Below are 62,928 nucleotides of genomic sequence, written 5' to 3' on the forward strand. Positions count from 1 at the left end.
GCGGTATATTGTTATGGTTACGTTACAGTGCATTTAAAGCAGAAAACAATTGAATACGACTATTGCAGAACCAGAACCCAGCAGTTCTGCATCGAAACATATGAGAAAAAAGATGCGCTGTTGCAAGATTTAAAGTTCTACTGAAAATAAGTGATTGTGGATTAAAATGTGTACTGAAAACAAGTGGCTGTAATCTGTAACTTCTTTAGGAAAAGAAGAAATTATTTTCTATATTTTGAACATTTCTACCTTGTTGCGGATTCCTTCTTTAGGATGCTGAGAAAGGTGTTGTTATATGGTCAGGTGAGAGGACACAGGGAGGTGGAAATTTCAAAATAAAACTGCAGGAAAGGTTAGAAAAAGGTTGTGTTTAATGATTCTGTCAAGTCAGTAAATAAAAGCATAGTCACAGGGGTTTATCCATTTGGTCCGCACAGGATTTCCGCATTTCTCACTGCCCAGCCTTCAACATCAAATATGTGAGTCTATCCCCTTCTTTATTCATCGCTGCACCCCTGGATTATAGCTAAACTGGAATATTCTCCCAGTTCTGAGGGAACTGGTCGTGGTTTATCTCAGTATGTCCCCCTATAAATAATGAGATAGCCGTAACCAGAAGGTCGCTTGCTGCCCTGCCGTCGTTCTGTCTGAAGGTTTTCCTGCTTCACCGAGACACAGGAGCAAGAGGGAGCAGGGCTCATCTGCAAAGCAACCTTGGTGGTGTGATGCTCCGAGCATCCCACCTGCGCCACCGTCCTGGGGGAGGCAAAGGAAGAGTCAGGCTCGTAACTGGGCCTCTGTGGGAGATGAGCGGCAACCTGCTGAGCCCATGCAGCTCGGTGCATGAATGTAGGCAGCCAGGGAACTGGGCTAAGGAAAGCTGCTGGGGTGTGAGGAGTTAGGTAAAGGCTCAGGACTGCTTCTGTTCATCTTGGAGCCTGAACTCTTCCACAGAGCCATTGTGGGAACGATGACTTCCGCCTTGCTGACTTGCTGTAGCCCTGGATGTCACCGCTTTTTCTACCATCTTTTCCTTAGTGTGCCTTCTCTTCTCTCAGCCTTTCAGAATTTCTGAAGGAAAAGAAAAGGAAGGCTGTTAAAAATCACATCCCAAAATGCAGCTTCCATTTTGAGCTTTCTTTGGTATCAGTGGTAGAGTGGTTCTCTTCTACAACACAATGTGCCTCACCAAGAAACCCAATTCTGCATTGTCACATGATTCATATGTATTTTGTATCTTTTTTAGAAATACTTTCTAATTCATTAAAATTAACTCATGCAATCATTAAAATCACTTAAAAGGCAATGAAATCAGATGGAACCTACAAAATGCAGCAGCCTGGCCCTCTCTTCCCTGCAACCTTTCAAACAGAGGTGTGCAAGAGACAGATTATTGCTTTGTCTTCTCTTTTTAATCTTTCCCTCAACACACTCCTAATCATTTCTGTTTCTGTGAAGCTGAGTCTCTTCTTGCATTTGGTAACCAAATTCATTGTTTTTTTCCTAGGTGATTCCTATCACATCAAAACTGATAGTAAAACTGGACTTTAGCAGGAGTTTTGCCTGAGCAGGAACTTAAAGGATTTTGGCCACCCTGTGTTGAAAGAGAGCCTGTAGATTTGTGTGCGGCTGCGTGTACGTTGTACACATATATATATATAAAAATCTGTGAAAGTGCATAATTTCTTGGCTCTCATCCTAACCTTTGTGCAACTGGGTGCTGGGATCTGGATATTCAGTGTGCTTAGCAGCACTTTTTAATGAAGAGGTGTTTTCTCCCTTGGAGCTGTCATTCTCTGCCACATCACAGACTCTTTCAGACAGAAAAATAATTGGCCACTTTCTCCGAGCGTGGAATCGGAGAGCCCCAGGGACCGGCGAGTGCTCAGCGAACCGGGGCAGCGGCTCGCGGTGGCGCCCACTAGTGTCCCCCTACCCCGTGCTGGTGCTGCTTCCCACGCGGGTTCTGCCCTCTGGGGCACCACCCACCGCCTAAGCACTTGAATGAGGTCTGGTAGATGGTGCCATGAGATGTGACAGGCAAGACCCAAAACCCCAGAAGGAGAAAGGTGAAACAAATGGACAATTATTTCCGGAGCTGTTCTGCTACCAGATGGAAATGCAGGCTTGCTTTGCTTTCTTTTTTCTGAAACCTGTGTAATTGCTGCCTGGTGGGATGGTTTTCCACGTTTGCAGTAGGCTTTTTTATTATTTTGCTTCAAAGCATTTTTTCTACTCAGGGGCTCCTAACATCCACCTTTCATCAAATATTCCCCAGAGTTGTTTGTTAGCATTCAGAAATAGGCAATGCAGTAAAAACTCATCCCTTAAGACCTCCCACCTACTACACCACATGTAGAGAAGTGATGAAATAAATGGTCAAGGCAGTCCTCGAGCCCCGGGTGGACATTAAGAGCCCTTGCCTGGCAGGAGCGTGCCACTATCCCATGCCAACCAAATGCTCAAATGCAAATACAACATACCTTACCCTGTCTTGCAAAGTAAGTTACTCTGGGTCCAGCTCTGCCACTTGCAAATCGCTGCTCACTGCCCTGACCGCTCTTGTTACGACAGCACAGACCGTGACCCTGTGACATCCCACGGGGCTGGTGACTGAAGGAAGGATGGCCCGTGCCCGGCTCGGCTGCTGGTTGCCATCTGCTCCATGCGTGGAAGGCCCCTGCTCTTGTAGCCACCGTGACCAAAGGAAAAGCGCGTCCTTCACCTTGCTGTGATACCTCACAGGCTGACCGCTTCGCTCTGACTCAGTCTTACGTGTTGTTTAGGAGAAAAGGCTGGACATGAGCTGGAGCAGCAGAAGCAGGAATTCCTCCCAGGAACCAAGGACAGCTGTCCTGCAGGTCCCGGGGTGTCCCCTGCAGCCAGGCTGGCACCAGGAGCACGGGCTTAGGAAGACATCAAGCCACCACTCCACGAGATGGAGGGGCACAGCCCCCTGACCTCTATCATCATGCTGGGGCTCTGTATTTTACCTGCCCCGTTGTTCCACAGCTGTCAAACCCTACGCCTTAGACTATATATAAGGGAAATTGGAAGGTGGGATTTTAGCCCGAGTAGGGCTGAATAAGGTGTAAACTAGGCAGAAATGTTGCCACGGTAGTATTATGTTTACCAAGGCCTCACCACCCTGTGGACATCAGGGTCTGACTGCTCACACCAAGCCCCTTGCTACTTTTTAATGGGTCATACTAAAGGGGCTTGTATTTTAATTTAGATCAACACCTAAAACAAAAGATCAGAAGACTTTTTTCCCCGCATCCTTTCATATTCATTACATCCATTCCTTTTCTGCCCTTCAATCCATAGCTGTGGGCAACAGGAGAACCAGTAACTGCCTGAAACGTGAATAGTGGAGAAGGGAAAGAATATAGTCAAAACCCGAAAAGAATATGCATTTGTGAGATGGTCTGAAGTTCTTCTGTGATGTTGCTCATTTGTCTGTTCTCATCTGTATAACTCAAGCTCTTCAAGCTAAAATTTTCCCTCACTAATGTGCTAGGAATCAACACAATCATCTGTGCTAGAAAAAACAGTGCTCATACTTCACTCACTGAAGTTAATTGGAGAGAAGTGGTGCAGGGATCCTTTCACATTGTCCTTGTGTCACCGAGAAGCAAATTATGGTGGCAAAGCAGCGATCGGTTCTGTTGTGAGGGGTGGCTGGGTTTTTGGTTTGGTGTTTTTTCTTTTTTTTGGGGGGGGGGGGGGGCATAGGTGATATTTTTTATTTCTTCATAATGTAACTTCGTTCTGCTGTCCTGTATATGTCCTAAATGTCTGCTTCCAAAAAAAAAAAAAAAAAAAAAGAAAAAAAAAGGAAAAGAAAAAAAAAAAAGACGGACAATTCCGCAGGGCTGGTAGCAATGGCAAAACCTCTTCCTGCCCGGAGCGAGGGGGCATCTCACCAGGGTGTCCACAGCCGTTTCCTCCTCAGCTAATGTTTTTCTGATGGAAGTTTTTTTTGATTGCTTTTTCTTTCTTTCTGGCCATTTAAGCAGAGCAGGGCGCCAGTCCCGGCCTCCTGCCCCCCCGCAGCCCCCCGGGGCGGGGGCGGCGGCGGCGGCGGCGGCGGCGGCGGCAGCGCAGCCCGGGCTCCGCGCCCCGGAGGGCGCAGGCTCCGCAGGTGCGGGCACCTTTGAAACTGCCGCTCCTGCAAAGGGGTTTCCGAGCCGAAATTCACGTTGGCAAAGAAAGTGCCCGTTCGCTTCGATTATTTTCTAACGACTCTGCTCGCCTCTGCCTTTGGTCTTGCTGGTACCCAGATGGGTAATTTTGGAGCTATTTGCGTGCATAAACTTGTTTTGAAGGCGCATGGGTCTGCGAGCTCAGGTACTTAAAAACGCTTAGTGGGAATTAACAACTGAATGGGGAGCCCTAAGCACCCCGACGTGGGATCACAGGGGACACAGGGACTTCAAAGCGCCCGGCGTTAATCCGGCCGGATCGCCCGCCACCGCCCCGCGCTGGGGATGGGCAGGGGGCTGGGGCTGGGGCTGCAGCGCCCGCCCCGGCGACCTGACCCCCGGTCCCCGGCCGGGCACACGGCTGGTCCCCGCAAGGGCTTACTCGGGGGGGGGGGGGGGGGGGGGGGGGGGGGCGGCGGTTTCTGCCGGCCCTCCCCGCGGTTGGTGCGGGGGGCGAGGGCTGCCCGGTCTTTCCGCAGGTCGGAAGATTCGGCAGCGATGCTTCGAAAATGGGTAAAAAAGCGGGGGCCGGCATTTCCCCCCACCCCCAGCCTGAAACCGCCTGAGGGGCAGCGGGTGAGGACCTGCCGTGGGGCAGCGCTCCCGGCCGGCACCGCTCCCCGCCACCCACGGCCCCGCCGCCCGCCCCGTCCGGGCGGCTGCTGCCGGCCCTCGCAGCCGGGGAGACCCGGGGTGGGGGGGACACGGACGGGTGCGGCGCTGGAGCTGCTCCCCCCGGCCTGAGGCTGCCCCCTCCACAGACCCCCCCGGCCCGCTTGCGGAGGCACCTTCGGGGCGCAGTCCCCCCTCCGCTGGGCTCCCTCCTGCCCTGGTCACCCCGCTTGGTCCCTGCCCTCCCTCCGGGCAGGCCTGGGCCGGCTGGAAGGAAAGACGCCGGCTCTATCCCGGCCCCGGTAGCAACGAGCTGCTGGTGGAAACCGGGGCGAGCAGCTAGCAAACCCGAGCCCTCCCCAGGAGGGGAACCCTGCAGCTATCTTCTCGCCTTCCCAGAGAGTGCATATGTCGTCCCCGTTCTGCTTTCTGCTTATTTTTATAGCGGACTCGCCCGTCACGGCAGTTATTTAATATGTGGTTCCCTGCTAGGCCTTGCTGTTTGATTGCTGTCACAAATGATACCAGGTGAAATTCCTCATTGTTTCTGCAATTACACGGTAGCCCACTGCTACTCGCTTTTCCAGCCCCTCGAGTTAATTGTTTTCCCACTGTAAGCCTTGTACTGCATGCACGTAGAGCAAACAAAACCCCAAACCCTCCAAAACTCATATTTCTCAGCTATTATGTTATCAGCAGGAAATATTTCATGGCTCTGACATCATAAGCCCCGAGCAGCATGAAGTTTATCAGGGCCTTCGCATGATGAAATTGTACTTTTTAAAGTGTTAGAACAAAAAGCAGAACATCTTTTCACGGGATTTGAGCTGCTCATTTTAATTGCTGCGATTTAAACAGTGCAGTCGAATCCAGGCTCTTTCAATAGTCATTTCTGATACAAAGCAGGGCAAGTAAGCCAAAATTAGCTGTTTAAAACTTTCTGTAATAGATCTGTAAATACAAATAGGATCAAACTGACCAGATCTGTGGCCATCACACGCATGTCATGGATCCTGTTATCTTCTCACATCTCTATCGCATGACTGTCAGGCTGACAATTGGCACAGATCTATAAGCGAGTAAGTGATCTTGCTTTAAAACCAGGGAAAAGGTGCGAGGCATCCCTCATTAAACTTGTTGGAGGGTGAAAAGGCAAGCATGTAGGAAGGGCTGTTTGGAGATCCCTATGCATGAATAATACAAAATATGAAATGTTGCTCGTGGTTATGGTTGGGTTTGTGATCCTAATTTCAGTCTCTTCCTTTCCTTAAGTTTCTACAGTTCCATTTGGAGCAAGGAAAGTCACCTGGAAACTAAAGCCAATTTAATACTCTTCCCATCTCCCTTCTTGTAGGTTTCCCAAATATTTGTCAAATGACACTTTACAAAGACTTACACTTTCTCGAACACACTTCCCCCCCCCCCTTCTCTTTAGCCAATAGGGTACCATAGGCCCAACGACAAAAAGCTGTTGTGTGGTCTTAGCAAAATTATCCATTGCCAAGAAATCACTCCAAGCAATGAATATGTTTATCCTTCTCTGTGCCTATACTGCCATATTTTACCGATTAGGATCAGACCTTGACTGGTTTTTACTAACCATTGCATTTCCCCTTAATTTAAAATCACAGATAAGGATTTTTTAGATGTTATTTTTCTTTTAAGGAGGAGAAAGGAAGTGACCAATAAGGCTGCTTTGAATACCACTTTCTTTTCAAATACTGAGTTGTTTCTTCCAGCTCCTGATTCATTGACTCAAGCCTATTCTTTCTGTTTCATATACCTCTGCTAGAAAAGACTATTCTTTACTTTCTCATTTTTATAAATTAGCCCCATACTTATTATGGGGCTTATGCATACTTATGTCCATTTTTTTAATGTGTATGTCTGTATGCTGCCTTTTTAAATTGGTTTTGATAGCTAAGAAAGGGGCAGCTAAATTGAATTCATTACCAAAGGGTAAAATTGCTGTTAATGTGACACCATTCCCAGTTAATATTACAGTTACTAGTTCTTTGGTTTTGTAGGGCTATTGATTTCTTCTATTTAAAGTCCATATATATCTGCTTCAACAACAGTTGACTCTACTTTTTAACCCTTTTGGGTTCGAATTTTCACAACCTCAAAGTAGATTTTAAGCTACACTTGTATCTTCAGGACTGTGTACGTCTGCACACTGAAAATCCCACTTGGCATAAACTAAAATGGATTGATGGTCTTTGCAGCTGTAGCAGAACTTCCTTTCATCAGAAAATAAAGAGCATTTTCAATTAATTCAGTCTCCTAACATTCCCACGAAAGAGACGGCTGTTGTCTGCTTTTGACAGATGAAACAACCTGAGCACTGAAAGGGTGTAGCTGGCTTCTTCATAAAAATCGCCCCTGAAGTTAAGCGACAAGCTGAAATGCCAAGCCTTGCACAGGCATATTAATACCTCCTTGATTTTTCTGAGTTCTGTAAGCACTCAACAGCCTTGAAAAGAAAGGTATCAAGATTTAAAAAAGGAAGCACTCACATATGACTGGCCACATCTGAAAAATCTCTGATTCGGTGGTTTAAAAAAAATGACATTGAAAGATGGTGGTAGAGTGGGAGTCCCACGAATGCATTTAAAAGTATCCTCCTTAATTTGCCTAGCCAGATACTCTGGCTGTATGTAGTTGAAGGGGGAAAAAAAGCCAGACTGGACAACTGGAAAAATAGAAAATCTGCAAAATCCCAGCACAAACTTGACATAAAGGTAAAAGTATTGAAGCCCTTCAGCAATCCGATGCTAGCAAATTGAAGAGGACATCCAGAAACCGACAGCTAGTTTTTAACCAAAATCAGACAAGGAAAAAAATACCTCACAGAAACTATTCAAACGCAGCATTCAGAAAATACCTGTCAATCCTGCCATGGTGACAGCAGGACTTCGGGAAAAGAATACAGTGATGGAACAGCATGGCAGGTGATTCTGATAACCAAAATTTTTAAGGTGTCCATATAGACCCAGTGGTGTGTGTGTGTATCCGTATCCATATTTGTAAGGATTAAGGACATATATGGCTATAAATGGTGATATATGGATTTCCATATATGTATATATACACATATACAGGTGTACAACAGCCTGATAGCATAGATTTTATGGTTCCAAATTTCTTTTCCCCTCTTAGGCCCTACTGAGCAGGGTACTTCAGTTGAACAGTTTCAGTCCCACGAGTCCAAGCAATTTGTTGAAGCGGGGGGCTGTTTTCCGATACACTGACCTCCGATGAAAGAGGAAAGGGCTCAATCCCAGCCCGAAAACAAAGGACGAAATACTTCAGTACAGTGTGACTCCACTGTAACTTAGGCTGTAGAAAATGAGCTCTTCTGGAACAGCTTTTTTGGAGTCAGAGTCGCTCCTTATTTGAATAAACCCCGGGAGTATATTTGAATAAAGCCCAACAAAACAAGATAATCTGTTACCCTTCAAAGACCTACATTTTCTTTCAACATTCTTTTTGTGGTTTGGAGGTTATTTTAGTAGATTTACGAACCTAACAAGCTCCTTTCTGTTTCACCAGAGTCTGCTGTTTCTGCAGTCTCATCTCTACGATAACATCTAAAGGGTTGCGGGACCCATTCAGAAATCTCCGGTCCCACACATGACTGAAACGTCCCGCAGCTTCCTACGGCGATGTTCCCCGGCCAGACCCCGGAGAGGTCCGGGGCAGGGAGCAAGGATGGAGCCGGCTTGCAGGGGGGCCGGGGGGGGTGTCTGTGGGGCAATCCCCCGGCTGCCTCCCCGACCCCCAGGGAGGGGAGATATGCAAGCTAAGGGAATGACAAATACCGGGTCCCAAGAATTTGGCTGGTGACTGCGGTGGTAACTTTAATTTGCGGGGTGCGGGGCGGGGGGATTACAGCTCTTCCCGTACCGCACGGAGTGAATGAACAAGCCCCCGAGTTACAGGCGGTTCCCTCAAACCCTCGCACGGCCGCAGCGCTGCTGAAGGTCTCCGGGAAGCCTTGCCCGACGGGGCTCCCGGGAGGGCAGCCCCGGCCCCGGCCTCCCCTGCCACCGCCGCCGGGTCCCTGGCCCGGCGGCAGCTGCGGGGTGCGAGGCAGGGATCGAGGCCAGGGTGCTGCTCTCCCGAGCTGAGCTGAAAATAACGCCGAGTCTGGAAAGAGCTGGATGAATCCTTCGTTCGTTAGGGAGAGCCTCACCCCAGGCGTATTTCGAACCAAACTGAAAAGCTCTCCCTTTCCCAGGGCGGCCCCGGTTTTCCTGCCCCCGCTCCGAGACAGCGCAATCCGCAGGAAACCTAAGCAACATCGAAAGCTTTTCTACCTTTCTCTGTTAAACGCGAGGTTAGCCGAGTTTTGAAGGAAAAAACCCGCAGCAGCCTTGAACTAAGCGGCACCTGTCCTGCGGGGATGTTTCAAATCATGGGACCCTTTCAGTCTATAATATTACGAAATTAACTCCCTTAAATCCTACGTAGTAGGATTGTAAAATCTCCTTTGTAAAATCTCCTTCCGTCTCTGCCCTAGCCCGGGAAAGGCAAAGCCCGAGGGAGCGGGCTGCTGGAGCGGAGCCCCGGGCGGGGGCCGGCCCCGCCGGGAGCCGCACCGGGGCTCGCCGGCCGCGGGAAGGGATGCAGAGGCTCAGCCCGGCAGGATGCTCCTCGTTTTGTTTTGCTTTCAAAGCAGGGCAGCCCGGCCGGGCTTTGCTCCCCTCCTCACCCCGCGGTGAATGCAAACACCTTGCCGAGAAGCAGCCCGGGGGAAAGGGCAGCAACGCGCAGCGGCCGGTCCGCTTCGTGCCGGAGCGTCGGGCTCCTCCGGCACGTTTTTGTTGTCTTCCTCGGTCGGACGAGATCAACGCAAAAAATGGGCCAAATGTCCCCCCGGAGAGAACGGGTGGTTAGGGCTGGGGAGGGTGGTGGCGTTTCAGTGCCGGCTGTGATCAGCCTGTCCTGGGCTCCCGCCTGCGTGGCCGCAGCCGGAGGTGGGCACAGCAGGAGCCGGTTCCCCCGTCTCTCGGCTCGGATCGGGGGTAGGGATTGAGCCCCGCCTGACCTCTGAGTCGCCGGTGCCTGTCCCCTGCCTCGGCGGGCACCGCCGGGCACCCACCGCCACCCGCGACCGTGCGAGCGCCCCACTTGCGCAAGAGCCGCATCCCAGCAGGGCTCCGCCTGAGCCTCTGCCCCGGGCTTTGGCGGCCGCGGTCAATTGTTCGCGATTTATTTCGGTTGCCCCGATGCGGCGCGGCCCGGCGGGAGCGGGGGGGGGGGGGGGGGGTGTGTGAGTGGGGGGCGAGCGGGGCGAGGCGGGGGGCGAGCGGGGCGAGGCGGCGGGGCGGGCGGCAGAGCTCGGCTGCTCCAGCCCGACCGCTTCCCCGCGCCCGGCGGGTCCTTCCGTCAGGCAACGAAATCCCCGCCGCTCGGCGGGTCTGGTTTAAAATTCAGCCGTGAGGAGGAGGCAGGTTTTTGCAGCGCTCCCTGTGAGCTGGCTGGCGGCGAGCAGAGGGCGAGGGGCTGCGGATTTGTAGCTGCAAGTCGTTCACGCAGGCTCTGCCCGCTCCGCAAAATCACACGCGCGTCTACACCTTCCCAAGCGCTGCTCCCTTACCCTCTGGGGCAAAAGGCTCCGGGTTTTTTTGCGCCGAGAGAAAGCGCCAAAGAGACCTGGCACCCGCCTGAATTAGAAATCTGCCTTCCCGGTGGGAGATGCTGAAGGGGAACGCGGGTTGCGAGAAACCGACTGCCGAGTTCCTGAAAACTGACACCGCGAACCAAGCCCGCCGCTTCCCACAGAGACGTCCCTGATAAGGTGAAACGTGTCACCCCCATGATAACGATGCTGCCCGGGGAGCGGAGAGGGGGGGAAGGCGGCTGTTGGGCTCAGCTGAGGCACAAACCGAATCGCTTGAACGGCGAGACGGCCAGCGCGGGGGTGGCGGGGGCTAGTGTCACCCGCCCCGTCTCAGCAGCCCGGCGGATCACCGCCCGCCCTCCCTCCCTGCTGGGTGCCGGTGCCGGGACCGGCTCCCCCCCTCGTTTTCCCTTTCGTCCCCATCCCTCGCTCCCCGCCGCGGATCCTCCCCTCCGTGCCCGAGCGGCCGTGCGCCCGGGAGGACGGTGCCACCTCGGCAAAAGGTCTTTTTTTTGGGGAGGGAAAGTCGGGCCCTCCACTGCGGCCACCGCGGGGTGATGCGGACGCTCCCCTCACTCCGAGCGGCGCGGGGGCACGGGGCGGGCCGGAGCCCCTCCGGTAGCCGGCTGCGGGAAGGGGGGGCCGGGGAGGGGGGGGGGGCACACACCAGAGTCACAGGTGACTTGTTCCAATTAGTAGCTGTCTAATTAAATTAGTGTCACGCGGCCCAGCCAATGGGCCGGCGGAGGTGGGGGGCGGCGATGAGACAGCCCGGCGCAAGCCCCTCCCCGGCGGCCCGAGGAGCCCGGCGCGCCGGTATAAATCGCCTCGGCGGAGCCCCGCCGCAGCGCTGCGCGGCCGCGGGTCGGGGTCGCTACCGGACCGCGTGGGCGCTCCGCCGCACCGCCCGCCGAGGATGCAGCTGGGCGAGCCGCCGCTGCTGGCGGCGGCGGGGGCCCTGCCGGGCGCTCCCTTCTACCCGCTGGAGGGGGGGGGCGGCGGCGGGGCCGGAGCGGGAGCCGGGGCCGGGGCGGGCGCTGGCGGCGGTTCCCGCGGGCCGCCCCGGCCGGGCTCGCCGCCGCGCCTCGACCTGGACAAGACGCCCAAGAAGTTCGGGGCGGCCCCCGCCATGCTGGGCGAGGCGGAGGCGGGCGAGCCGCCCTTCGGCGCCCCCAAGCCGGACGGCCGCAAGGCTACCCCCTGCGGGGAGGAGGAGCTGCCGCCGGCCGCCGCCGCCCGCTACTCCATGGACAGCCTCAGCCCCGAGCGCTACTACCTGCAGTCCCCCGGGCCGCCGGGAGCCGAGCTGGGGGGGCCCTGCGCCCTCTTCCCCTACCCGCCGGCGGCGCAGCATGGCACCGTCTACCAGCCGCCCGGCGGGCCGCGCTACCCCTACGGCTCGGTGCTGTCGCCGGGCGGCTTCGCGGGCGCCGTCTGCCCGCCCGGCGGCCGGGCGCAGTTCGGCGGCGGCGGCGGGTACCAGTACGGGCAGGCGGCGGCCGGCGGAACCCTCTACGGCCCTTACCCGGCGGCGTCGGGCTCCTGCGGCGGGCTAGGGGCGCTGGGGGTGCCGGCCGCCGGCCCGGGGCTGCGGGCGCAGGTTTTCCTCTGCAACCGGCCCCTCTGGCTCAAGTTCCACCGGCACCAGACGGAGATGATCATCACCAAGCAGGGCCGGTAAGCGGGCAGAGAGTGGGCCGAAACGGAGGGAAGGGGTGGTGGTGGGGCGCCCGGGGCCGCTCCCCCGGGAAGGAGATGCGCGCCCTCCCCGTCGGTGGTGCCTCCGGCCTGGGCATGCTTTCCTCGAAAAGCGGCTCTCCCAATTTCCCCACGCTAGGCGGCCGGGAGATGAGGCGGGGGTCGGTTGGGGCTTTCCGCTGGTCTCCTCGGTCTCCTCGGTCTCCTCGGTCTCCTCGGTCTCCTCGGTCTCCTCGGTCTCCTCGGTCTCCTCGGTCTCCTCGGTCTCCTCGGTCTCCTCGGTCTCCTCGGTCTCCTCGGTCTCCTCGGTCTCCTCGGTCTCCTCGGTCTCCTCGGTGCCGGCACGGACAGGGCACCCCGCGGCCGCCTCCAGCTGCTGCCGGAGCCCGCGCCCCCTTCCTCGGCCTGCCTCGCATGCCCTGTGCTTTTCCTCCCCTCCCCAGGAGGATGTTTCCTTTCCTGAGCTTTAACATCACCGGCCTCAACCCCACGGCCCACTACAACGTCTTCGTGGAGGTCGTGCTGGCGGACCCCAACCACTGGCGTTTCCAGGGGGGCAAGTGGGTGACCTGCGGCAAAGCCGACAACAACATGCAAGGTAGGTGCGGGGTCTCCGAGGTCTCCCCGCCGCCTTCCCCCGCGGGTCGGCTTCCCAGAAAGGGTTCCCGCTTCGCCGCCCCCCCCCTCTGCAGTGTCTTCCCCACCCCCGGCATCCCGCTGCGGGCAGAGCTACGCTTTTAAGGGCGTCTTGCAACTTTTTGGGTTTTTTTTCCGCGCCGCGGTGTGTGAGGCTGTGTGGGAGAGGGGACATCGGGGGACCCGAGGTGATGCCCGGGCGCTGCCGCCCACCCTGCGCCGCTGCTCCGAGCTGCCGGCGGTGGAACAAAGCGCCTGTGCCCGGCGGCCGCTTTACTGGCTTATTTTCCCCAGGCAACAAGGTGTACGTTCACCCCGAGTCGCCCAACACCGGGGCTCACTGGATGAGGCAGGAGATTTCTTTCGGGAAGCTGAAGCTAACGAACAATAAAGGTGCTAACAACAACAACGCGCAGGTAAATGGGGGCGGGAGGGAAGGCAGGCTTGAGGGGCTCTTGGTGGCTCAGCTAGGGGAGCCCTGGGTTTTCGGGGCTTTACAGCATTTAATCGAGCTGCTAGATCACTGTTCTTGGGACTTGTTCCCTTGAACTGGATTGTAGATCTTGTTTTCTTTGCTTCTCCCTACGAAGATGATTAGAAATGTCAGAAATAGATGTGTGGATTTCTTTGTTTTTAGCCAATATATCTATCTCCAGAGTTGTGCAAAAAGTAGGTGTAGCCGATAGCTCTTGATTTCCTGCATTTACAGTTTTTAGCATATTAGTAACCTAGTGAAACAGGGCTACAAGCTGTGAATCATCTCCTGTTAACAGTTAAAATTGCTCCATTCTGAAGTCAAAAGATTATAATTGACAAGAAGAAAATGTCAGGCTACAAAATAGATCTTTTAATGTTAGACACAGTTTGTCTAAAGATTTTTCTCTTCCATGGTTCTTTTTAGATGATAGTACTGCAATCTCTACACAAGTACCAGCCACGGCTTCACATTGTGGAAGTGACTGAAGATGGTGTTGAAGATCTGAATGATTCCTCAAAGACTCAAACATTTATTTTCCCTGAAACACAGTTCATAGCAGTTACAGCATATCAAAACACTGATGTAAGCATGGATGTATAAAACAACAATTAAGAATAAAATTGTCTTGTGGGTTCAACACCTCATCTTACTATATTCTGCTTTCACTTTTAGATTACCCAGCTCAAAATTGACCATAATCCTTTTGCAAAAGGCTTCAGAGACAACTATGACTCGTAAGTACACTTCTGTCTTCTCTTGCAGCTGTCTCTGTCTAGGAGGCATGATTCTGGCCTGAAATGTGTGTGGAAGAGTTTCTTTAGATACTACTTCAGTTATTCAGAAGTAGTAATATGTCTACTGGCAGCTTTGCTAGCTGATGTGCTCCTTTCAAAGACATTAAATGTCTGTCTAGAAACAGTAAATGTCTGTTTGAGTAGTTACTGTAGTGTCTTGATGACCTGTCTTCCAGCAGGCTTCTGAATTTTGGTAGAAAACTTGTACTGGCAGAACCTAGCTGGCCTGCAGATTGGCAGTAGTGTATCGGGTATCTCCACAGAGCAGGCAGCTTCTTCAAACTGTCAGCAGAAGACTTGCCTAATGCTCGCTCTCTAGCATCAAATAGCCTTTGAAAAGCTGGAGCTGTATGTATACAAGTATGGCTTCTGGGAGGAAGGTACTGCACCTTGTTCAAAATGGGTTGCCTGGCAGAGAACAGTGTATACTTGTAGCAGCAATACTATAAATCTTATACTGCTCTAGGAAAAACAACCTGAACTCCTAAATTGGACAAAAATGAACATCCAGTTAAACCTAGTTGTGATTCTAAGAAATAACTGTTTCTTCCCAGTTGTGGTTTTGTTTTACTATCATGCTGGAATTGTAAAGAGCAACACTCAGTATTTCTCCTTTATGTTGTAGCATGTACACAGCTTCAGAAAATGACAGATTAACTCCATCTCCCACGGATTCTCCTAGATCCCACCAGATCGTCCCTGGCGCCCGATACAGCGTGCAACCGTTCTTCCAAGAACAGTTTGTGAACAACCTGCCCCCAGCCAGGTTTTACAATGGTGAGAGAACCGTCCCTCAGACAAACGGCTTGCTCTCCCCGCAGCAGAACGAAGAGGTGGCCAGCCCTCCGCAGCGGTGGTTTGTTACGCCTGTACAGCAGCCCAGTGCCAACAAACTGGACATGAACTCCTACGAGACGGAGTATTCTCCTAGCACCTTGCTCCCTTATGGCATTAAATCCCTCCCCCTTCAGACATCCCATGCTCTGGGGTACTACCCTGACCCGACATTTCCATCCATGGCAGGCTGGGGGAGCAGGGGCTCTTACCAGCGAAAAATGACAACAGGATTACCTTGGACCTCCAGAACAAGTCCTCCAGGTTTCTCTGAAGACCAGCTTTCCAAGGAGAAGGTGAAAGAAGAAATTGGCTCATCCTGGATAGAGACTCCACCCTCCATAAAGTCTCTAGATTCAAATGATTCTGGGGTCTACACGGGTGCTTGTAAGAGAAGACGGCTCTCCCCTAGCACTTCCAGCAATGAAAATTCCCCGACTATGAAATGTGAGGACATTAATGCTGAGGACTATAGCAAAGACACTTCAAAAGGCATGGGCTACTACGCGTTCTATACTAGTTCTTAAAGCATCCTTTTATTCCAATTGGCTAGTTTTTTTCAGGGTGGCCTTGGTTTTTTTGCATTACAATTGCCAAAAAGACTCTTGCCTTCCACCTTGAATTGTGTGTGCAATTCTAAAGAAGGTGCCAAAGCTTTTTGACTGTTGCAGGTAACGAAGTAGAGAAAGAGCAAACTATGGTAGAATTCTTCCCCTCTTTTGGAAGGAACCACATGCGGAAGCTGTAAGCAGGAGCCTAGACTTTTACAGTGTGGCTTATTTATTGGAGACACTAAAGTGTACAGTTTGGCTTGGCTCAGAGGCCTGATCAAATCTATGCACTCCTGAGCAAGGAAGTAGAGGGGTAGGATCCCAAGTTTAATTTTCTTCCCTGCCTGCCCCTCTGATAAAAGGGGGCTGGGTTGCAGGGAGCTGCACAAATGCTATGTTCTGCTTTAGACTGAGGTGGCTTCTTCAGCCCTTGTCTGCAGCAGAGTTGGCTGAGTCGGATATTGCTCAGCTAAGGCTTTCTTTGGCAGAAGATGGCCAAAATAAGGCCTGCTTGCCAGGCAGGATTTTGACTTGAAGGTCTTGTTGCTAATTGATGGGGTCACAATGACCAAATCTGACTCTTCTTAGTTTAGAACTTGCATTTTAAAAAAAACACTCCTCCATCCCAAAAGCCTAACCTTTATTGAGGTGGCCAAAAAAACAAAGTGTACAGTTGTGTTTTGTCTAGGTACACTGTAGAATATTGTGGAATAATGTATAAATAGTTGACCTATAGCTGTTCAGTCAGAAGGACCTCTGGTGGTGCTTTGAAGTTCAAAAGGCATTTTTTTGGTTAATCAAACTTAGCATATGGAGCATTGCAAAAAAACATGAACAGATTTCTGTTTACATTTATGTAAAGTGACTTTTTCAGCTGCCCTGTACAAAACTGGAAGTGATGTAACTTACCCACTCTTCTTGCCTATAGTTTCAGCCATTTTAAACTGATCAACCCTAGAGCACTGGCACACAAACATCTCCCAACAAAACATGGTTCTGTTTTCTTTTTTTATGTACATAGTAGTAATTTTTAATAAATGTGGTGGTGCCAGGGATAAAAGTGGGGGTGGCTCTCTGCCTCTTCTTTGCCTCTACTGGGTGTCCCAGCTGGGGGGAGGAGGAGGGAGCACGATCCTTAGGGGCTGAGTGGTCTCTAAATCTAGCCATCCCTTGCAAAGTTTCTCCTTGCTGTGTTATCCCTTGCACTGTGCTCAGTTGGATGCTGCTAGCTACTGTTTGTGGGGTTGTGTTGTTTGTTTGTTGTTTTTTTTTTTATCGTGGTTTGCCATAGTTCTCCTGTGCATCCCCCCAAGCTCTGAGCCCCTGGCTTGGTCTGAAAATCCGACGGTGCCTCTTTTCCCCTATTACCCCTGGGGCTGCGGGAGGTGAGGTGTGAGCTCCGCCCTTGTCCCGGGGAGCGACTTCTGAACTCGGCTCGCCTCCCTCAGCAGCAGCGGGGCCGGCCCCTGCTCGCCCCCTCCGTTTCCCGGAAAGCGGTAAGAAATTCCCCTGGCCGCTTATCTGGGGAGAAAGCCCCTCCTTGGCAGAGCAATTGAATCCCGGCTCCCGCGGCAGCGGGACCTTTCCTGAGGATATGCAGGCAGTAATGGGATTAAACTGTTAGCGATGCCCGGCTGCAAACAAAATAAACCAGGGGCTCAGGCCGGGGCCCTCCCCGGAGGAGGTAACACTATCGGGGGGCGCTGGCAGCGGCCCCCGGGCGGCTCCCCCCGCTCCGGGGCGGAGAGCAGCGGATTTCCGAGGAGATTTCGATCAGCTCTTCGCTCCTCGGTGCGAGGCTCCGGCTCTGCGCGTTGGCGAGCGAAACAAATTGGTGTCCCAGCAGCTCTCCCCCTGCACGGGGAGTCACATCCGATTTGGGACAGGAGGGGACTCGCGGTAATTGTTAAGCGACTAGGGACGGAATGTTTTTGGGTTTGGTTGGTTTTTTTTTTTCCCTTTTTCCGTATTTTTTTCTTCTAAGTGGGGGATACCCCCTCCCGGAAAAGCCCCCTGGAAAGGCGGGCTGTCCCCCCGTTTCCAGCCGGCGGGTGCGGTGGCATGCCGGCCGCTCCTCCCCGCCCTTGCCGGGCTGCAAACACCGATGATACAGCGCTCAGAAGCGCGATTCCGCCGCGGTGTGTTATTAAAAGCTGTATATTTTTGCACCGCACGGTAAAAAAAGAACTTAAGACTTGTGAAAAGTCCTCACACTGTTTAATAGAAACGTAAGTGCCTGGCTGGCCCCAATTAACACCTTGTGATTATAATGCATTCCTAAAATGGGGTGTCAGACGCCAAATTGTGAATAAAGGTATCTAATTAATCTTCATAGGATGACACCGATAAACAACTCTATATTTAAATAAAGATCAAGGAACTGAATGCTTATTTGTTTACATTAACAGAAGATAAAGTTAACTACCCTTGCGCTTTGCTTCGTAATGTGATTTACTGAGACAAACAGCAGGCTCCGGGTGGAGAGCCCCGCCTCGCCTCAGCGGGCTTTTTATCGCGGGTTTGGAGGGAGGGGACGACCCCGGGGATGACTACCCCTTCCTCCACAGCCCCCGACACCCGCGGGCAAGGCGGGCGTGTGCCGGGAAACGCGGCACCTTCGCCTCGCAGTTTGCGGGCAGAAAACGCTGCAAGAGAAACGCGCCCGTCGGCCCCGTCCCTGCGATTTCGGTAGCTCTCGCCTGAAAACTGCGTGCGGCTTCGAAACGACAGCTGGACGGGGATGGGGGGCAAGCAGGGTCTAGAGGGGAAAAAAAAAAAGTTATTTACACCATTGCGGTGGTATGTGCGCGGCGAGGGGTGAACTGTAAGGCTGCCCGGTGAAGCTGAAAAACCTAGTTCTCGGTTAAGGGAAAATCCGGAGCTCCTCGGCTGCTGGCTGGAGCCCGCCCGCTTCTGCTTCGCTCCGTGCAGGCAAAGGCGCCGACGGCTCTGCCCCCCCCCCCCCGAGCGCTCCGCTCCTTCCCCCCCGCCCCGCGGGCCCCGTGAAACGGGGATACACCGGTGCAAGCATTTGAGGCCGTTCCCCGCGAATTAGCAATTCTCCGGGATATTTCCCCACTGAGCCGAGGGAGCGGTTCGGCGCTCTGCCTGCGTAGCCCTTACTTGTTTTTTAATAGCATGGACGCCCGGCGGGGCAATAGAGGCAGCAGAGACGGGCTCGTCCGAGGGATTGAGACTATTTCCTCACCAAAGACTCTGTTTTTGGGGTTTTTTTTCGTTAAAAGCAGACCCGACAGCTCATCGCCTCTCCCGCCTGTGCTCTTTGCAGCGGCACGTCGGGAGCAACTGTCTGATATATATATTTTTTTTTTTGCCCCCCAACGAAACTTCATCCCTCGCTGCTCGCCCCAAACTGTACCGCCGGTGCTTCACAGCCCGGCGGGAAAACGAAACGGCCCCGAAACCCTTCTTCTTCCGACGGCCTCTCCCCGATCCCCTCGGGAGCAAGGGCTCCTTCCCCGGGGCGGCGATCTCAGCGCTCCGGGAAAGAAGGCGCAGGTATTTTTCGGTGTGTTTCCTCTTCGAGTAATGCGATGGGGTTTTACTTTCGGTCTGAATTTCTGCTCCCACCTTCCTCAACGCCGCCTTTTCACCCCCTGCTCGCTTGTTTCCACCACCTTCTCCTCCTCTCTGAGGGGAGCGCGGCGTTAACGGAGGGGGGGTTTCCCCGGAACGGTTATTTTTACAGCCCCCCTCAGCCGCCGCCGCCGCCCTCCCCTCAGGGCCGCCTACAGCGCGGCGGGGCCGAGTGGCCCCGCCGCGCTGAGGCGGCCCTGAGGGGAGGGCGGCGGCGGCCGAGGCGAGAATAGGTCGCCCATGGCTCCTACGGTACCGTTACGCTTCAGAAATGCCTCTTCCCGCCGGGACTACCGGCTAGGGGTGCCGGGGGAGCCGGCGGTGGGCGGCCGTGGGGCGAAAATGGCGCTGAGGAGGTTGAGGCGAAGGAGACGGGGCCCGCCGGTGCTTCCCTCGCGCCCGTCCACCTCATGAAATTGGGTTTTGCCACCATCGATGTTGTTGTTGTTATTATTATTTATTTTGTCACTGTTTGCCCCACATTTTTTTGTACATAGAAGCCCATTCCCCAGCCCCTTGAGGTATCTGTAGCCCACTCCTCCCCTTCCAAAATCTCCATAGCCCTGCTCATAATAATATGGGTATGGCTAATATAAATATTAATCTAATCCTTATTGGAAGGATTTTAGTGCTTGCTGGATATCACAAATATGTAATCCAGGGGAGAATGACATTAGGCTGAAAGTGCGGAGTGCAAAATATGATTTGAATAAAATGATAGGGTGGTATCTAATATTTCCTTTAGGGAGTACTATACTCGGAGCTGTCACAACCGATTGTGTAAATAGACGAGACTGAGGGATGTGATCCTAATCATATTGATGAAACATTCATCTGAAAGACCGAGCGCAACCAGAAGGGACTCGCTAGGAATACAATTAAATCCTAATCTGGGGAGGAGGAATCCTCTGCAGGCTTTCCTCTAACCTGCCACCCTCTCCCCCGTTTTCATTTTGGAGTCAAATAAAATGCAGGAGAGGAAGAGGAAATACAGGAGAGATGGAGTGCTGGGTGGTTTGCCTGCCTGAAGGACTACATTAACACAGGAACTGCTGGGTGGGAAGGAGGTAAATCTGCAGTCCTGACCCTGCAGATAATAAAAAATAAACGTCGAACTTTACTTACAGGGGTAACTACCTGCCTGCAGAGGGCTTCCACCTGTGAGTGGTGTTAATTAGGTGCAGGAGGCCTCTGTGTCTGGAGGAAGAGTCCCTCTCCTCCCTAGCTTTGACCATCAGCTCAGTCCCAGGCTTGTGAGCAAAATGTAGTCTTCTGTCTGTTGCATGCCGTTTAGTTTCCATCTGCAGCAGGGAACTGATTTCTTGCTGATAATATTTATTAGCAAAGGGGTTATTTTCCAACCCCCCACCAGCTGGTTCCTGTCTGGCCCTCATTGCCATGGTCTCAGACTGCCTCTCAGTAGTGTAGTGCATTGGGTGAAATGGCATCAGGCAGTTTGTCTTCCCTGCATGTGGTGATAATCCCCTCCGATCATGAAAGAAATAGGTTAGCTACTCCTATAAGGGGACCTACCTGTTTTGACCATTGTCCCTCAAAAGATGGTCTGAGAAGATGGATGGGACAAGGCTCCAGTTGTGGTTCCTGTAACTACTAAAACCAGGCTGACTGCTTTTCATCACTTCTTGCTTTTGGGGAAGGCATTGAACAGGTGCATTTTCCTAATGCATACCACCTTTTGGCTTATACCACTGAAATGAATTCAAGCTATGAATACCTGAATTCACACAGTGATGTTTAAAGCTTGAAAAGCAGCCTGTCTTCTTCATCCTGCCACTGTTTAAAGTCAGGCTTCCTTTGAGTGTCTAAGACCCAAATTTGATCTGATGTTTTTAAGAGCTTTTTCAAAGTAGGCAGTCTTTTATCAGCAAGCTCAGGCAAAGAGCAAGGTGAGTTCCTTCTGCCTGGAGTGTTCTCCATGGAAAAAAACGCCCCAAAGACAACTTTCCATTCTCTTTTAGCAGGACGCGATGTCTGTCAATGAGGGAAGGATGCGTGGAGTGGGATGTCAGTTAACAAATCTGTAGCAGGAGCTCCATATAAGTCCATACTTTCTTCCGCTGAAGTATGAGCTCTGCAGTTTTACGGTTTACAGAAGGACTCTTATGGTTGAAGTAGGCACTACTAAAGTGGCTGTAAGGTAAAGTAGTATCATTTTAGCAGGTTTTGGAATGAAACTTCATGTGAGGGTTCTTCTGTACTGTGACTATATATACTGAGGGCAAAGCAGTCAGTTCTGTTGTGATCCCTGGTTTTCTTACAGCAGGGTTAGGTTTTTGTAGTGTAGATAGGGCACTAATTGTTAAACTTCATGGAACAGTTATAAACCCATTTGTCCATAAAGCAATACAGTCTTGGTAAATTGCTTGGCATAGTTGCAAATTTCCTTTGAGGAAGAAAACAATCTTTCTTCAGAAACTAACTGGTTTGTAATGTATTACTTGCACTTGCTTGTTCTTAGTGATAAGTTCTCAATAGCAGAAACGTTATTACTTTCCTCTCCTTACTTCCTGTGCCGAGTAAGAATGTAAGAACATGATATTCCTGCCCTAATGAAGGTATAATTTGAGCAAGGAGAGCTCTTAAACTGACGCTTCAGAGGACATGTCAACGCAAAGAAGACTTTTCAGGAGCTATTCACAATAGCAGGTAAATTTTATCCTCTCTCTTACTCCGGATAGGACAGACAAAGCCTCTGCTGTGTAGCCTCGTCTCCACTGAAACATCAAGTAGCTTATTTTCCAGTAGCTTTGTGTTTTACATCTCAAGATTATTATTAACCCAGCTCTTCTGTTACTTCTTTCAGTGAAGGCAGGATTCTGCTCTCCTACCTTTACATTGCAACTCCTTTGCAGGATCATTTGAGAGAAAAGATTAGGTGAATTTCTTGTTTTGGGTGGAAATGTCTTTGATCCAGAAGAAAAATTATGGCGAAATCTGTGACATTTGAATGGTTTTGATTTTACTCACAGAATGAGTAATGTTCCTAAAGTTTGTGCTAGCAATGATCTGAATAGCAGATAAATCTGCATTGTAAACTCCGTTTCAAATGTGCGATGTATTTCTCTACTTGATCTGCTTAAATTATATGTACATAATAAACCTCTGGAAATGCCTGCTGTCAGGATGGGCCAGTAGGTAAGGGTAGTGGATTGGAAGTGAAGGATTGGGTTATTTTTCAGTCAGATCAATTCTCTAATTCAGTTTACTGTGCAGCAGCAGAAATGCTTGTGCTGGCACTGAGGAGAAAGAAGAAACAGAGCAGAATGTAAAAATGAAAAACTTACATATTCCTGCCAGGGGTGCTGGTGACTGCTTTCATCAGTTTAAGCAGCAGTACTCGTGATTTTTTCTTTTCTCCCCCCCCTCAGTAACACCACATGACAGCTAATGCCTGGATGGTGAAGACAGTACCCAAAGTCGTGGCCAATTTAGGTACCAGTCTTCAAAAGCATTTAAGGAGCTTGGTAAAAACCCGCTGCCTGTAAAATGGTGAGGGGACTTTCTGATTGGGTAGAGATGCCACAGTGGTACAATCACAGCATTAGGTAGCTGTGGGAGTATGGTGAAGTGTGTCCATGGGCACGCGCTTGCTCCATAGTTTACTTCGTAGTCCCCTGCCTATGGTTAGGTCTAGAGCTTTCCTGATTTCAACCACGGGAAGAGAAAGCCATTCCCATAGGTATTAGAAAACACAAGCTCCCCGTTCTTGCTGTGCTACAAAAGGCTTAATCATCGCGTAGTATAATGGAACATGTGTAATAGCCTGAATGCAGTTTCTGCTCCCAAAAATTGTGATTATGATGTGGGTTCAGTTCTTGTTTCTGACGTTCCCATTGAGTGAGAATCCTTAAGGAAATGCAATACCCTTGGAAATGCCCTGAAATATTAGGAGTTCCAGGGCAGTGTCTTTCATCAGCAGATGCAGGAGGGATGCTCTGTGGCAGGCTGCTTTCCGTTTCACATTTGGAGTGATTATCTAGAGGAACAAGGGGTGTGTTTGGCTCTAGTACACTACACAAGAAACAAACAAACAAACAAAAAGTATTGGGGTATTTCACCAGAGAGTTAAAAAAACAAACCCCACAACCATTGATGGAATTGGTCTGAACTGTGGGGTGATGACTGATTTCTGCTGGACTGGATTGTGGGTGTTTTTGATGAGTGGCTAAGGTAGTTGCCTGTGTCTCCCCCCTGCTCTGAGTTGTACTGAGTCTCTGTAGCGAGGCATGGAGAATACAAGATGAGAGGCAATGCCCTTCTGGTGTTTTCTCAACCTACCCCGGGACTGGAGATTAAAAAAAAAAGAAAACACGGATCCCTTTTCTTGTTGATGGGGTATTCTCCAAACCAGGAGTGCAGGGAGAGCCAAAGCAGCAGCAAACAAGGCAAATTGTGTTCCTCCACCCTATTCACTTCAATCAGATTTGATCTGCATCATTCTCTATGCTGGTATTAATATTGTTATGCTGAGAAGTGCTAATGGCTGCCCATAATGTTTAAAGGTCACTGAAGTATAGAGTGAAAACACTCTATAGAAAGACTTAAAGATTGGCCATAACCACACCTAAAAAAAATCCTGATGGAGACTAAGTGGATTAACTCTCTCTTTTGTCTAACAGCTAAAGCTTTCAGTCTCTCTGTTATAACAGCTGCAGAGGTTAATAGCTAGGCCAAAGCATCTCGAGTCTAATGGTATATCTTTATTGAAGAGGAAGGGTGAAGCTATGGGAGGGGGTTTGAGCTGATTTAAGGTTCCACTTACTGCTGAGAAAAGAGAAAGGTTCTTACCTCTCGTTAGTCTTTCCTTTTTATGCTTGGCTTGTGGGTTCACTTCTTACCTTGTACCAGTTGTGGAGCTCATCAAACCTCTCTGTGAGTCGATTCATTTTACAGACTTGGCAGAAAACACATCCAGGAGAAAAGGACAATTGCATTCTGCTGGGTTCACGAGTTGAATTGGCTCAACTAAGACCCAACAAGAGTCAGAGACAGTGCAAAGGAGAGGGCAGGATTACGTGGCCAGGACTGGTGGAGAAGGGACTTGAAAGCAGCCTCCCAGGGACTGTAGGAAGATGGCAGGATTTGGCTTTGGTATAACCTTATGCTGACTTAGTTTGTGAAATTGCAGCTTTATCATTCAAAGAGACAGAATTCTCTCCTTCAGATTAAATGGTGTTTCCCCAGGGTGTTGGGATAAATGCTTCATTACTGCATTTCTGTTCCTTCTGAGTGTCCAGAAAGGCCACGGTCCCCGGGAAGGAATTGCAAAGTCACTCACTGTGTCATGGCTTTAAGAAATGTGGGTTGATCAGGTAGGAAGAGGTGACTGAGAACACAGTAATGCAGATATCACTTGGGGTGTGTGACCTTTCTTGTGCAGGCTGGTGACCTTGCCATATAGTCATGATCACCCAAATTTAACTCTGCAATGAATGACATGCCTCTCAGGATAGGTTTCCTGGGGCTAATTTGGGAAGAAGGAGATACGCGTTAACGCTTTTCGGCTCGGGCTCTGGAAGACTGTTTCTTTGGGTAAAGTAAGCTTGCTCAAGGAATCCACAGGAATGGGTTGTATTTATGTCATTTGCTCAGTGAAGTGGGGAGTTGGGTATATTTCATTGGTAGTAAACTACATTAAGAAAAGACCTGCTTTGATGCCTCTGCTTTCTCTTCCAAATAAGAAGTAAACATTCAGGGTCAAATACAAAAATCTGTTCCTGCCTGTTAAGGGGGCAAAATCAGCAACGTCAGACAAAAACATGATGTTGCCAATGCTACCAAACAGAATACATACTGCTGTGAGACTTCCCTGTGTAGACCTGAGGCCTCCTAGAGTATGTACCAAACTTGCTAGCGTTTGCAAGATTAGATTGTAAGCAGTCAATACCCAACTGCAGGGAGGGCAATCTATAAGCTGAAAATAAAAAAAGAAGAAGGTAAAACTGAAATAAATGGACAAGCCAACAGTGCTACTTGGAAGAACCCAGGTTGTGAGCTAAATTCTGCAACACTAGATTTCAAAGGGAATTCTGCAAAAGTGAAAACCACTGAAATTGGTTTATGATATTAACAGATTATTACTTAAATTCCATTTTACTAACCCTCTAGCTACCTTTGTTAGTAGGGAAGAATTGCCTCTGATGCAGATATTTTTACTATTTTAGGGAGACCTTCCCTATTTCTTCCTCTTCTTGTTATAATTTCTGTTTTCAGAGACCTATATATCTATAGCAAGGACAAATGTAGTGGAAAATGAATTGACTGGTAAAATACACCTTACCTGTGAGAAAATGTCTCTTTTATCAGTGGTAGGAAGCTACAATTGGAGAAAGTTACAATCCAGTATCTGAGTAGCAGGTTCGGCTATGAAGAGTGAAGGTCATTGTTATGGACTGGCAGATTGAGACACAGTTCATAATGTGCTGCATAGGCAATATCATGTTTGTTCACTGTCATCTCGGAGGACACTTGGAAACTCCAGCCAACAGTAATTGAGGAGAGAGAGATATGAGTGGGGAGAGAGAGATGAGTGCAGAATTGTGTGGTGGCCATGTAGCCAGTTTAAGTGGCTTGCAAAAATCTTTGTCTCGTTTCAAAAAGATGATAAGTGCATTCAGGATCAGGGGGCCGTAATTCTTCAGTCTTTTTTAAAAAAAAAAAGGCAGTAATGATCCTTTGTTCTCGACTCGGTCTTGTAAAACTATTGGTTCAGGAAGTAACACATAGCTGTGGCTGGATCTGGATAGGTTTACAGACATCTGTCACTGTAGGTGTATCAGTAGCTATAGAAGTATTCCATAGATATAGGTGAATGTTATATCTGTGATGCGTTTCTGATGCATGTTCTGAAGAAGATCTGGATGGATCAGGACAGACAGCAGTCAGGACAGATGTTCCTCCTAAGATGAGGTCAGGGTTTATAACCTGTTGTTACCAAACTCAGCACTGGAATCAGGGCCAGAAACTGTTAAACTCCAGGCTAAACACAGAAGTTTCAAATGAGAACTTCGGTAAACCAAACAGTTATAAACAGTCGTGAGCTAGAGGCAAAATTATATCTTGTTTAAGTTCATTAGAGCCCACAGAAGAGTTCTTTTTGGAGGAAAGGGACGGAAGCTCACTGTCTGCATGGTAATGCTTGCAGAAATTTGCAAAACTTCAAAGCATCTGACATAAGTGGAGGCAGGAGCTGAGCCTAAGAGACTAAGCCCACTCCTGCTTATACCTTTTATATACTTCCTTCTTGTATTTTAACTCAGGAGTAAGGAGCTCTCCGTTCATCTATGCTGGCCTTCCACCATGCTTGCTTGACTTCCTGCATGCAGGAATGGGCTGTCTTGTGCTTTGAGGAGGTTGTCCTTGAAGATCAGTCAGCTCTCACAGGCTTTCCCTTTACCTTCCACAGCAGTCTTCCATGAGATTCTACCAAGAAGATCCTTGAACAAGATGAATTCTACTCTCCTGAAGTGCCAGCTTGTAGTTGTACTATTTGTCTTTCTCACTTCTCTCAGAATTTTCATCTCCACAATCTTGTGGCTGCCCTTTACATCCCATACTTACTCTTTCTAAGAAGTCCAGAAGACTCATCAGTCACCTGCATCAAGAAATTACCATCAACACAGACCAGAAATCTGAATTGCCTGTGCCCAGCTCTATTACCCTATCTGCAGACATCAGGGTGGTTCTCATCTCCAGTGAGTACCAGTGGGGACTAGAGCTGGAGTACCAGCTCATGGAACTTCCTCCAGCTTTCAAATTAAGGCTTCTTCTACTTCCCCTTCTCGATTAGGAGGTCTGTAGCAGGCACCTAGCACAAAGTCACCCATGTTGGACTGTTCACTGATCCTTACCCATAAGGTCTTGACTGCCTCGTCACTTGTTCCAAGCAAAGCAGTGTGTGTTGCAGCCAACGCTTTGCACAGCTTGAAATCCATCCATATTCCTCACCTTCCCAGCCTGTTTCTTCTCAAGACCCTGTATCCATCCATTGCAGCACTCCCGCCACGTGAGCTGTCCCACTGTGATTCTGTAATCCCTGTGAGATGCCACCAAGCAATCTCTTTTCTACAGTTGTTTTCAGACCCCAGGTACTTTCTTTAGGTTCCTCTGGGATTTAGAGTGCTGGTTGTTGGAGCTGCCGCCTTCTTATTCCTTCTTTCCCTGCCTGAGTGCCCACCCCTCTTGCAGCAGTATGTTCCTTGTTCTTGTCTCCTTCGTCAAGTAAATGGTAGTACTAAATGCACTTTAGTCTCTCATTGCACTAGTTACGTTGTAGTATAGGAGCTGGATACTCTAGCAGCCCTTGAGTATGTTACTTTTTCGAGCATTCAGGGAGGCCTGCCTGAGGTGCTGAGCCTTAGCACTGCACCACTTCAAGTTCCCATGCTGTGATGTTTGCTTTCTGGAGGCAGTGGTAGGTGGAACTGGTCCTCACATTGCTTGGCACTAGGGTCTTGCATGGATGCCCTCTAGCCTGGGGTGCTGGTATTCCGAAGGATGCTTTTGCAGTCATGGCTGACTGGTGTGGGGACCTAGTTCTGTCTGCTCAGCAGCAGCCTGCACAAGGATGCAGGCTGGATTGACAGGTTTGAAGTTGATGGGACGCTTCAGTAGCAGAAAAAGGAAGGCCTGACTGGTGGATGTACAAGGGAAAGAGAAAACTTGGAGGCCTGGGTCAACATTGAAGGGCACACCAGGCACGCATTATTGAGTATTGGGAGCAGAAGAGGGGCAGGAAGGTACAGAGTAAAGGTTGGAGCTGACTGAGGAAGGTCAGTTGCACAGCAGTGTTAAGATGTGATACCCATCAAACAAAGCTTGGTGAAAGAACGTACCTTTCAAGACTTAACTGAAGAGCTTTGATCAAGCAAAATTATTTCATGGAAACTTAGTGGTTTATGTCATGTGCTTCTATCACCTTTTTAAATCTGATGTCAAGGGCCCTAAAACCAGACTTACCATTTTATGGAACTATGGCTATAAACACTGTGTCTCCATTTTAAAGGAGAAGTGTTGCTAATTGCCAGGAAGTCATGCTCAATCCTCAGTCACAGAATTATCAGCATCACCATATGTGTTTGCTATGGTATGAATTTTGAATGCTATCATTATTATTAATAAGCAAAATGTGCCTTCAGTTTATATTTTGCCACTGCATGGAAAACTCACAGAATGCCATAAGGTTTATAAATTATCACAGCCTTACAATCAGTGTATTATGCTATAGTATCAGAAAACTAATACCAAGAAAACCTTTTCTTGAACCAATACTTTAAATTGCTGAAAAAAGTCAAAGTAAAAATAAAAGATGCCAGTCTGTCTGGTAAATAAGTGTGTTGTATTACCCATACTGAAACTCCCATTGAAGTTTCTATAGAAATGCAGTAGCCTCCTGCAGCAGTTGCTCCAAAATCGTGTAATATAATGAATAAGGCAGGAGTTCCACTTTGTTTTAAACTGAAACAACCTGGTATCATGTCTGAGTAGAATAACCTTGCTTATGGGATTAAATGGGCTGAATTCCAAGCGAAAGGTTTCCACTCTGTATTTTTTCAAAAAGGACCTGAAATGTTTCAGATCAAATGACTTTGAATGTTTTGTACCACTGTAGATTTTTGTGGCAGAGTGTCATTTTATGACCTCAGCCTACAACTGTAAAAGCATATTTAGCTTGCTGCCTTATAACAGTACTCATGAGCAAATAGTATCTTGGGTTCACTGCTATTTATTAAAAGCAGCGTTATATGTGATAGCATAACTTTCACTGAAATGGATCAGTAGGAGCTGGCTCAGTGGTTCCTGTATCTGCTTTCCACTGTGCTTTCTATGTAATATTCTGACACTTTCGAATGTTTCCATTCCAAATGAGCAATGCTCTGTTAATTTCTAGTACAGTCCTGAAAGTCTGTTGTGTTTTTCTGTGGATCACACAAAATCATTGAGCTGCTGAACTCTGAAGGTGGTTCATGCTTTTCTCAGAGATGGTTCTGAGTAGGTCAGGTGCCTTCCCTGCCTGAGCTCCTGATGAAAATGTTTGACTTAAATCCCTAAGGCAGCGCCTGGATCTGCAGAGGGCATTGGGTACACGGTGTTGAAAAAAACAACTGACTGCAGCAAAAGTCAAGTGGTCAGCACTTCCCAGGGACAGGCCCTTGAGCTGTAGCATTTAAATGCCAAATCAGAGCTTTTCTCTTGTTGTTTCCACAAAACAAGGTCCAATTCTGCAGCATGAAGTCCAGCAGAGAGTCATGTCAGGAGGAAGTGTGAAGGAGTTGCATATGGATTCTCTTTGCTAATGCAGGGTCTTGGTCCCTGTTACATACCGTTTGTGTATGTCTGCTCTGAACTTGACTTCCTTTCAGCGCTTGAACTGAAAGCTTCCAGACCCGTCAGGAGCCGCTTCATCTGTACATAGTGTTTCTCACTGCTGAAGATGTTCTAGCTTGCTTCATGTTAAATTCTACTCTGTAACATGGTGATAATAATCTCCAAATTGTGTAGCTGTAGCTGTTCGTAACTTGTAAGAATTACCATGTCACTTAACACAGGACATCCCTATGAGGAAGCTCTCCCCATTGTGGAAGAAGGTTTCAGGTCACAGCCTTGAGGGACATGCCTGACTTTGTAAGCATTTAGCCTCAGTTTCCAGCTTCAATGCAACAACTCCGACAGGGTTTACGGACCTGTTTTCTGGGCTTGCGACTCTAGCACTTCTGATTGCAAATGTAACACTTAAAACATACCCCATTTGATGTAGTAATGGTTATGGACCATCTAGCATACTCCTGAACATGCAAAGGGTGTGTATATGCATGAAGTGTAATGACCTAGTATGCAATCTTTCAGATGCAGTCTGGAAAAGGCAAATGGAGTGTGGGAAGGAGAAAGATACAGATACTCTGGAGATACAAGTAGGAAAACTTTTCCTGTAGAAGTAGGATTCTGGCTGGAATCAGAGACTTTACAAAGCCAGGGTGCCTTCTGGCTAGCTGAGACAGACACTGTCACAAAGGCCCAGATATGGCAGTCTACACACTGAGTAGCACTTACCAGTATAAGGAGTCTCACTGAATGCTATTTATTCATGCATCCCTATTGAAGTTAATATGAGTAGAATATGTTGAATTTGGCCCTAGGTTAGTAACATAAAATTGTAGCTCTTTAAAATGGATCTGAACAGAGAGGTATGGTCCAATGCTGCACTGGCTCTGAGAGTTTGTTGGTTTGAGGGGATTTGGGATTTTTGGTTTGGCAGGGTTCTTTTAGGTGTGGGGGATGGTTGGGGGAAAAACAACATGATTATTTTTCTTACAAATCTAATAAGAAAAGAATTAGCCTAGAAGAGGGGAAAAAGAATCTGCTCCCTTAGATGTTATCTAAGATGCTGCTTTATTCCTCTAAGAAATAGAGCTTTCATGTGTTATATTACATAGTAGCTCCCCAAAAAGATGCATATCTTTTGCCCGGGGTGAGCAACTCCTGAGATTTCTGAAGTCAGGCTAGTACATTAACACCTTAGATTTAGGTAGCGCACAGCTACAAGCAAATGTCTTTGGATGATAGAAGTAAATCAGACGCTGCTTTTGTATGTCACAAGGGATTATTCTATTTTAGTGCTATGCCCTTTGGCTTTACAAATGCACCTGTAGTGCTCCTGTGGTTAGTGCAAAGAATCTTGGTAGAATTAATTTACTATAGTTGTTTTGTCTTTGTAAATAGCAAATGTTAGAACTGGCTATACACAAACAGCTTTTCAAACCTTACATGTATTGTTTGCAGCAGTTCATAGATAGGGAGGGCTTCTGTTCTTTAATGCTAGCATGGAGTTCAGCAATGTACTTTTCCATTCACAAAAGGTGATTTTTGTGGAAGCAAGAGGAATTTATGGCTGTGTCTGGTCATAAGGAAGATGGGAGATGAATTCTAGGAAATCTAAAGGTGGATCACCAGATACAGATTTCAGCTGTGCCTTTGCAAATCTGAAAAATTCTCCTCTGATTTCATGTCATCTGCTGTGTTATTTTTTATTGGAATAAATGACTCTCAGAGCTCATGGTGTCATCATACAGTAGCAAGCTATTAACCATTATCTGGGATTTTGGGAACAGAGATATTGGTCTATCAAATACTGTGGCAAGTAAGTGTCACTTTGAATCTTTTGAAGAGATGGGGGGAGCTAAATGTTTGTAATATCAAGAAGGTTTTAATTTTACCAATATCCCCTATTTCTCTTTTGTTAGCTACAGAGAGGATTAAAAAAAAAAAAAATTCCCCAATTTTGACAGTTTTGTGGTTGGGATGTTTGTTCGTTTGCTTTTTAGAATCATAGAACCATAGAATCGTTTAGGTTGGAAAAGACCTTTAGGGTTGTCCAGTCCAACCGTTAACCTAACACTGCCAAGTCCACCACTAAACCATGTCCCTAAGCACCACATCTACACGTCTTTGAAATACCTCCAGGGATGGTGACTCTACCACTTCCCCGGGTAGCCTGTTCCAATGCTTGATAACCCTTTCAGTGAAGAAATGTTTCCTAATATCCAATCTAAACCTCCCCTGGCACAACTTGAGGCCATTTCCCCTCTTTCCTATTGCTTGTTGCTTGGGAGAAGAGACCAACACCCACCTTGCTACAACCTCCTTTCAGGTAGTTGTAGAGCGCGATAAGGTCTCCCCTCAGCCTCTTTTTCTCCAGGCTAAACAACCCCAGTTCCCTCAGCTGCCCCTCATAAGACTTGTTCCCTAGACCCTTCACCAGCTTCGTTGCCCTTCTTTGGGCACACTCCAGCACCTCAGTGTCTTTCTTGTAGTGAAGGGCCCAGAACTGAACACAGTATTCGAGGTGCGGCCTCACCAGTGCCGAGTACAGGGGGATGATCACTTCCCTAGTCCTGCTGGCCACACTGTTTCTGACACAAGCCAGGATGCTATTGGCCTTCTTGGCCACCTGGGCACACTGCTGGCTCACATTCAGCTGGCTGTCAGCCAACACCCCCAGGTCCTTTTCCTCTGGGCAGCTTTCCAGCCACTCTTCCCCAAGCCTGTAGCGTTGCACGGGGTTGTTGTGACCCAAGTGCGGGACGCAGCACTTAACCCTCATACAATTGGCCTCAGCCCATCGATCCAGCCTGTCCAGATCCCTCTGTAGAGCCTTTCTACCCTGAAGCAGATCAACACTCCCGCCCAGCTTGGTGCCGCCTGCACACTTACTGAGGGTGCACTGGATCCCCTTGTCCGGATCATTGATAAAGATATTAAACAGAACTGGCCCCAATACTGAGCCCTGGGGAACACCACTTGTGACCGGCCGCCAACTGGATTTAACTCCATTCACCACAACTCTTTGGGCCTGGCCATCCAGCCAGTTTTTTACCCAGTGAAGAGTACACCCGTTCAAGCCACGAGCAGCCAGTTTCTCCAGGAGAATGCTGTGGGAAACGGTGCGAAAGGCTTTACTAAAGTCTGGTTAGACTGCATCCACAGCCTTTCTCTCATCCACTAAGCGGGTCACCTTGTCATAGAAGGAGATCAGGTAAGTCAAGCAGGACCTGCCTTTCATAAACCCATGCTGACTGGGCCTGATCACCTGGTTGTCCTGTACGTGCCGTGTGATGACTCTCAAGATGATCTGCTCCATAACCTTCTCTGGCACCGAGGTCAGGCTGACAGGCCTGTAGTTCCCCGGATCCTCCTTCCAGCCCTTCTTGTAGATGGGTGTGACATTTGCTAACCTCCAGTCAACTGGGACCTCCCTGGTTAGCCAGGACTGCTGATAAGTGATTGAAAATGGCTTGGTGAGCACTTCTGCCAGCTCCCTCAGTACCCTTGGATGGATCCCATCTGGCCCCATAGACTTGTGTGTGTCTAAGTGGTGTTGCAGGTCACTAACCGTTTCCCCTTGGATTATGGGGGCTTCATTCTGCTCCCCATCCCTGTCTTTCACCTCAGGGGGCTGGGTACCTGGAGAACAACTGGTCTTACTATTAAAGACTGAGGCAAAGGCAGCATTAAGTACCTCAGCCTTTTCCTCATCCTTTGTCACTATGTTTGCCCTCGCATCCAATAAAGGATGGAGGTTCTCCTTAGCCCTCCTTTTGTTGCTAATGTATTTATAGAAACATTTTTTATTGTCTTTTATGGCAGTAGCCAGATTAAGTTGTAGTTGGGCTTTGGCCCTTCTAATTTTCTCCCTGCATAACCTCACGACATCCTTGTAGTCCTCCTGAGTGGCCTGCCCCTTTTTCCAAAGGTCATAAACTCCTTTTTTTCCTGAGTTCCAGCCAAAGCTCTCTGTTCAGCCAGGCCAGTCTTCTTCCCCGCTGGCTCGTCTTCCAGCACATGGGGACAGCCTGCTCCTGTGCCTTTAAGATTTCCTTCTTGAAGAATGTCCAGCCTTCCTGGACTCCTTTGCCCTTCAGGACTGCCTCCCAAGGGACTCTGTCAACCAGACTCCTAAACAGGCCAAAGTCTGCCCTCTGGAAGTCCAGGGTTCTGCTGACCCCCCCTCCTTACTTCTCCAAGAATTGAAAACTCTATCATTTCGTGATCACTACGCCCAAGACGGCCTCCAACCATCACATCACCCACAGGTCCTCCTGTGTTCGCAAACAACAGGTCTAGCGGGTCGCCTTCCCTAGTTGGCTCACTCACCAGCTGTGTCAGGAAGTTGTCTTCCACACGCTCCAGGAACCTCCTAGACTGTTTCCTCTGTGCTGTATTGTAATTTCCAGCAGACATCTGGTAAGTTGAAGTCCCCCATGAGAAGAAGGGCTAGCGATTGTGAGACTTCTCCCAGCTGCTTATAGAATATTTCATCTACCTCTTCATACTGGATGGGTGGCCTATAACAGACTCCCACCATGGTATCTGCCTTGTTGGCCTTCCCCCTGATTCTTACCCATAGACACTCAACCCTATCGTCACCATCATTAAGCTCTAGACAATCAAAACACTCCCCAACATACAGGGCTACCCCACTGCCTCTCCTTCCTTGCCTATCCCTTCTGGAGAGTTTATAGCCGTCCATTGCAGCACTCCGGTTGTGCGAGTCATCCCACCATGTTTCTGTGACGGCAACTATGTCATAGTTTTTCTGCTGCGCTGTGGCTTCCAGCTCCTCTTGTTTGTTGCCCATGCTGCATGCGTTGGTGTAGATGCACTTCATTTGGGCTATTGATCCTGCCACCTTTTTGGAGGAAGAAGCCCTAATTCCTACGTGACCATTCTCAGGTGCTTCCATGGTTTCTAACACATCAATAACCCTTGCATCTTTGCTGCTGCATGGATCTCCGTCCCCTACCTCCACTGAGACAGCAGACCGAAGGACCTCGCTAGCACACCGTCCCTCGAACATTGGCATGCTGCCCCCAGGCTTATCTCTGGTGAGCCTGGTTTTTTCCCTTTCCCCCTTCAAATCTAGTTTAAAGCTCGTTCAATGAGCCCTGCTAACTCCTGTGCAAAGATCCTTCTCCCCCTTTGAGACAGGTGTACCCCGTCTGTCGCCAGCAGGCCTGGTGTTGTGTAAACCGACCCATGATCAGAAAACCCAAAATTCGGCCAGTGACACAAGGCTCGGAGCCTGGCATAAAGATGGTATCAGGTGTCCTATTATTAGATGAAGTGTGCTGGAACACTCACTGTGCTTGTTGTAGTCCAAATCTGCTTCACAACAACAACAGAAGACAAAAATGTAAAAGCGAAGAAAAAAGAACAGGAAAGACAGAGGCTGTGACTTGTAATAAGACTAGGTGGCTTTCTAATAATCTTGCTATTATAGAAAAGGAAGTTCAGCATATGAGTTTATTAGATGTTCTGAGACCTGGCAAATTTTAATCAATATCAGCTGCTGAAGTCATAGGTTTTTAGCTGCCTTTTTAATCTGAGTCTTTGAGGAGAAGACTGCATAAAATAGCCTTACCTAAGCCAGGCTGTTGGTTTGGTTTTTTTTTCAGTAGTGTAGGGGTTGGAAAAAGTGAGGCAGAGAAAGAAAAGGAGGTACAAAAAGGTGTTAAGAGCAGGAAAATACTTGGAAGTTTTGTGCTTTGGACATGTTAGCATTTAGATGAAGGTGGTAGGGGGGTAGGCTGAAGGCATAGCCTGGTTTGTCAGGTCATCTCTCGGGATCAGTATGGTATGGGTTCCTGTGTGTCAAGGTGGATCATAGGAACATAGTGGTTATATGGCATTAGGCCAAAAGTCCGTCTTGTCCAGTATGTTGTCTCTAGAGCAGCTAATAGCGGAGTATAAGAATAAGATATGTTACAGATTGATAGTCTCCTGAGAGCTTCCAGCAATCGGCTTTAAGGATTTCCTGAGCTATTTCTGGACTGTCATGTTTAACACTTCCTTGATGTGGTTTAATCCTTTAAGCGAACCTCATTCCCCACAGGAACCCCTTAAATTCTGCAGTTTGACATTGCAGTAGTTTGGTTGCAGATTGCCCCACCGGAAATCTCAACCCATGTTGTTGAGATTTATTCTTTTCAAACCACTTCTATTAATCATCAGTGCCAAATGAAAAGCACTCCAAAAGCGCAAGTGGGATTTGCTTATTCTCTTATTATTTGGTTTACCAGGAATGGCCCCTTCTATGGCTGATTTTAAATATGATTTTCATCTTCTAATTTTTTCCCATCCTAAACTTCTTTTTGCTAAATAACTTTCATGTCCACCCAGTGCTTGAGTTGAATCAGAACATAAATATAATTGTATGTAACAGACTTCTCTTTGTTTCTAGAGCTGCAAACCTCAGGTACTTTGGGGTACTGAGCTAGGACATAAGTATTTCACCCTTTTGCTACTTGTTATTCATTATTATAAATGTAATTGAAAATATTAAAAGTGGGGAGCCTAAAGTTAGGTAAGTCCGACAGGTATCTTGTGTTAGTGGTAGCCTGATATTTTGGGGTATATTGTGCTTATTACTCGTATCTGAATTAGTGGGAATTGTGAATGCTCTGATCCTGAAGACAGGCCACTTATTTGGAAGCATAAACATGAAGATTTACAAGTGGACAGACACGCTAGTAATTTTTTAATACCCTTAATCTCAAACTGCCATGAGCTCTCTTCCAGTTGTCCTGTGACTATCTAGGAGGTTTCTGTTTGCCAGTGTAATCTAAATATTCACATTATTACAAGCACAGAAGGTTTTTCCTTTCAACAGCATGAACTGGCATTTAACTTTTTATTTAAAAAAAAAAAAGCTTATGATAATTTCCTGACTTCAACTCCCTGGACATCCAGGTAAACCATAACTGTCAAATTTTATTCAAGTTCGGAACTGGGATAAACTCTGCAAGGTATATTTTACGACAGAGCAATCCATCTGTGCGAGGTGTACCAGTGCAACACGTCAGCACATACTGCTGTGTTTGCTGCCAGCCTGGACGAGAAGACAAGGGCTCTTAACTCAGGGGAAGAGTTGTTTAAAGCCTGTTTCTGCAGAGGAACAGCTTGCTGGGCTGAGGCACTCTGCCCTGATGTGTGTGGCTACAGTGCCCTCTTGTGCGAGTGCGCGCTGGTAAACAGCGGCTGATTCAAAAGGTCTCTCCAAAACACCTGGCTGCCAGAGAAGGAAGGAAACTGAAGACAAAATCCTCTTCCCGCTGTGGGCTTTTGCAGCTGTGTTTTAGTCACCGGCAATTTGTTTCGTTCTGTGATATGATGCAAATATAAGGACAGCCTCTGGACTTTTACAGCTTAAAATGTGCTTTGTATTCTGCTAGTATTTTGGCATTAGCTGGAAAATTAACACTTACTATTTCTGTTGTGGTGATGCCCACAGGACCTGTTACGGAGAGGAGCTCCTGGTTGTGCTAGGTGCTGTCTCCACACTCAGAGGTAGGGCCCTTGCTGTGCTGAGGAGCTTTAATTGTGTAAGAAAAATAAGTAACCAAACCTGGTTATTCTTTTGCAGGAATAAAGACAGAAGTTTCCTCCTCTCCCCGCCCAAAACTTGTCAGCTGCACTTCATCTGCCTCTGAAATTAAAGAGAGTGAATTAATATGTCTTGATTGGAAAAAAGAAGAAAACTTCAAGGGAAGAAAGGGCACAGTGATCAGAACTAAGTGAGCAGGACAGACCCAGGAGGGTTTTGACACATTATCATTTGAAAATGGCAAAGCAAAAATCTGCTGTGACCACGGTGTTTTGAGATTACTGTAAGCCAAGAAAAATACCTGCCTATGCAAATAAGTTTAACCATGACATAGAAAATTCAGGGTATGTGTCCCACTCATTTGATCAAATGCCTTTTGATCATTCTAAAATTATAGCTACCCTTCTGAGGGCATAATTCATGATGAAACTGTAGGGAGTATAAGTGACAACTAAGCAAGAAAATTGTCGTATTACCAAGACTTAAAGTGTGTAAGCAAGAATGTCATAACATTAAAAAAAGAAAAATCCAAACCTAGATCCTCAATACAGGCCATTGAACTGTATAAACCTAGCAAAAGAAGGACTTGGCACAGATTTTTCCAAGTGTTAGGTACTTTGACTTCAGTTGAAGACCACGGGTAGAGGAAACATGCAGTATCTCTGCAGTCAATGAAAAAGCAGGCTGTTTGGTTTTGTTTTTTTTTTCCTACCGTGCTTTTCTCTGATTAGCATGTAGATTCAGAAACCTGTTTTTGTCTCATTTTAAACATTCTATTCTAAACATTTGCTCTTGATGTAATAAACTGTGAGAATTCCACCCTAAATTTATTAGATTGAGAGTCCACAGAGGAGAAGCTGGAGAGAGAGATACAAAAATGAGAGGAGAGCTGGTAAGATGAAATGCAAACTGAACTGAGCTGCACAGAAAGGAGCAGAGAAATGGGGAAGGAGGGAAAGGATGGTATCCTGACTAGAAAATAGATGGAGTGTGCCAGAGGACTTGTATGAAAGTAACTGGGAGCAGAATTTAGCTATTAAAATGCTGTCATCCTGTGCCTGTCTTCCAGTCCTATTGGCGTGTCCCATTGCATTCTCCAGTCTGTCCTTACTACTTCTTATTGGTCCTTACTGGGCACTAGGCTTGCACCTGCTAATACCATCACCAGCCCTTAAGCTAGGGCAATGTGAGATTCAGCTGGAGTTGTGGAAATGCCATGTCTTCTCACTTACTGAAGCAGACAATTCTCATAGGTTAGGGCCCTGTGGCAGAAAGGAAGTGAGTGCGCCATAAAACTAGTTCATTCACTGATTTACTTTGGTTTAATAAAGATAGGCTTTGTTTACTAGCCAAATGCAACAGCACATGAACCCAGTTAATAATTACCTGAAATATCACAAATTTACCTTAAGTTAGTCTTTTTTCATCCAAGGATCCTATTAATTAAATGCCAGTGCTGCTCAGCAACATGAAAATGTAAAAATGTATTTGTTACATTCCATACTTACTGGATTGTATTTCTTCCACCTTAAGTACACTGATTATATAAACACAAGATATTGGCAAATACATGTATTTTTTTTTGCAGATGAATGAGGCACTTCCACATATTTCCAGCTGCAGTCCTTTCTTCCAAGCATGTGGTTGTAAACTTACTTACAAGGATTTTTCAGAGGTTTCATCATTTCTGAGGTATTTGCCACTTGACAGGTGAACTTTCATATGTCTGAGAAGTTTTCAGATTTCAAATATAGAATCATCAGTGCCTACATGGACACATTGATTCTTGGCTGCTGTTGAAATCAGAGCACAGTTGAGTGCAGCAGCTGGAAGCCTTTGCTTTTCACAAAAGCAAAGTGATCAGCCAGGTTGTCCATTTTGCTCTTCATGATGGACACTGGCTCCGGTTGGAATAGGAAGGAGCTCAGCAGGATCCAGGAGCTCCTGTCCCACGCAAGAGAAAACCACAGAGAATCTGTTGCTCCCAGCAAGGCAATGGCTCCATGCTTTTACCTAGCTGCCAGGGATGCCGTGGACTAAGCTGTCGCTCTGAGCACCTTGCAGCTGTGTGAGAACGCAGCTCGTAGAGCAGTCAGCTCCAGAGGAGCCCAGCCCTAGCAGGGAGTGAGTGAACACCTTTGCCTATGAAGAAGGCTCATGCCAGCTGATGTAAAAGCATGGCTGAATAATGGCACAGCTGCAAGTACTGCTTAGAGAGGAGAGCTATCAGTCCCAGGAAGTCGCAGACTCTGAATGTATGTGCCCTGTGAAACTGTGAAGGTGGCTAAAAGCATGTTTGATTGCCTTAGATCCATTTATGTTTCAAGTCCCACCTACCCCATTGGAGTACCATGTTGGGGGATCACATTTACAGGAAAGTCACCTCCAAACATGGTTGAACACAGTTTTGCAGGTTCTGGGACATGTGCAGTGATTGTGGCTACAATCTTTCAGTTAACACTGTGCTTGTGCAGGAGCACCTGGGTGCAAGTATTCAGTGGCATAAAGTCCACAAAAAATCAGAGGCTGTAATGTAAGTGGGCCTGGAGTTCATCTCTTGGCACAAATGTTTTTCGAGCTCATGCCATTAATACCTTCTATTAGCAACATGCCCAGGTTGGACAAGATGCAATACCCAGGGGTAATAAACCAGAGGATTTAAGAACGAGCCAGAAATTAGCTCTAAGCTGAGAGCGTGTGGCTGCTGGAAGAAGTAGGACTTTTCTTTTGCAATAAGTGAATGGTACCTACAAACCACATATTTACAAAACGCTCAACATCTGCAGCTTTGCTTGATTTCAGTAGGTCAGGGAGCAAATGCTGGTCACTCACTTATTTGGACTAGGTGGTCCTTTATTTGCAAAGAGACTGAGTTTTAACAACGTTACTCTATTTAGATGAAAAATGATGGTTTCATATCAGGCTGAAGGGCCTTAAGGGTCTATTTAATATGCATTGATCTTTGTGTATGTGAATACAGGATACATGCTGGAGCTGTTCAGACAGGGTTTTGGGGTTTTTTTAAGGCAAAAAATAATTGAGAATAGGCAGAAGTAGGACGACAGCAATGGTAGATGTGACTTTCACAGTCTATGGAGGGTGAAAATATTAGAGGAAGATGAATATTCCCAGAGGTGTGGTGCACATGTGCAGCTAGTGGGGAATTTCATGAGGAAAGGAAGACACAGATATTTTTATCGGGTCAGTGCTTCCTCCAGACTCTTGACTGTATCAGCATTTGCCTTCTTGCATAGACTTAGGTCTATGCAGGATCAGCAACGTTCTGTTGGTAGATGAGGTATTTGGACATTGTTCTGTCCACTGAATAAAATGGATTATTCGGAGTTTGAAAAATTAGTTCATTGTCATTCAAAGAAAGAGAACATATAATGTAAAGAACCGCTGTTTGTGTACAAAAAATATCAAAGGTATCCCTTTCAAGTTATATTGGGATTGTCTTTTGTATTTACCATTTTCTTGTACTTCCAGCAGAGGGCAGGTTTGCGTCACAAAACCTATTTGCTCATTTTGTGAGAATCCAATGTGAAGTTCACCAGTCGTGTTCAATCCTAGTCAGAAAAAAAAAGTCTTATTCTGTGGTAATTTTCCTTGAAAATTACATCAGATTTTTTTTTTTTTAGAACAAAATAAAAAAACTAGATGGACTCCTATTGGTAACCTTGAAGCTTCCTAAAAATCTAGCCCCCAAACACATCCCTCTTGTTTTCTAAAATTGTTGTGAAGTTGCCATTGGTTCATTTCTCCCAGTGCATTTCTTCCCTGTTTCTATCATGTTGGAATATCTAAGATGTTTTCAGCGTCAGCTTCATGTGAACACAACCAAGTGATGCACTTACAGTTGCAGAGACATGAAAAGGTGGTATTCTGTTAAAATTAGGTAGCATAAAATACTGTTGTATCAGCAAAACGCAAATATAATTAAGGCCCGGAGGCTAAAAATGGTAAAAATTTTATAATCCTGGCATGCAAAACACTGAGGGAAAAAATCAGGCGGTTACATCATGGTAACAAGCCCCAGCAGGGTTAACCACATGCCCATGTTTGTGTAATTCTTCTCAGTGCCATTTTGGTTTCAAAGTGACATGTTGTGGCAGTGCCAGAACGGGTCGTTCTGAAGCAAAGGAGGCGAATGCTTTTCTAATTCATGTGTCATCCCCAGGAATCCTGTTCTTTCTGCTGCAACTACTTCATCTCGTGTTGCTTGCGTGTGAATCAACAGGACAGTTTGAACTCATCAGTGGATGCACCAGCTTTTGCTTCTGCTTCCTTAGTGTCTCATCACTGCTTATTTTGTCTTCCATGTGGTTTTGAGCGTTGGATTTTACTTTTTTTTTCAGTTGTCACTTTGCGTCCTGTGCCCCTAAATGACATTGTGATGAAAATACACATATTTTGCAGGCATTTATACCAATTAGCTAGTGTTGCTGTTTACTTTACTATGTGCTATACAAATGCCCACTAATGCTCTTAAAAAAATCTGCATGGCTTTTCATGCACTATGATTTAGATTTGTGTAATTTTGAAAAGTATGAACTAACACAATAGTACTGTACTCATCATTATAATCTAATATTTTGACAATCACTGTGAAATATCACAAGTACCGTCTACTGCCAACAAGCTGTGCACCGCTGCGTTAGGAGCTTTTATTCGACAATGTTATCCAGGATAGTGCCTGTTCCTCACCTTCAGGCTGATTTTGTAGTTTCACATTGTCCATTCTTACGGGGATGGCAGTGTTTTCCTTTGCATTTGGAAATCAGCTCTCACTCCCCCCGGTCTACACATTATTATTAAGTTTACTGTCTGGATGATTCAGTAGTATCTAAAGAGAGAGTGAACTTCATCAAGTCAGGAAGCATAGCCTTCAGTTAACTGGTGAAATGTTAGCGAGGACTCTTAACAGCCTCCAGCGTATAACTGGCGTGGCCAATATTGAACCCAGGTCTCTAGAGGTGGAAGACTAGAAAAACTGGCCCTGGGGACAGATACCTTTTCTAACTCCCATCACATTTCTAATAGTTACTAGGGCAGAATAATGTTTTGTGACCTTTGGGTTGTCCCATTACCACAACATAATCTAGCTGTGCAAGCTTTGCAAAGGTCACTGTAAAAATAAAAATATTTCCTGCTGTGATCCATACCCTCAAACACAAAGGAAAAGAAATATCTTAATAAATGTAGTGACATTTGCACTATAGGGCACAGTGCAAAGATCATGAACCATTATTCTGCACTAGTAATAATGTCACCATTTTATTCTTGCCCAGTGGTTACTGTATGACATTTGTGCTCACAGGGAAATTCCTGTGAATATCAGTAACTTAAAATACATTGCCTCAAGGTCCTATCGTTCTCCCACTGAAGTCAATGGAAGCTTTGCCATTTGCTTACCAGTAAGTGGGAATAGGACTGACCCAGCATTTTTCATGATCAAAAATTGAGATAGTTTTAAACTGGGTTTGGTGGGTTTTTTTTTTCCCATTAAAAAGTATTTGTTCATTGGACCCCTGATGAAACATGTTTCTTAAAAGATGATAACAGATCATTGTACTATATCTATGAGAATTGCCACAACTGCGTTTGTAGAAGACAGATTATATGATGAGTCTTTTTTTGAAAAAAATGTAAGTCCTAATACTCCTTGGTACTTGTGCAATGATTTATGACTTGGGAGACAGATGGTAGCTAATATTTCTTCACTACATCCTTATGTCATACGTAAATAACTAGTTCCCTCTATTTCCCAGAGAAATAGATTAATTCAGAATTTTCTGACTGAGATGACTGGGATGATATGACTGAATCTACAGAATACTTAATAATAATGAAGGCCTGAGTTTCACAGGTGTGGAAGTTCCTGATTTTGTCTGATAGACTCTGGTTCTTATGCTAGTTATTTGCAAATGCCCTGGAGCCGATCTTTTTTTTTAAGCTAAAGTGTGTCAGCCTTGATCAATCGCTATGCGATTATGACTGAGCTGTTGGAAGGAGGAGGTGGAGGGTTTGTATGCAACTGCAATCCATGTTGGCATTGGCCCCTGTCTAGAAACACAGCTTAGCAATCAATATGTTTACTGTACCTCTGATAATATTTACAAGTCTGAGAAGAACTCCACCCCTCCTCATGTGTTAAGGAGAAGCCTATCTGATGGAAAGGAAGTATTTGAAAGCTCAGTCAATGCTAGGATCACTTTATTCATTGTTTTGGATAAGATGATGTCTGCCTCTAGTCTGGCTCCACTGTGGAGAAGATAAATGTTTCCTTCCCCAGCCTCAGTATGTGTCTGTATCAGAGCAAAACACAACACCAGTTCTGAGGGAAGTGCATAGGCTGTTATTTCTTAAGAGCTTGTGGTGACTAAAATTGTCCCCAGCTGCAGGGGATGGTTCATGTTTACAATTTGAGGAAGAAGGCAGCATTGTATCATCCAGTGTGCCACCTCCTGATTTACTTTCAAACATGCGTCTCAGCCAGGCTTGTGATGGGGGAAGGTTTCTGGTGCGGTGGGTTGCGCAGGTAGAAGAGGGGCCCGTGTTGATCAGGTGCATCCAGTAGTGGGACTTTGCTGATGATGGGAACTCCGTAGGTGGGATCTGGTGGCAAAAGAGCTGTAGCCTCTTTCACTCTGTGATCCACTAAGCTCACCTCAGCTGTCACGCCAGCTTGTGGCTGTGTCTTGAACATGAAGTTTAACCCTGGCTTCAGAGAAGCATGAAGTGGGAACCAGTCATGTGAGCCAATGTGTCCAGTGCATGAGACTGAGCAAATTCAATAGTACAGGGCTAAGATTCAAGGTGTGCTCCAGAGAGCTGGGGGGAAGACAGGGTCTGCTTCTCAAAGGGCTAGCCACTAAACAGCACAGTCTGATCCTATGCTTATTTTCCTGCTCCTTGTCCAGGCCAGGAGAGCAGACAGGCTTACACAGTCTGTAAGCAGCTGAGTACAATTTTTCCTGTGGGTGGTAGTATTTAGAAATTGTCCCGCCTTGCTTCTTTCAGATTGCTATCACCCTCCCCTGATGGGATTAGGAGCCTGGCTTCACAGGCATTGCCTGATCCAGCTGGCTTTCATAGGGATGAGGTGGGTAGTGGTGAGAAAACAGGATGGGTAATGACTTTGTAGCTGTGCTAGTAGTCTTTCCTTGGGGGAGGGAAGCGAGGGGAAGACATGGGGACGGAGTAAAAAGTTATAATTCTCACCCATAGCAGGAATTCCTTTAAACATTTGAAGGAAACGATCAGGGAGCGGACATCAGTCATGCTTTTCTGACTCATTGTCATGTTTTCAGACAGTATACCCCTCCAGTCTCCTGCTGCCTGTAGCACTGCTGTCTCAATGTATTTCTGTAGAAAGTTATCACAAGAATTTTCCTCTTTAAAAATATAATTAAAGAATTAATGTTGTAATACATGAAGTTTTGAAATGTACTGAAATCACTGAGAAAATTAACTCTCCTTTTTAAAAAATAAAAAGCAACAACCAACACTCAAGTTATTTACGACCTGGATGATTTGAGGTGCTCTCATGGGCCCCTTATTTTAAGAGTCGTCTGCCCTTCTCCCCCAGATGATCTTATCACAGGATGCCTTCAGAGGGGGATAAAGTACAGTTTGATCTTATAATAAATGGTTAACTGGCTTGCTCTTCTCTCTAGCTTTGGAAGAAGGAAAACCTGCAGAGGAGAAATGTTCTGAACATCAGTGGGATCCACAAAAGAGCAGGAATAAATGGAAGAGTGGTCTGTGAAGTACCAAGCTGTGTGTGTTTTCTGCTGAATCTGCTTGCTAACTTTGTTACTAGCATGCTGTCTGGGAGTACTGAGGGACAGGCAGCTGCCCCTTTCCAAGTTTCTTTTATACAGTAGAGCCTAGAGGTGAAAGGCTGGTATAACTTTGCAGTATCCTCATGAAAGTTGCTGTGAAGACCAATTCTGCCACAGGTACTTTTGGAAGCTTGACTTAGCACGTCTTCAGCAGCAGCCACAAATACTTTCAGTTCTGAGTCCAGAGTTTTAAGGATCAGCTTAGTCAGCAAGGGAAACTTAGTCTTCTCATTTGATAGCCTTTAATTAGACATGCATACATATATAAATGCATAGATTATCTACTACCTCCTACTGCAAATGTCTCACTGAAATTAATGAGGTTATTCAAAGAGTAAACCATGAGTAATAATGAATAATATTAATACTCAGCATGACTAATAGTGGTAGGAGGGAGAGTCTTAATGACTTAGACAAGGAGGGTCTGCTGGGAGCCAGCATCTGATTTGCACGAACAATTCCTTTTCAGAGTGGTGAAGCTGTTTCTCACTTGGTACCAATCATTAGATTACAGCCCCCATTTTATCAAACACTTCTTGATCTCTGTCTTTATGCCTTTCTCAAGGCATACTTACATGTGTGGCAGAAAATGAGTCATGCCCAGGCAGTTGGTCTTCTGATCCCTTTTCTGTTTAGTTTTAGTGTAGTCTGCATCTTGGCAGCAACTTTTTATTTAGAGATCATGTTTCAAAAAGCCTGTGACAAAGCTCCTCACAAGAGGCTTTTTTTCATTTAACGTGGGAGAGAGAGTGTGAGATGAGGAACTGGTTAAGCAATAAGAAAAAAGCAGAATGAGATCATATTTCAAAACAGTTAACGGTTTCTGGTGCAGTGCCTCAGAGTCTATCTGAGGCTAAGCCATATTGTTACATATTGGTGTGTGTGAAGGATCTGGAAGAATGGAAAAACGGGTGTAAAATTAACAGAGAAAAGAAACATTCATGAAGGTTTTTAGAAGAACAAAACATGAAATTGTTTTCCCTGATATGGGGTGTTAGATGGCCAGCCCTCCATAGATGTTACTGAATTTTTGAAGTCACTAAAACAAACTGGTGTGTGTGTGTTACTGTAGAGTGTTATACAGTAAAATAAAATCTGCTGCCATTCTATTCCTCCTTACTATAATTGCAAGTTTTGGGGGAAAGACCTGCAGTGTAAATTAGGTTGGGATGGGGAGTGATGAAATTAATATTCCTCCTCAAATACAAAGCAATCTGAACGCCTTCAGAATGAATACTGAAGAGGTGAATCTTTTTTGTCAGTCCCAAAACTCAAACCAGTTCCTTTCTAGTTCTTATTTCCAGTTCTTGCCACTACCTCCCCATCTGTGGTAGCCTCTACTTTTGTCCTGACAGATTTTTTCAGTAGTTTCATGCTGCTAATACAAAAATCTGTGAAATGTTAACAATTTAATAACCTAGAGAGATCCTTGGTCAGGCTGAGTTTAGGAAAATGAGGTCAAGAGGTTTGGGAAAGAGACAAGGCTATATAATTCCAGGGTTTGTCCTGATTTATAATTTAGATTCTGATATGCCACCTAATGTTAACAAGCTCCATGACTAGAATAATAAGTTAAACCAAATAGATGTATCAGATCATGGACATTGAAGAAGAGGTCATTTCAGGCTGTCTTAATTCAAAATGTTGTCTCAGGGATTTATGATGCAGGTCTGGACCAGAGTAGTATTTACTAGTCTAATCTATTAAATGTCTCCTGTTGGTTAAGGAAAAATATATGGGTCAAGGTGTGAAAGGATTAGTTCCATCAGAGAATCTCTTTCAGATGCTATTAATGTATAATTAAAGCTCAGATCAGAGTATTCTCTCTATTATGGCCACATCAAAAGCTGGAGTCAACCTTCTCTCAGCAGTAGTTTTGCAATGTGAATAAATGCTCACCAGAGACTTACCTGAAGTCACTCAATCCATTTTAATTCTACTTTTATGTCTTACCTGACTCCAAGTTTTCAGATGCTGTAGGCTAGTGTAAAATAATCCCTATGCTGCCTATCCTAAAGGAGAATATTACTGTAAATGTTCTTGAGAAGCTGTATCATAAACAGCATCTAAGGGCTGTAATTTTAAAATAATTCTTGCTTGTACTCTTCTCATTACAACATTGGCCTAAAGATGATCAGGCCCAATCTGTTAAAATGCAGTTGTCAGCAGCCTGCTTGTCTGGTGACTGCAATATTGCCTGTTGTGTGCTAGAAGGTAAGAGTTTTAAGGTGATGTGGATCCTGGGGTTCAGTTAGTTACCACAGCGTGCCTTTTGCATGAATTTGACCAACACAACTACTCCTTTTCTGTTTGATGGATTAGATGAATAGGCTACCAAGATGTGTTCTTTACAGAAGAAGACTCGGCAGGTTCCTTGTTACGTGAGGCAATGAAGGTCAGGCAGAGGGGCATTACAAAACTGATGAATGATTTTGATTGATGGAACTTTTATTCCTGGGCATGCAAGAACGGAAACCTCCTTTCTAAGAGCTAACAGAAGGCATGCCAGAATAACAAGAATGTTCTTGTTGATTTATCTGCAAATGGTATTGGGTCTCTGGTGTTGATTGTGTTATATAAATAGGTAACTTCTCATAAAGGCAGCAGTTCTATCAAGAGTTTGCAAATGTGAGCAAGATCAACAGCTTTCAAGAATGCACCAAAACTGAACCCAGATCTCTGGCATATAAACTTTGTATAGGCTGTGCATTTTCGTGTATCACAGAGATTCACTATGAACACTCTCTGATCTTACCATTGGTATAGTGAATGAATAGTAAATGCACTGTGACTTTCAAGAAGACTGTAGTTTACTTGTGGTAAGTTGCAGTTTAGTGTTTCTCTGGAATCTTCTCTGAGTTTTAAATCAAAGCCTTAAAGTGAGCAAAGCCTGTGTGTGTGGTTATTTATATACCATCTGCATGTCAGTCAGCAGCAAACTAAGTTATCTTTTAAAGAATGTTTAAACATTTGAATAAATTATGGGGGGAGTTGTTTGGTTTTTATCTTGTTTTGTTTACCTTGTTTTATCTTGATAAACTATTGAAATGGATTCAGGAATCTCCATTGCAAAAGGATAATGTGCAATTAACTTTTATATGTGACAGCTGTGAATTGCATCCTTCCCCCTTGCAAAGGAGATCCTTCTGTGTGGTATAGCTTGGTTGATACCTCCTAAGTTAGCTCTTTGTTGTATCCTCTAAATAAAGCAGAAGAGAGCAATACTGCAAACAGAAGAGATTCTCGATACCTTTGGAATTACTCATCCACTGTGTTGGAAACTGTGAAGAAATCTTTCTTATTGTGTATCCTTCTTCGTCTATTATTTTGAAAGGAAGAAGCTGCCATCAGCCAGCCAGAATCACCACTGAAGTCTTCAATAAGCAGCTGCTAGGAGTTTGACTTAGAAATGAGACAGAGACAAGAAGAGGAAAAAATCCACTCAAAGTGGGTGGGAAGAAAAAAGAGCTTTTAGGGGGTAGAATTTCTGGTTTTCCTTTTCACAAGTACATTATTTTTAAAATTGGCTTTTTTTTTCAGGAGGGAAATACTGCTAGTGAAGCAGTTACGGGTGAACCATTCTGCCAAGGTACCTTGTTAGGGCCTGGACATGTGTTTCAGATCTGCTCTCATTTTGTGTTCGTGCTGATTCTTATGCCAGTGAAGAGTTGCTGTTGACTTAATTGTGAACAGGCAATGTTCTGTCTCCTTAATGGTTTACAAAGCTGTATGTGATAGCTAAGATCTTCCAGTTGCTCTCTAGGGAATGTGCTTTTTATAAAACACTGTCCGTCTGATCCTGAGGTATTCAGCTTCATTGTTTATTTTGTCAATAGAGTTAAATGAACATTTTGCAGATTTAGTATTCTGTAATTCCAGTAGTCCACACAAGAGTGTGGAGTCTAACAACTGGATAAATACATTTTGGAGAAATGACGGTGTATACTCAAAACAGTTTTCTCATCGTTCCAGTGCTTGCACAACATTAACTATTATAGGGCTTTCTTGCACTGACTGTCATCACTTTCTTAAAACTAGAAGAAAACCCAAATAATTGCAAATAGATTTGAACGGTTGGCGGTGAAGAAGCTGGAATGTACAAAACAACTCAAGAGAAGACTGTTGAAGTGTTTGCTGACTGCCAGTTGTTTGCTGACAATGGACAGATTGGTTCAGGCAAACACATCTTACAGGACTAAAGCTAGACAAGACCTGGAAATGAACCCATCTTAATTTGAGGCTCAAACATGTTTATTGTTTGTCCATTTTGTTTTTCATTTTTTGTCCACTTTTTTGCTTGCTGTCCATTTCTCTGTGTGTTCTTATCAGTTTCTGAGTTCTTGCTTGAGACAGAAGTGGAAATACCAAAATAACCTGGCAAGATGTAATATTTCAGTCATGAATTAGTCACCCCAACCAGTTAATAGTATTTGCCCCCACCTGGCATGGTTATACTGGGATGGCTCTGTGTGCTTGAGAGGGACAATGTGAGGGTGGTTACTTAACCATCACTGCAAGTGAAAGAAAAGTCTTGAAAATATGGCTTAATAAGCTTAGGCCTATGGATTTCTTGGAAGCAGGGATTGATGGATGAGAGGGAGTAAGGCTCAGAGTTCAGGAAGTCAGATGTGTTAAATTTGTGTTTGAGAATTTTTTTTTTTTTTAAAGAAATTACTTACCAAGTTACTTACTTTGGCAATGGGGATGGCCTAAGTAGCTCCTGTTTTCAGTCTCTCTTCCTGTGTAGGTCCCTTTTTCCACATACCCCCTGTGCCCCTATAAGTTGTGCTGCTACAGCTATGTGTGGGGTGGAGTTGTGGGTGCGATCAGAAGACTGATCTGTCTGAAAAATAACCTGGCTGCAAATAGTTACGTGTAACTTGGGTCAGGTCCCGGTGTGGTTCACTGTGTGGCCCTGGTGCAATTGTCCTACCACTGGTAAGGGGTGCTGTAGGATCAGGTATGAGCAGTCAAGGGCCATGTGGAAGTAATTTCTGTGTTCTAATGCCCTGAAGGACATGGCCCCAAGGTAGGTGGTTGGCAGAAGTATATTGCCTGGGGGCTTTGCAACAGGCTGCCTGTGTGCGGTATGGGAGCGCTGTGAAGAAACGGGCTCGTGTGTGTTTGCTAGGCAGCTACTTACATGATGGGTATCTTGTCTCCTCCGCTCTGATTTCACCTCACAGGAGGAGGGAGGTCCGGAAGCGCCTCAAACTTGCAGCCACTTGGCAAGGGCAAAGGTATTACATGAGAGTTTGCTTTTGTGCTGTTCTTATCTTTGACCATTTGGAGCAGGAATGACTACATTTGACTTCTGAACGGGCATGTGCTGAGGTAAATACATGCAATACTGGTGGTAACTGAGCAGCAGATCTCTGTAGCAGAGACAGTCTGTTCTTAAGATGGTTGCTGTGGTCTTTTTAAGGTAACATCTTTCTTGACATTGTGACTAAGAGAAATGCAAACAATCATTAACTGTGGCTTGAGAGAAACACCTGCCTGGACTCCTCAGAATCCCTCCATCCTTTACATTTTGATTTTCAGTAGAACTTTAAACTTCCAGAACACTTTCTTCACTAAGATTAGACTATTTTTCCATATTTTGCCTTTTTTTTTCCCTCCCATAACTCCAAAAAGGAAAACCAAGGTGTTTTTGTTTTTCTTTGGCCTTCCCTTCTTCCCCAGCTTTTTCCTCTTCCCCTCTTGCATTTCAAGAATGGAGATAGTTTGAATGGGGAGTTTTAAGAACATGGATTTATTTTCTAGGTATCGAAACTTTCTTTGTGATGTTAGGAAACTATCTAAGGAGATTGCCTACAATAACGTGGAACTGGATTGATAAATCCAATTGCATCTGTAAATTAATTACAAACATATAAATCCGTGTCTGAATTTGTTTAGCTTTTTTATCAATCTAGATATCCTATCCATTAAATATGTATAAATATTGAACAATTATTTCAGTAGTGCTGAACAATTGACTGGAATTTGACTTTCCAGAGTGAAAGACAATGTTTATTTAGTGATCTTTTATATAATGCTCTTTGCTTACTGTGAAATTGACAAAATATAAAAAAAAAAAACCTCTGTAAATTCACAACTTCAACCAATAATATGAGGAAAGACAAAATATTAGGTGATGCCTGAGACACATACCTATAGCTTTTAGGCAGCAGTGTTGATCTTTCTAGAGGGATCACGATTTTAGAAGACTGGCATTCAGGTGACAGTCATCAGTCTGCTTGCTCATTTTGGCTTTTGCTTGTGGAAGCATGCTGTCCAGAATCATTATCTGCATTACAAATATATTTGTAGTAATTATGCCTCTGCAGGCCAGATGAGCCATTACCTTTTTATTCTACCATAAAAGTGTTTTTGAAATCTCTGTACCAAAGTAATTAGCAAAAAAAAAAGGAGGAGATCACAGAGGTTGAAATTTTTTTATTGCATTAAAGTAACAGCTGGATTTGCTATAGCAAGTCGGAGAAGGCTGATGTTTCATTCTGACTTTGTTGATGCTGTAGGTACAGGAACAACCATGAACACGGTGCAACTGACTAATGGATTTACTTGGGTGATTAATGCCTATTATCTACTTTACTTCAGAGTTCGATACTAACTAAACTGATTTTAATACCTTGAAATATGCTGAAATCACCTCAATTTCTTGCAAAATTACTTCTCGTGAATAGGGTGGTGCTTAATGCAGGCTGGAACATGCAGTAGGTGATAGCATTAGGGAATGGGCCTGCAGAGAAAAGAAAACCAAGTTTGAAAGCTATTGTACGTGTAAGACATAGCATGATTTTGGAGCTAGCAGCTCCCAGATACAGAGTGATGCTGTGTCTTTTTTCCCTATACCTTGCATCCTCTGTTGGACAGAAACACTGCCCCAACCAATGGCCTTATCTGTACTGCAGTAGAGGCTCATGGGACATGCACAGAGGTATAAAGTTCCCAAATCCTAGTTAGGTGCATGGCTCCTATTGAAGCTAGTGGGAATGAGATGCCTAAATGTATTGGGCGTTAGTGTGTGTCCATGGCCTGATGCTACCCTGCCTCAAGATTTGTGATGCTGTAGGCATTTTGCAATTCCAAATACATGTTACATTAAAGGTTATTATATGCCAATTTTAACGTTTGGCTGTTACATTATGCTCCTTCTGTAATAATGTACTCCTCCTTTCCCTGTCCCACCTGCCATGTTTCTCTTCTCAACCATGACCTGTGTTACTTGCACAGCCTCTGTTCTCCAAGGAGGCCACGCTCCTCTTCTTACTCGCCCTCTCCTCAACTCCATATGGCAACATTTTCCTCTTTCTCTAGAGAAGTCCCAGAACAGAGTTGCTGTGTTCCCAGTGAGAGAAAGGGAGTTACATTTTGCCAGAGGGATCACTCCCCAAGAGATATGAGGAGCGTCAGCATTATCTTTGCCTTATAACCCTGTGCCAGGGACATTTGCCAGCTTCTTACTTCTCTCAAGGGTCTTGAGGTTAGTGATAGAAAGATCTGCAGCTGGCGTTCTATAGAACAGATCCTGCTTCTCATCAGCGCTAACTGACCCAAGGTAGCGTCAATGTGACCATCTTCCACTGTTTAAGTTAACCTCAGAGCTAGCTCAGATATTTCAAAGTCCTTCTAAATTATGCTGGTATCTGTAACCTTAGAGCCTAGCTCTGCAGACCAGTAAAAGGTGCTTTTGGGTGAAAAGCTGCACTGTTTCCCTGTTATGCGTTTGTTGTTGAGGCACAGAGTGCCTTATTCTGTCTCACTAGGGAAATCGATTGCTGAGCTGTGAATTGAACTGAATCTGAGTCCCAGCCTCTGCAAGAGTATCCTTCCTGATCATTGGTTGCAACAGGGCAATCTTCATAGCAGCAATAGGGACTTTGTTGTAGGTGTCTGCCAGGCTCTTCTTTCAAGACTTGGCATGGGTGGCTTAAGCAGGTTCATTTAGAAGGAGAGTGTAGGCACCGCTGGGAAAAGTCAAGTGTTGTGGGCAGGCTGTCCAGACAGTGCTGTGCAATCTCTTCTTGCCCTTGGGGCTACAGGCTTGGGTTTCATTCTTTTTCCCATGCCTCTTTAGCCTCAGTGGATTTTCAGTATGTGCTTGGTAACCTGGAGAACTACAATGAACTTGCTTCCTCACAGCAGAGCAAGGCAAAACTGCAGGCTAGGCTGCCCTGCTCCGGAGGTTTATAGCCAGTGAAATGAATGATCTGAGTGTAATGGCTGCTCCTTGTCAGGAGAGTGAGGGAGAAGCCCTGTACAGGGAGGAATGCATGTGGCAAAGTGCCCTTGACAGCAGGGCCTCAGATGTGGACTGAATCAGCTGTGTGTGCACTCAGGTGCTTAATAACTGTCTGATGAACGTAGTGACCTTGAGTCCTGTGGTCTTTGCTAGGAGTCTGAGAGCCAAGTACAGTTCAAGCAATTTGAGGAATATGTTTCTGCAAATTCTGGCATGTCTTGGCCTTTCTTCTTGTGCCAAGCTGAGACTCCAATCATCTACGTGATGCTCCCAGCACAATTCACCCTTTTAACCTCTTAACACACCTTGTATATGTGCGTGCACATCCTCACGCTCTAAGGTGAAAGGGAGCCAGGGATGGCAAGCACTTTTGGAGAGGATAAGTAGGTACAAGTTGGATGAATCTTGAGGGCTGGTAGGTCTGTAGTTCAGGCAGGCAAACTGAGTAACTGGAGAAGGAGGAATAGTTTATTACTCTATGAGCAAGCTATGCAGGTGTAAGGAGACTTCCTATAACCTGCAGAACAGAAGGTAAAATCAGCTCACAAAACTTTGTCTTTAGCAGGTTTTTAAGTCTCTAACCAAATAACTGTATTTATATGCCTTGGACCTATTTCTGAGAGAGGCGGAATGGGAAGAAAAAACTTGGGATAGCCCCAAAAATCTTGATTTTGACTCTGATGTTAACCTGCTATTGTCAGCAAGTTTTTAGCTCTTCGGGTTTTTTTTTCCCTGTTCTTTTTCTCCTCCTCCTCTTTACTCTGCTGTTTCTTCCATTGAAAACTCAAGCCTTGCCTAGGGCTCTTGCAAGGATTATGGTTAGAATAACCCATACTGCCTCATGTATTGTTGACCAGGGCTCTCTTGTTGAGAGTCTGATCCATGTGTATGCAACGATAACGTGAAATCTGCTCCTGGCTGTTTAAGGTTGTGGGACATGAGGTTAGGCATGTTTTGTGAGAGCTCCACACCTTTAACCACCAGGTGACTGAGGCATCTCCTCACAGAATATATAAAGACAGATTTATGTATTTATTTATTTGTTACATATGCACTGCAGTCCTGGGTCAGGGTTAAAGCCTAGGATTTCTTCTCCCTCTTCCCATAGCCTACCCTGACCCACAGTTCATGTACTTGCTGTCACTCACTATTCAGCTGTTCACAGCAAGGTCAACACTTAAAAGATTGGTTGGCATAGGTGTGTTTCTTTTTCTCTTTTTATCTGCATTACTTTGCTCACAAAAATACTACTGCCAGTGCAGTTATAGCACAGAAACACACTCTAGCTGTCATTTTCTGCTCTCCCAGCCATACATTGTAAGTGTGTGTGTTTGTGGCAAGTAGCAGAGCAAAACAAGACATAATCTGGGTATGAGTGCATCTGTGTAGGGAGGGCTGTTGGAGCAGTGCTTGTATCCCAGCAGCATGTTCCCAGTGTGCCCTAAGTTCAGGTCATTTTACAGTCTGAAGTCTTCCCTAGCTAGAAGGCAAGTCAGCAGAGTTTCTAGCAGAGAGCAGAGGAGAGGAGCATTGCACTGTTAATCATAGTCTTGTGCTGAATGTTAGCTCTGTGACTTAGACAGCTGTAGCTTACAGAAGCTGCTGGGGTGTTTGGAATTGGCAAAGTGCTGTTCTTCCATGTACTCATGCAGGACTAAAAGTAATGAAGTTCTGTCGCAGAAGTCTGTCTAGTGCTGGCTGTGATAATTGCTGTCCCGTGAGTAGCAAAGGAAATGTAACAGGGTTGGGCACAAATAATTTTAAAAAAGCCCACTATAGAATTGGATAATTTCCTTAGAAAATGTCACTCTTATCTTTTGGCTTTAGGAGTTCTATAGAATGGGCTATACAATGAAAAGCTTCCTAAAGACTTCCACAAAGGGGGAATTAGCCAAGTCCTATTCATAGAACCATATGTCTGTGCTGAAAAGGTAGCAAGAGTCCATTCTGCAGTGAGCTCTCCCACAGCAGCCAGGAGTTACTAAGCCTTTCAAAAGCAATAATGCTTTCAGGCTTTGTGCACCTCCTATCCCCATAAACGACCCTATAGTTTGCTTGGGTACTTAGAAGCAAGTGTTCCAAATAGCCCATTTTCCTGAGCTACCAGAGTGCTAACAGTTTCCCTGACAACTTGGTTATAGTAATTTCTCCTGCTTTTTTTTCTATGCCAGTTTCCCAAGAACTGGTAATTTCAGTTAATTCCCTCCTAGGAATATGGGAGTGAGATATTATGTTTTTTTTTCCTGTGATGAATTCTGCATGAATGGTTTCACCCTGCACGCAGGATGCAGGGAAGGGAAATTTAGGAAAAGCTTATCAAACAAAGGAAGAAGGGAAATAAAAGGGAAGGAATGGTGAATTAAAAAGGCTTTTAAAAGATGGAGAACAATGAAAAGGATATAATTCTCTTGCTATGAATAACTTAAGTTTTTCAATTATTTACCTTATTTACAATTGTGTGAATTATGATAGAAAATAGTATTTGAATTATTTGTTGAACTTGACAATCTTGTAGCAGGAAAAATAGTAGTGTCTGTAGCCTATACATCAAGAACCTCTGAATCTATAGTGTAGGCCACATTTTAGAAGGGTTGGTGTGAAGTGGATTCTGTTTTTCTTGTCCACAGGAGATCCAGTTGGCCAACTCTGATAGCAGCTTACAAAAGAGCAAGTTAAATTCAGAATGTCTTTATCTCAGCTTAATGCCATTTAGTGTTGGGGTATATGGGAATTGTACCCTTCCAGTTGTAGCCTATAGGCTCTATAAGGACCATTAATTCTCGAGGGTGTGAGAGAGCATGTTATGCAGTCCTGGAAACTGAAGATGCGTGTAGGTGCTATGTGTTGTGAAATTGTCGTGATAGAGTATCCCAGCTTTGCCTTGCCATCTGGAGTGTATTTGTAGGCTAGCATTTCTCATTCTCAAAACATATCAAGATAACTTCTCATCAATTCTGTCAGCTGTTCAGTATTTAAAAAGAATACCGATAAGATCAGATACAAAAATGCCGTTAGTGCGGGGTACACAACAACACTGAGTTATGGATTTAGTGGTCTTCAAAGAATAAAGAACTGAGATTTGGTAAAACCTCCATATTTAGCCACTGGACTCTGGTTTTACTGAAGAGACTTAAGGTTCACCATTAGGATCTTAGTTTTCAAAATTGCTTAATAAGCAGTATTGCTAAATCAGATGTTGCTCCGGAGTCCAAGATGAAAGGTTCTGCAAAGCAACTGTCCCCTTTAATCCTGGGTTCCCGAGAACAGCCCCATTGCACTTGCTCAACGTCACCTTGTCTTCAAAGCATTTCACTGAGGACTTCAGCGTCGAGGAAGAGTTTCAGGTGAATTGTGCCCAGTTCATCATCGCCTGCTCCATCACACAAACCTTGTCTGCTTTAGGGTTACAGTAAGAGATTGCAAATGTGTGTAAGAACAAGAGGATAGGAGGAGGTGACCTGCTCTCGGGATTCTCACTCCAGAGAAAACCTTCCTGCTTGGGAATTAAAGTATTCCCACGTTTTTAGCCGGCAGAGGGAGATGTTACACATGCGTAAATCACATACTGTGCATGAGGCAGCTGTGCCCTTACTTAAAGGGGGGCATCAAGCCCAGCCCAGCACACATAAATGGAGGGGTTCCTATTTCCCTCCTACATGCCATGGTTGTTTTAGTATGTTTTCCAAAGCTGCTTTCTTCTAGAAGAAGCTGAAAACTTGGTGTGGAAAATTCTGTAAAAATTAAGTTGTTCTAAGCATACACTGAAAGAAGCAAGCATTTATTCATTTATCCGAGCAAGTAAGTGCTCAGGCAAAATAGGTATCAGTGTGTACCATTTGCAATGGCACATGAATGTTTTCAGGTGCCTGTTGTATGACCTTTAAGAGCTGTTCTGATAACACTGGCATTAGTATTATGAAGTAATAATCAATAAGGGTAGCAGTGAGCTGCAGGGAGTGTATGGAACAGCTACCCAGTGTTATAATACTAGCGTCGTATAATAACGTCAGAGCTAGGTTTGTGACACTCTAGCACTCTGCTTCCCTGCACAGGTGTACCACCTGGGCACATAGAAAAGCAAAGGCTTTATTATAGTTTATTACTGTTTTTATTGTAGCCATTACAAAAGGGAAAAGGGAAGTGAGAGAACAGTGGCAAAACACTGCAGACCTCATAGTTCTTGTCTTTCTTTATAGTGGGATCGAGCTGAGGCAACATGGAAGGGGAGTTGACATGGATGGCGGCTGCTTTCCTCTCAAATGACTGTGTACATGGGGACACAAGTGTTTTATTTAACATACACTGTTTGTGGAAGAAGGAGCTGCTCTCCATCATGACACTTCTTGGGAAATCTTCCTGTATTTCTCCTTGTGTTGAGCAACAGGATTCCAGGTCAGAGGGATGAGTTGGATATTTGAGCTGATAGTCACAGACTACACCTCTCTTCTCTCTTATGCTAAACAAGATTTCTTGGGAGGTGGGTGGGCAGGGTTGCTTCAGTGCATGTTACCTGCATTAGTTCACTTTTCGCCACAAAATGAATTTGACAGGTTGGGAGGCTGTCAAACCTCCATGGGAATTGCTGTGTTCACTTCAAACATGGCTGATGTAATGGCTGATTAATTAAACTCCCTTTGCTTTGCTTATAGCAAGATTAGATTATTTTTATATTAACAGACTGTAGACCCAAGTATCTTTTGTCCCTTTTACTGCTAATCATAGAGCTTCTTTGGGGCAATACTTTGAAACATAGATACTGTTCAATTGCAAATGTGTGTTTGAGTTTGGTATGTCCTATAGTTCTGTTCGTGGGCAGCATCTCATAACCATCTTATCCAAAGGAAAAAAAAAAGAATTGAAAAAGGTCAGATACTGCCTCAGGCTTTATTGTAACAACCCCCTCCTATTGATGTGCCTGAATAAAGGCTGCAGGATATGACCTTGATATCTTCTACTTTAAATGTCTGTATTGAATGTATGAAGTGTTCTTTGTGTATAACTTTTTTCCTCCTTGCTATTTTAGAGGCTTTGCTTTTGTTCTTTAGATTACTTTGGATGCTGACTTAGTACTGTAACATTCTCGTGGCAGGAAATGTCTGTATATGGAAATCTTGCAGCTAGACTTCAGTAATTCCCACACAGACTGTCAGTCCTATGCAGTGACTATGTATACTCTGTCCTCATGTTGGCAAGAGAATTCAATTGTGTTCCTACAATGGGATAGGATTTAAAGCTTTTAGTTGCTTTTGTTTCTTGTGGAAACGATGGCTTCTGGCCATTTGAGTGGAGAGTGACATGGCCTCTTACACAGGACTTTTACCCATGTTAGGGAACTGATCAAGCTTGATTTTAAACCAAAATTCCAACCTGATACAAAAGAGGCTCTAGGGCCTGATCTTTTCCCCTCCCTTCACCCTCAGCAGCTCAAACTCTAATATACACTTACAGAAATTAAAGGACTTGGTGAACACTGAGTAAAATGTCAGCGCAGCCAGACAGATTTAATTGCTTTCTGACTATCTCCCTGCCTCCCTGGCAGACAATGACCAAATATCCATGCAAGCCAACCTCTTAATATCATCATAGCACAATTCCAATGGGGATTATTGCTTCTAGTATTTATTATAAAATTCCAGGTCAATAAGAGGTGAAGGTACTTGGGACAACTGGAGTTTAGACCTTTCCAAGAGGGTAATAGTCAACACTGTCTCACATCACCCATGATTTGATTTAGAGGAAAGCTATAAAGTTAAATGAATTATCATCTTTTTGCTGTGATATATTAGACCCTCCCTGCAATCAGTTCACTACTTTATTTGTGAAGTTCAGGCTTATCCTGACATCGTTATACTTCCAGCCCAATCTGCCCTCATTCTTTGTATCCTTCATCCACTGCTTACTCTTTGCAGGCCTTTTTGCTCACTGCTGTCTTTGGTCATATTTGCCCTGTGGAGTCAATGGAAAGACTCTTATTAACATCAGTGAAACTGGACTAGACCCTTTCTATTTTTCTTCTCATATCTAAGTTTTTTTCCTCATGGCATATGTCTGTGAGGAACACTGCTAGTTCTCATGCCCAAGTGGCACTTCTGTCTTTTTTCAAATTTCACTTGAAAATTATTTCAAAGTTTTTAGGTTTTTATTCAGAAAAACTGCCTACAATTATCTCATCAGCTACAGATGCTAGCAATGCCTCAAGAAATTTTTTTCTGCTTTTATTGTGTTTGATGGTTAGGTGTGTTTATTAGTTTCTTGGAACAGTGACTACATCTGTTCTTATGACCCATGTAAAACTTACATTATTTGTAGATTATCATATCTGAAAAAACAACTCTGAAATCAGCAGAGATTTTCTTTGTTTACTGCTTAAGTCCTGAGATAACAGCACTCAGCATGTGGAAGGACGTCGTGCTAAATTGTGGAGTTACCTGATTTAAAACAAAACAAAACAATCTATCATGTACTTTGACCACCTTGGCTGTATTTTCACCTTTAATCTTTCTTTGTTAGGGGTACTGCTTGCACAGATCCAGTTTTAGATATGCTTGTCATATTGGCCTTAACAATGGCATCTAGATACAGATAAACTATTATACATAATGTTAAAAGATTGTAAATGCATTGAGGAGATAGTCCTCTCTTTCCCAGAATTGTACCGTTTGGACTTTTGGCAACTAATGGGGGCTGGACACGAATTAGCTAGAAAATAGCCCCAATATATAGCATATATTAACAAACAAAACAACCCTCTCAACCTCAATTCTTAATGTTGCCAAAACGGCCTGACACAAAATTATCCCATTGCTTCTGGCCATGTGTAATGCCTATTGCTTACAGCTGTGGACTGGTTCATTGTCCCCCATTGTAAGATGGTAAAACTGGGGGCAAGTGACCTACCCTCTGCAGGTTATTAGCAGGACCAGGAGCAGAATTTGGCTCTGTCTGCTTTTCCCACTCTGACACTTCCATCCCTCAGAACAGATGCAGATATTATTCATAAAAGTTGCTGAATATTTATTTTTCAGAGTAATTTGGGAGACTGCATTTAGTTGGTCATAGAAAAACTATTTAGCAACTGGGAATCATTTTCTTTTTTTTTTTTTCATAAGTTGTCAGGGTGTTGAGGGGACTGATGGCCATGCCCAGCCTCCCCAAGGGGCTCCCGCTACCCTGCCCATGGCCTAGGACCCCATTTCAGCCCAGCCTGGGGCTGTTGGTCCCTGCCCCAGTGACGCTGCAGCAGGGCTGGTCTCCAGCTCCCCGCAGCCCTTCCCTGCCCAGCCATGGGCCTTGCAGCACCTTGACACAAGTCACAGGAGTTGATGCATTTTCAGGTGCGCTTCAGCATGACAATTCCTCGTCTCCGGCAGTGGTCAGTATGGGATGCTGTAGGGGAAGGCACAGCATGCCTTTAATTAGTATGTGTGAGACAATCAAAGGAGCCTCCTCTTTGTTGCAATACCATCTCTAAATACTGAGCCTGGGAGCATGTATTTAGTTGTCCTTCCCCTTTGGAAAAATGGTTACTGTAACTGCTTCATAAACATGTAAACCCTGGTAGAGTCTTGCCTGATTTGTAGCTTCAGTGACACTGTAGGGTTTGGCTGAAATTCTTATATTCTGTATAACAACATTCTTATCAGCTCTGAATTTATCATCTTGCAGTTTGCTTCAACATTTTCTTGTTCTTTAGTTATGCGGTAATGGAAGTTTCCACTTTACCTATTTTTTTTTTTTAAACCAACCAACATTTTATGTACTTGTGTCACCTTGCCCCATTCATCTTTTCTCTAAAATCAACTCTAACAAGGGAGCCAAGATCCTGTCGAACTCAGATCTGGGAAACCAGGCAGTAAGATGTGAAAGCCTAGATTTAGCAAGGCAGGTGCCCAGTTCCTCTGTGGCAGTGGAATTACATGCTGAAATATCTCATACGAAGCCTGGCATTGAGCAAGCCCTTTAAATGTCTTTAGCCCTTAAAATCAGGCATAACACTCGGTGCTCCTGATCCTGTGCCGCAGCTGGAAGCCTGTGGGCTCCATCAGTCTGGGTTGCACTGTCACCTGGGAGCTCTTGATACAGAGTGGGTGCTTTGCTGCAGTTTAACTAGTTGCCAGCTGTTTGTTGAGCTGCAGTAACTGACTGTGTCATGCACCTGTAAGAATTTCAAAGAAATCATGTTGGCTTAGACCCATGATAAACAGATTTTAGCAGTGTAATGCCCAGTCCTTGCTTTCTTAAATAAGCATGTAAATGGCCTAGGGTTAACATTTCCTGGCATTTGTTTTAGTGCATTTAAAAACAGTGAGCTTGACTTTTCTTTCCATGTGCATTGTGGAGTTGGGAACATGCTGTCAAAGGATGTGGGAGATGCCAAAATGCCAGTCTACTGGGTGCTAGCAAAGGGAGCTTGAGGGGATGGATGAAGATGATTCTTCAGGGAAGAGCTGGGCCTGGTAAAGTTAAAAGTCCCCACTGGTAGTTTCAGGTGTGCTGTTACACACAAGCGATAATAATGCCTTCCACTGAATTGCTCTGGTTCCCCTCTATTGTATACAAAAGTAAACAAGAATTACACACCACACCTTCCTATTCTTGCAGCCGGAGCTATTCTTCTGATATGTTTGATGTTAGCTCACTTTTCTATTCTTTAGATCTTTGTTTTCCGATTTCCTTTTTCAGTCCTCTCTGCTTGTTTTTTTTCATTCTTTGCCCCTTTTTATTTCTGTTTCCTTGGGCCAGACACTCTTAAGAGCTCAAGATAAACATTTGAGAGGATTGCTATCTGGGCAAGGCAAACCTTTTGTGGCCAGGAAAAACATTTCAGCTGTATGAAACTGTTGTGGCTGAAACTGTAGAACTAGCAGGTGACATTGCAGTGAAGAAACTACATGGATATTCTACACAAATACTAAATACCAGGAAATGTAAATGAGTTATCTTTGTTGCAAGGTTAACTCAGATTCCTGCTTATGTGGCACCTCTGCTCTGCACTGATGGACTGGAGTGACTTTTCAACAGCTCCAGGACTTCGGACTGCCTTGCGTGGTCGTTCTGGGGTTCCTGTATGTTACCCTAAGCTTTCTTGGCAATGTAGTCCCTGCCATTTTGTACTTGGTGACCTGTTCAAAGTTGTTAGCTCAAGGGTGTTTCACACCTATCAAAGCCCTGGAGCTGCCTCTGCTCAGCGAAGCACCCAGTCTCATTCCCAGGGTAAAGAGCCACTGCCATTATAACCTCTGCTGTGTTGGATAGCCTCTGCCTCCTCCTCCTTTCTGTACTGAGGGTTGTATTGATCTCAGCAGCTGAAACAAGTCCCCTTTCTGAGTTGGACTCATGCCTTGACACTGACTGAAAGGAAGGCCACAGCCAGAAATCAAATCTGTGCCATGCTGGACGTAGTTCATTTCAGTGAACCTGTGGTCTACGACCACCTCTACTGGTGCCCAGAAAGTTCAGGCAAGTTCTCCAACAATAGTTTTCAGATAAATTCAGCTCAGTGCAGCTGCATCAAGAATTGCAGGATGTAACTCACTCACCTGCTGTTGGACAGGGCGTGGATGTGGCTGCTTCCACTTGCCTGAGGCCAACTGGAGTGATCTGTGGAGTGAAAACAAAGGAACTGCCTTTATACCCTTATCTCTGTTCTTACAAAAAGACCAACTTCTGTTAGCTGTGTGCCTCATAGTATTATTCCATGGCTTCTATCTGTCCACTTGCTTAAATAGGCCCATCAGTATCTTCTCTCTGAAAAGCTCCCACCCATGAAATAGTTAGAAGTCCAAATTGCTGAAACATGTTCTCTGTTCAAAAGAAGCCTGTGATACAAATAGGTCTGTTGTCATATGATAGTATAATCTTACCAAACAGTGTACTGACAGGATATAATAAGGATGTGTA

General features: G+C 45.6%; 1 protein-coding gene across 1 annotated transcript; it reads left to right on the forward strand.

Moving 5' to 3' along the window:
- The first annotated feature begins 11,359 nt into the window (after positions 1-11,359).
- Positions 11,360-16,497, forward strand: EOMES (eomesodermin). Its single transcript, XM_050891847.1, has 6 exons — positions 11,360-12,120; positions 12,585-12,739; positions 13,072-13,193; positions 13,679-13,837; positions 13,928-13,989; positions 14,675-16,497. Exons 1-6 carry the CDS (start codon positions 11,360-11,362, stop codon positions 15,408-15,410), a joined length of 1,995 nt encoding a protein of 664 aa, XP_050747804.1. The 3' UTR covers positions 15,411-16,497.
- The last annotated feature ends 46,431 nt before the right edge of the window (positions 16,498-62,928 follow it).

This window comes from Gymnogyps californianus, chromosome 2, assembly GCF_018139145.2.
Source record: "Gymnogyps californianus isolate 813 chromosome 2, ASM1813914v2, whole genome shotgun sequence".
Taxonomy (NCBI): Eukaryota; Metazoa; Chordata; class Aves; order Accipitriformes; family Cathartidae; genus Gymnogyps; species Gymnogyps californianus.

Excerpts from the sequence above, each read along its gene's own strand:
- EOMES (XM_050891847.1), top strand. The coding sequence starts at position 11,360 with ATGCAGCTGGGCGAGCCGCCGCTGCTGGCGGCGGCGGGGGCCCTGCCG. Across the intron at positions 12,740-13,071 it reads AGCCGACAACAACATGCAAG|GCAACAAGGTGTACGTTCAC; the intron begins GTAGGTGCGGGG and ends TATTTTCCCCAG. Across the intron at positions 13,990-14,674 it reads TTCAGAGACAACTATGACTC|CATGTACACAGCTTCAGAAA; the intron begins GTAAGTACACTT and ends TTTATGTTGTAG.